This window comes from Ictidomys tridecemlineatus, chromosome X (genome assembly GCF_052094955.1).
Source record: "Ictidomys tridecemlineatus isolate mIctTri1 chromosome X, mIctTri1.hap1, whole genome shotgun sequence".
NCBI lineage: Eukaryota > Metazoa > Chordata > Mammalia > Rodentia > Sciuridae > Ictidomys > Ictidomys tridecemlineatus.
In genome coordinates, this window is record NC_135493.1 from 109,947,773 (window position 1) to 110,019,861 (window position 72,089).

The following is a 72,089-nucleotide window of genomic DNA, read 5'->3' on the forward strand; positions in this document are numbered from 1 at the left end:
CCAGCAGACTACCCTGGACTTCACAGGACCTAGGCTGATAGTAGGCCCAAGTCCATCCCACAACCTGCAGACACCTGCCGGAGTCCAGCCTCCAGCATGGGACCATCCTTTCCAACCAGCAGACTACCATGGGAGGGCAGGCCCGGTGGCCCAAATCCACCCAAAACAACTTGCACAGGACCCAGGTCCAAGATCCACACTGAAAGAAAGGAAGACTAACATAGACAACATGAAAAAAAAAGAGGAAACATTTGCCTAAACAAACCAGAATACTACATAACAGAACCCATGGACAGTGAAGTTGATGAAGTGTCAGAGAAGGAGTTCAGAAAGTTCATAATTAAAATGATCCATGAATTAAAGAATGACCTAAATGAGAAAATACAGGTAAAATTGATCATTCCAACAAAGAGGTAAGAAAGCAAATACAGGTAGTAAAAGATTGCTTCAAGAAAGAGATAGAGACTCTGAAAAAAAAAACAGTCAGAAATCCTTGAAATGAAGAATAAAATAAACCAATTAAAAATCTTGTTAGAAAGCATAACCAACAGACTAGATCACTTGGAAGAAATAAGGTCAGATAATGAAGACAAAGTATACAATCTGGAAAATAAAGTTGATTATACAGTGAAGATAGTAAGAAACCATGAACAGAACATACAAGAATTATGGGACAGCATCAAAAGACCAAATCTAAGAGTTATTGGGATAGAGGAAGGCACAGAGTTTCAAACCAAGGGAATGCACAATCTCTTCAATGAGATAATATCAGAAAATTTTCCAAGCATGAAGAATGAATTGGAAAACCAAATACAAGAGGCTTACAAGACAACAAATGTACCAAATTACAACACATCTACACCAAAGTGCATTATAATGAAAATGTGTAGCATACAGAATAAGGATAGAATCTTAAAAGCTGCAAGAGAGAAATCAGATCACATATAGGGGAAGAGCAATTCATTTATCAGCAAATTTTTCCACCCAGACCCCAAAGCCAGGAGATTGTGGAACAACATATACCAAGCTCTAAGAGAAAATGGATTCCAACCAAGAATCTTATATCCAGCAAAACTAAGCTTTAGTTTTGATGATAAAATAAAAACCTTCCTTGATAAACAAAAGTTAAAAGAATTTACCACTAGAAAACCTGCACTAGAGAACATCCTCAGCAAAATATTCTACAAAGAGGAAATTAAAAACAAGGATGAAAATCAGCAGAGGGAGGTATTATACTAAAGGAAAATCTAATCAGAGGAGAAACCAAGTTACATTAAATACCAAAAAATCAACAAAAATGGCTGGGAATACAAATCATGTCTCAATAATAACCCTGAATATTAATGACCTAAACTCACCAACCAAAAGTCTTAGACTAGCAGATTGGATCAAAAAGAAAAGACCAATAATATGCTGCCTCCAAAAGACTCATCTCATAGATAAAGGCATCCACAGACTAAAGGTGAAGAATTGGGAAAAATTATACCACTCATATGGACTGCAGAAGCAAGCAGGAGTTTCCATCCTCATATCAAATAAAGTAGACTTCAAGCTAAAGTTAATCAAAAGGGATAAAGAAGGACACTACATACTGCTCAAGGGAACCATACAGTAACAAGACTTGACAATTATAAATTTATATACCCCAAACAATGGTGCATCTACATTCATCAAACAAACTCTTCTCAGGTTCATGAGTCAAACAGACCACAACACAATAATTTTGGGTGACTTTAACAAACCTCTTTAACCACTGGATAAATCTCCCAAACAAAAGCTGAACAAAAAAACTATATAATGCAATAATACAATTAATAACTTAGACTTAACTGACATATATGGAATATTTCATCTTTCAACAAGCAGGTACACTTTCTTCTCAGTAGTACATGGTTCCTTCTCTAAAATAGACCATATACTATGCCACAAAGCAACTCTTAGCAAATATAAAAAAGTAGAGATACTACCCTGTGTTCTATCAGATCACAATGGAATGAAATTAGAAATCAATGATAAAACAAGAAGTAAAATCTACTCCAATACATGGGGACTAAATAATAAGCTACTGAATGAACAGTGGGTTGCAGAAAATGTCGAGGAGATTAAAAAATTTTTAGAGGTGAATGAGAACACAGATACAACTTATCAAAATCTCTGGGACACTATGAAAGCAGTTCTAAGAGGAAAGTTCACTGCATGGAGTTAATTCCTTAAAAGAAGAAAAAGTCAACAAATAGATGACTTAACATTACATCTCAAAGCCCTAGAAAAAGAAGAAAAAATCTACAAAAAAAGCAGCAGAAGATAGGAAATAATTAAAATAAGAAATTAAATTGAAAAAAAAGAAACAATTGAAAAAATAGACAGAACAAAATGTTGGTTCTTTGAAAAAATAAATAAAATTGGCAGACCCTTAGCCATGCTAATAAAGAGAAAGAGAGAGAAAACTCAAATTACTAACATATGTGATGAAAAAGGAAATATCACAACAGACACTACAGAAATACAGAAGATAATTAGAAATTATTTTGAAAACTTGCACTCAAATAAAATAGAAAATATCAAAGGCATCGACAAATTTCTAGAGTCGTATGATTTGCCCAAATTGAATCAGGATGATATACACAATTTAAACAAATCAATTTCAAGCAATGAAACAGAAGATGCCATCAGAAGTCTACCAACCAAGAAAAGCTCATGACCCTGTAGTATGCTGTTTTTAAGTCCTTTGGGTATAGTCCAAAGAGAGGGATAGCTGGGTCAAGTGGTGGTTCCATTCGCAGATTTCCAAGGAATCTCCATACTGCTTTCCATATTGGCTGTAACAATTTGCAGTCCCATCAACAATGTATGAGTGTACCTTTTTCCCCATATCCTTGCCAGCACTTATTGTTGTTTGCTTCATAATAGCTGCCATTCTGACTGGAGTGAGATGATATCTTAAAGTAGTTTTGATTTGCATTTTCTCTGATTGCTAGAGATAATGAGCATTTTTTTCATATATTTGTTGATTCATTGTATATCCTCTTCTGAGAAGGATCTGTACAGGGACACAGCCACATCAATGTTTACAGCAGCACAATTCACAATAGCTAAACTGTGGAGCCAAACTAGATGCCTTTCAGTGGATGAATGGATAAAAAAATGTGGCATATATACACAATGGAATTTTACTCAGACTTAAAAGAGAATAAAATCATGGCATTTGCAGATAAATGGATGACATTGGAGAAGATAATGTTAAGTGAAGTTAGCCAATCCCCCAAAAACAAATGCTGAATGTTTCTCTGATATATGGAGGCTGATTCATATTGGGGTATGGAAGGGGAGCATGGGAGGAGTAGATGATCTCCAGATAGGGCAGAGGGGTTGGAGGGGGCAGGGATTAGAAATGATGGTGGAATATGATGGACATCATTATCCAAAGTACATGTATGAAGACACAAATTGGTGTGAATTTACTTTAGATATAACCAGAAAAAAAAGAATATGAGAAAATATGCTAATAAGCAAACTCTTCACCTGTATTCTGTTCTTCCCATGTTTAGAATTTTTGATATACCATTTAATCTTTTTATATTGTCTATTTATGTATTAATATAGGTATTATTTTAACTATTTTTATTCTTCCTACTAAAGATATGGTTTATCCATCATCCTTATAATATTAGAGCTTCTGAATTTACTTGTAAAATTAATCTTACCAGTGAGTTTTATGCCTTGACATATTCCATGTTTTCTTCTTACTTGTTATCATCTTTATCTTTCACTTTGAAGAAATGCCTTTAGCCTTTCTTGTATAATGGTTCTGGTAGAGATACATTCTCTCAATATTTGTTTGCCTGGGTATGTCTGTCTCTCTATCATTCTTAAAATGTCTTTTTTGGGTACAGTATTATCAGGTGACAGTTTTTTTTCCTTCAGTACTATAAAAAGCTCATGCCACTCTTTTGTGGTCCATAAGGTTTCTGTTAAGAGGTCTGCTTTCAAATTAATTGGGATACCTTCACATGTTGTTTCTTTTCTCTTACAGCCTTGAAAATCTTTTCTTTCAACTGTGAGAACTTGATTATAAGATATCTTGAGGTAAACTTGGTGAAGTTAAACTTGATTGGTGACTTTTGACCTTCCTGTACCTGGATATTTGAATCCTTTTCTAAGTTTAGGAAGTTTTTTGGGATTATTTCTTTGAAAAATTCTTCTACCCCCTTGTTATTCTTAAACCCTTCTTAAACCCCATATCCCTGAATATTTGTTTTTTTTTTAATATTGTCCCTTAGTTCCCATAAAATTTCTTCATTTCTGCTCATTGTTTGATTTTTTTCTCCAACTGTGTATTTTCAAATTTCCTGTCTTCAAGCTCACTATTTTTGTCTTCTCTTTGATCTTTCTGATATTGATGCCTTCTATCAGATTTTTTTTATTTTGTTGAGTAGATTTTAGTTCATGAACTTCTATTTGATTTTTTAAATTATTTCCATCTCTACGTTATATTTTTGTTACAGCATTGAAACAGTTATCTGTGTTTTGTTCAAGCTCAGTCATTTTCCTTAAAATAGGTATTTTAAATTACTTACCTGAGGGTTCTCCTATACTGGTCAGTAAACAGTATAGGCAAACTATGGCACCTTATTTTGAGTACTAGGTGAGGTCACAGTTTCCTGAAAACTCTTGATGATTTTTGGCATATGACATCATCTGGGTATTGAAGGATCAGGTATCCTAATCTGGCCTTGTGCCTGTCTTCCCAGAAATTCTGAGCAAACTGCTTATTTTCTCTGAGCCTGTAGTAATTTCCACTATTTCAGCTCTAGATGGCACCCAGGTCCAAATTTGCTAGGAGTCCACTATTGTCTTATCACTGTTTCAGTACTAGACGACAATCCAAGCCCAATTTTGTCCGAAATAAACGATTGGTATAATGTTGGGAAAGAACTTAGAAAGAGCACTCTGTTCCCTAAGCCTCTCCATGGAACCAGGGTTGGCCCAGATGCTGCATCTTGTTATTGGCCTGTAGTGGAACATAACAGCATCCTGCCCTGCTCTGGGCAGTCACCTCAGCCTCCTATGTCACACTTATGGTCACCAATGCCATCATGCTACAGCATATCCTGTGTCCATATTCCTCAAGACCAGCACTATACTGAGACAAGACCAAGGCTCACACTGCTATAGGTTGGACTAAGTTGGACTAGTGGTCCAAAGCTGTTGTGACCAGTCACAGGTAACTGGAATAGACAGGCACCAGGCCTGTTCCAGAAGCTCTGCCTATAAGCAGGCCTAGGCAAAGGGGGAAATTAGGTTCTACCTAATGTTAGTTTTCACCAGTCTACCATTGAGTTACAAGACAAAATCTTGTGCTTACTACCCTGTCTTAACCCCATAAATTGAGATATTCTCTACTATGCTATGCTGCCTGAAGTTGGAATAGTGTTCATGAAGGCAGTTCCTTAGCCACCTATGTTGGCACTAAGTTGGGTCACACCTGAGTCTCATAGTGGTAAGGACCTATGCAATCTCAGGGTGCACCAGGTCCCATGCTGCAGCTGGTAGTAATGTAAGATGACACACAAGTTTGTCCTACTTGGTGCAAGTCTTTGTCTACTGCCAGGGCAGTTCTAAAGCTTTGCATTTATAAGCAATGGCCAGACTGGACACTCTATCTTTGAGCTTTGGCCTATATACAGAGAGGGCCTTCATTTTCTACTGGATACCGGGTCTCACCATGGCAGGACTAGAACTGTGCTCTGAGGCAAAATCATATCCTAACTTTCATGTGCTGCTACTCAGCAGATAGAGCCCTGTTTCCTCAGTACCACAAGAGGTTGGAGGTAGGGTGATAGTTGTAGCCAACTTTCTGGCCTAATACAGTTTCTGTGGCTCTGTTCATGGGTTTTGGCCTAGTAGTAGGTGTTGTGGGGCTTTGATCACCTTTGCGTTTCATCATGGTGTGGCAGAACTGGTCCTAGGTTTCAAATGTAGGCCTCGACTTAAATTCTCTCTCCCTTCCCCAAGCAGAAGGCATCTTTCTTTGTATTACACTGCTTGGAATTGAAGAATGGGTGATCTCTTTCCTTCCTGCCTTCTTCAATGTATCTTTTCACTTTGTTATACTAAAAGTGGGCTGTATGGAATGTCACCTGATTTCCTTAGCTCTTTTTTTAATATTTACTTTTTAGTTTTAGGTGGACACAATGTCTTTATTTTATTTTTCTGTGGTGCTGAGGATCAAACCCAGTGCTTCACACATGCTAGGCAAGCACTCCACCACTGAGCCACAAACCCAGCCCCTCCTTAGCTCTTATGAAGGTATTTTGGTGTTGCTCATTGTTGTAACTTGGTGTCTCTGTAGAGAGATGATCACCAGAGGATCTCACTTACCCTCCAAGATGTTCTGCCCACCCCTTAATTTTCTTTATAATTAGAATTTTTTTCTGTAATCTAAATTACTTAGAATTTTTTTGGCCTTAGAGATACTGTGCTAGTTTGTTTAACTCTTCTGCAAAGGAAAAAATCCCTCACTGACATCAGAAAAGTTAGAAATGATGTACACAAAAAACCCCAGGGCATTTATTTTGTCAGTCGTCTTCTCTCATTAATCAGGTTGCAGAGATCTTAACTAGGAGTGCTCCCATAATGACATACATATCCAGATTTTGCATGTCAAGATTTCAAAGAATAAATCAGACAAAACATTTGAAACTGAAAATGTCACATAAAAAGTATAGAAAGTTCCAACAGAGCTTTGTCATTGTTGAGCCCTAGATTTGACAATCATTAATTTGCTATTAATAAGTCTCACTGTTAGGAGAAATCACTTCTCCAGCTTCAGGAAGAGTTTGTTCTTTAGATAACTATTGCTTTAAGTGCTCTGTCAAATTGATTCAGATATTCAAGGTGAGAAAGTAATGTACTTAAATCTTTCAATAGACTAGCTAAGTACTCATCTGATGCCACTGATTCAATTTGGGAGTTTCTCAGGTTTCTATACTCTTTTCTTAATCATTTTAAAAGCCCCTTTGATACCCTATATATGTACCAACCGGTAGCAGGATTGTTGTTACTTGGTAACATTAAAGCAATTCTCAGATGAATGAAAAAAACTCATCTAAAAAAAAGCTAACTATATTTTTTCCTAACATTAACACTATATATCATATATTAAATCTAATCAGTGTTATAGTATTGCCTTATATTGGGGTTGATATACAATAGGTATGACAAAGATTAAATTATCTGTCAAAATAAATAATTATAAATTGTTGAACACTCATTTTCCCTCGGGCATTAAAAAATCAATGGAAATGAAAACTTTCCTGGGGCTAGGGGTTTGAAGAGAGAAAATTGTATTTCAGGCAAAGAACTCACTTGGGAAATATTAGATTAACTCAGTTCTCTGTATTTAGCCCTGTATTTAGATTCCCTACCTGCTGTGGCCTACAGAGCTCAGCTGGAAGCAAATGACATCTCTTCCCATTTGCTCGCTATTTCTCTTTTGCTCATCATACCCTTAGTTTCATACAGCTCTGTCATAGGTCTTTGACCTTCCTACTCCAGGGAGAATAGAATAAATTTCGGGATTGTGTGTCTTACAATAAATGTATGAAAGTTTGGACTGAGCACAGTAAAGTTAAGGTCACTTTGCTGCCTGCCCTACTTGTTCTGTGCCCTTTTGTGAAACATAAAAGCAAATATATCACCCTTAGTTTTGGAGAGATTCTAAATACCAGATTCATGAAGAAAACCAACAGGAAAACTTCTCTTGTCATAAAGAGGTTTGCAGGCCTTATACTCCTAAAATCAGCAATTTTTCCTTGAGAAAAATGGCCTTTTCAGTTATGTGCAAAAGCTTTTCTACCATGAATGGAAAAGTGTCTTAAAATGCCAGCAATGCCCCTAAATGATGAATTCTCCATTTGCTCAATTTCACTGATTATTCTGAAGAGTTGTTTAGCCTTTGTGCCTCTAAAACATATTCTGAGATTGCTACTGAAATGCAGCATTTGTCACTGAGAGCTATCAATGGTACAGTAAAAACTTACTCTTATGTATGATACAAGAAAAACATTAGCTTCTATAACAGGAATATATTGAGTAGTTACACTGGTGTGTACTTTAGGGGGTACCAAAGAAGTTAAAACATGGATCAAACTGCACTAATGCCTAAAATCTTATTGGGAAGGCAAAGTACATATAAATAGAAAACCATCAAAAATTCATAAAGCAACAAATGGAATAACATAGGTGACACATATTATATCAGCCAGCTATCACTGCTAACAACCACAAATGTTCAGTGGCTCACAATAAGAAGAATGTACTATCTGTGTATTACCAGGTGAAATGTGGCTGCTATAGGCTGAGCTCAGCTGGGTTTTTCTCCAGGTCATGGGTATGATTCAGGTTTATTCTCCAACTTTCACAGACATGGACCAGTGAACTACCTGGTATTTTTTTTTCAAAGTGGAAGAGATCAAAAGCTCCCAGAGAAGAAGCAAAATGATCAGTTCTTCTTAAAGCCTAGTATTAAAGTAGCACACAGTCACATGTGCCAACATGATATTGGCTATAGCAAATCATATGGCAAAGTAAAATATAGGTGGGGCATGGAGGGGAGAGTGAATATTTATGGAAAAATAACCTAATTTACCACAACTATATTCATTTTTCAGTACAGATGTAACAAAATACTAGAAGAATCAGCATGATAAATGGGTTTGAACATGATTTCTGAGAAATCTAAGAGCTGAAGTGTTATTCTTGACAGTTATGGTTATAATCTATGACTCAAACCCTGTCCATAAGCTGTCTATAAAAATTTTCATTGTTTGTTCAGATAGCAAGAAGACAGGTTACAATTTTCTCATTTCCAATGACAATGGGGAAAATGCTGTAATTCCTTGGAGTAGAATTTATTGAAAAAGAAAACCTATTCCACCATCATAAAATTAGTGTTTAGGTATTTTTCAGTGATATTTTTAAAGAGAAGTTTGTTAGTATTTTAAGATATTCATGAATACCTTCTTTGTAGACCTTGGTAATTGTTGCAACCAGCCTACAGTTATAATCCCCCAGATTAAAATTGGTGGTATACTCACTATTACTCTGGCTCTCTAAATCAGTCCTCCCTGAAATTTGTTATCAATTGATAAAGTTTGAATAATAATACCATGGATGATTATGGAAAGGAATATTTATCTGACATTCTCACATATTTAATTTGTCTTCATTTACCTCATTCTCTGGAGGAATGCTTTATAATCCTCTAGAATATAGTTTAGAATGGGTAAATGTGTAAGAAGAATGAAAAAGAACGTGGAGAGAAATTGATCTTTCCCTTCAAATGGATGCAATGGGATTAATTCACCTGGATGATAAAAATTCAGTAACAGGAAAAGGTCCAAATATAGAACTGAGACATCAATATGTGAAACTTCATTCTAACAAGCTAACTATATCTCTATATGTCCTTGAGAAAGATATTTTCAGGACATAAATTCTTCACCTGTGGGGGAAAAATGTTGAACTATGTGGAGTTTAGAATTTTAGCACTAAAATTCTGGTTCTTTCAAATGGTAACATTTTATTTTCTAGGATCAGATTAATATATGTATGGGAGAACAGAATCCAAGATGATACATAGAGAAAAAATGAACAAATTCACTTTTCTATCATTGAAAACCATACATAGAATAAGGGAGTTCAAGAGGCAGAGTCAGACACACAGGAACAATGTTTCAAGGTAAGCCACTTGGCCCACGGTGCCAGTGGCCTCCTGGTTCTAGATATCTAGCTTACTCCTAGAACAGCACTGAATTCAGTGCCATTAGCAAAAATATGTTGATTAATAGGGATTTGCTTGTGATAAAATCATTCACTGCACACATTGGTAATTCATTTCTTAGATGATGTTTTAAGTCTCTGAATGAATATATCATAGACTGTATTCCTTTTCATCTTTTAGAAAAGTTTTTTTTGCTTGTTGCAAGATTTGCTATCTTTGAGTCTCTCTAGAGCTATGATTTTTTTTAAAGAAAGAAGATATCTGATTAGTTACACTGAATCCTTGAAATGACTTGGAAATATTTCCCATCAGTAACTCCTTGCTTTGATTTTCAGTATAAATCACGGGCATTTGAATTCCTTTAATAACTGTAATTCACTTTTTGCAAATAATGTCATAAGAATATTCTAAAATTTGTTTTCCAGTGTGTTCATATGGGAAAATCCAGGTGATGTCTGATATGGTATAGATTTTTCAAAGTGTATGATGAGTCACTCTTAATTTGGATACTAGAAAGATATAGAGATCATGTTCAACAGCTTTTACTGAGAGATGTGATGAAGCAAAGCTCCAATTCTAGGATTCCTTATGCAGTGATAGGAGAAAAATCAATAACAAAAGACTTATGAAATATTGGTATGAGAATACTCTGCAGAATTCTCATTTTTTTCTATTTGAAACATGTTTTTAAGACATCTTGCATGTTAAGGTCAGCAACAATTAATTTAGAAACTGTGAATGTTAATTGTAGGCAGAGTTTCAAAAGAAACCCTTTAAATATTTGGCTCATTCTGGTTAATTAGAAGAGCAAAATCAGAGATTGTTTCTTCTTCCCAATAATGTGAATACATATCTGTTTGTATTGTATGAAAGGAGAGAAAGTCATTAGGTAAGTGAATGAATAAGATGACATTGACTTTGTGGCTTTAAATTATTTCTAATATTAGGTTTTATTGAGGTGTACCAATGTACCTGGACTTCATCCAATACAGATGAAGCCAAAGTAATAATGTTATAAAAAGATGTGCAGCTATACTATGATTTTGTATTTGAAGGTGAAGGCAAACCCAGTGACAAAACGTTCTAGGATTTCCTCCTGCCACAACTTTAATCTAGCCAATGACATAATCTATAGGGCATCACAACTGGTCAAGTTTTAGAATTATCAATTACTCAGATGAAGCTATTTCTTTTTGTTTCTTATCATTATGACCAAACTGGCATCAAAGAGGTTCTTTTCCCCAAAACTACCCTTACTTCCCTTTCAAATAGCATAAAACAGAAAGTAACAGCTAAGATTTTAAACCTTCTCCACATCTTTCTTATGAGGTAGAAGTAACCTAAAGAATCAAAGGGAAATTATATCAGGTTGAGAAATTTGCAATGTGCTAACTGCAGTGGGTGTATGCAAGATGATATCTACTCACATAGGAGTTGCACTCACATGGGAAACCTCCAGGGCCTTCCTAAGAAAATGTGTAACACGTCACAGTAATTCAGTGTACCTCACCGTCACCATTCCAAAGTTAAAATCTATTAAAATTAGCACTAAGGACAACAGTGGTAGGGGAAGACTGGAGAAGATTATGGTTATAATGCCAGGGTAGTAGGGTTCAAAGAATGGTTATGAAATGATGAAATTGTATTTTTACATCAATTCTTTTCTCTTTTCTCTTTGTACACACCTATCCTAAGTTATTGGAATCCTCTCTCTGGTTTTCAAAGGAGAAACCCTGTCAAAATCATATATATTGCATTTTCTTTATCTATTCATCTGTTAATTTCATATCCTTTGGATATAGACCCAAAATTGGAATAGCTATATCATATGATAGTTCTATTTTTCATTTTTTGAGAAACAACCATACAGTTCTCCATAATGGAAACAGAAATTTATACTCTTATCAACAGTATATAGGAGTTCCTTTTTATCAACATCCTTGACCGCATGTTATCTTTTATCTTTTTTCTTTTCTTTCTTTCTTTTTTTTTTTTTTTTTGATAATAGCTATTCTAACTGGGGTAGGACAGTATTTCCTTATATTTTTGATTTGCATTTCTCTGATGGCTAATGATAGTCAGCATTTCTTCATATACCTGTTGGTTGTTTGTACTTCTTTCGAGCGGTGTCTATTTAGATTATTTGCCCATTTTTACTTGGATTACTGGGTTTTTTATTGTTCAGTTTGGGTTTTTGTTTGTTTGTTTGTTTGTTTTGGTACTGGAGATTGAACTCAAGCGTGCTTAACTATTGACCCATATCCCCAACCTTCTTTTTTGTTTAAGATTTTAAAAAAATTTTTTAAGTGTAGTTGGACAGAATACCTTTATTTTACTTATTTATTTTTATGTGGTGCTGAGGAATGAATCCAGTGTCTCACATGTGCAAGGCAAGTGCTCTACTGTTTTTTGAGTTCCTTATATGATCTGAATATTAATCCTCTGTCAGATGAATAGATAGAAAATACTTCCCCAGTTTGTCTCTTAATTCTGTTTTCTTTGCTATGAAAAATCTTCTTGGTTTGATATAAACTCATTTGCTGATTTTTGCTTTAGGGGTCCTATCCAGAAAAACCACTGCCTATACCAATGTCTTGAAGTGTTTCCCCTGTGTTTTCTTCAAGTAGTTTTAAGAGTTTCAGGCCTTACATTTAAGTCTTTGATGAATCTCAAGGTGACTTTTGTATAGGATGAGAGATAGGAATCAAATTTCAATCTTCTGCATATGGATATGCAGTTTTCCCAGTACCATTTGTTGAAGAGGCTGTTCTTTCTCCAATGTATGGTTCTGGCACCTCTTTTGAGAATCAGGTTGCTGTAAATGCAAGCCTTTATTTCTGGGACCTCTATTCTGTTCCATTCATATGTGTGTCTGTTTTTATGCTAATACCATGCTCTTTTGGTGAATATGGCTCTGTAATATGTCTTGAAATCAGATATTGGAATGAGTCTGGTTTCATTCTTTTTGCTCAAGATTTCTTTGGATATTTGGGCTCTTTTGTGCTTTCATATGAATCTTAGGGTTGTTGTTTTTTATAGTTATGTGGAGAATATCATGTATTTTGATAGGAATTGCATTGACTGTAGATCACTTTGGGTAGTATGGACATTTTAATAATACTAATTCTTGAGGATAGGTCTTTCGAAATATCTCATTCTAACAAAAACAAAATGAGAATGTAGAAAGCTTTCAAGATTTGGAGGACACCCTTATATGAACAAACACATCTTTGAAATTACCTAAGTGAGGAAATAATTTTAATAATTTCTCTCTATTAAATTTGCTGAGTTCTATAAATTAGGCCACAAAATGTCTTTTAAGCATTTCAGTCCCTTACCCTTAGTATATCCTGTACTTCAGACCTTATTATTCCTTGAAAATCTCAATTTCTACACCAACCCTGCAAATATCTATTTACCCTTATGTTTTTTTTCCATTCACTCCATCACATACTCTGTTTTCTACTATCTGGAACTCAAAATACAAGTACAGTGAATATATTGCTCATGTTAGGAGTTATGTGTATGTAGTACGCTCTGTCAGAAGTCTGCTAATATCTCTTAATAGTTCTTTTACTCACAATTCTCTGTCTTAGGGATTTTCTTCCCATAGAAATATTCTTGGCTCAAGCACAAGGCTGGTGGGAAGGGCCAGGAAGTTATTACTGGTTAGCAGGTATTATGGTTTACATATGATGTGTCCTTCAAAAGCTCATGAGGGGTCTGTGGATGTGGCTCAAGTGGTAGCGCGCTCGCCTGGCATGCGTGCGGCCCGGGTTCCATCCTCAGCACCATATACAAACAAAGATGTTGTGTCCACCAAAAACTAAAAAATAAATATTAAAAAATTCTCTCTCTTTTAAAAAAATCAAATTAAAATTAAAATCTCATGAAGAACACATCATATGTAAACCATATACAAGAAAGTTTAGAGGTGGGTCATTGGAGTGTGCCTTTGGGGTTTATATATTGTCCACAATGAGGGGAACATTCCCTCTGCTTCCTTTTATAGTGTTCCCAGCTGCTTTCCTCTGCTACACTCTTCTTCCATGATGTGTTGCCAATTGGGTCCAAATCAACAGAGTCAGCCATCTCTGGACTGAGACCTCTAAAACCATGAAATCCAAATAAACTTTTTGTCATGTCAAATTGTTCTTGTTCAGTGTTTTGGTGGCAGCAATGAAAAAAAAAAACTGAATAAAAAGCAAGTTAACCAACAGCAAACTAGAATCCGTGGATATTCAGCCTTTCTTGCCTCCCAGATGGGGCAATGTAGAAGTATGTTCTTACACAGTCTCCTAAAGGTCTTCAACAAGATCAAGTCACAGTTGACTTTGGTGGTAACCACTCATTAATATATTCTGTATCAGTTGCTTTTGTTTTCTCTTTTCCATTTTTTTCACTACTTGCTTGTAATTACCTGTTAAATATGTGCTAAAACCTCAAACTGAGGATTATAGTTCTAGGGAATCCAGGCAGATATTCTTTTTACAACACAAGAAAGCCCCAGATAGGCAAATGTGTCTAAAGGAATAGAAACTGTCCTTGTGCTATTTCAGTCTCTCTTGCTGGCACGTAGCAACTGTTTTGGTGAGTATGTATATTATAAGATGAACCCTCTCCTGGCATTGCCTGTCATTACCCCCAAAGTTTTCTGTTTTCTCTTATTGTTAAATTAAAATCATTGGAACACTTTCTTTGTGGGTCTAGGGTCTGGGCATGTAGTAGTAAAATAATCCTTCTCCTCCTTAATTTTCTATTATATCAACTCAGTCCTTAAATTGACTCTTCTCTTACCTTCAAACTATTAAATTTGCTGAGTTCTATCAATTAGGCCACAAAATGTCTTTTAAGCATTTCAGTCCCTTGCCCTCAGTATATCCTGTACTTAAGACCTTATTAATCCTTGAAAATCTCAATTTCTACACCAACCCTGCAAATATCTATTTACCCTTATGTTTTTTTCCATTTCACTCCATCACATAGTCTGCTGTCATGGTATTTTTAAAGATTATAAATGTGATTGTGTTACATCTTGCCTTAAAACCCTCCAGAGGTTCCACATTACCTTGAGAACTGTCCCCACTCTTCAGCATGGAACACAACATTCTATTTCACAAATGCAGCTTTAAACAAATATTTACTGAGCAAGAATAAGAAGGAATGGAATAGTATTTCAAGCCTTTTACAAAATAATTGTAGACACCTCACTTGGGAATTTCTAAGTGCAACAGAAATGTGGGTGAGTAGGTAAAATAGCTACATAAATAAAATGCACACCTTTTAGGTCACATCAGGAGATTGCCTTGAGGTTTAAATGGCTGAGATCATTTCTACATTCCTTACAGCTAGCCATTTATAATTAAACAGTGGCGCCAGTCAGCACACATTCATCATCTCCAAAGAAAAGGAAAGTCACCTCCATAAATCTCCAAATGTAGGATGTTAAAAGTTTGTACACATTGTTTTGTAGCAACTATTATAAAACACAAACACCTAATCAAAAGTAACTTCTACTAAAGCAGAATCTATGTCCCAAGACATGTATTATTCTTGTAATAAAAAACCACTAATTTTTTATTGCTAAAAGCAAAGATAAATAAGCTAAAGTAATTAAAATGATCTTGAAACAAGCAAATATGGGATTTGATTGGCATTAGTAAATTTACTACATAAAATAATGGTTACCAATCAGGTTATTACAAATACTTTTAGAATGTTTTTCCCTGGTTCATACCTTCACCTCATGTAATTTTTCCCCCTCATTATCTTGATTGACTATTACGGAATAACTCTCCTAAATACAATTCATCTTCTGAAATGCTCTGTGTAATTTTATCAGATTATCTTGGAATAATCTCTGTCTGCCTCCTAGTCTCTTTTCCTAAGTACCAAAAGATAATCTTTCTCCCTGAAATAAAAATAGATCCTGAGATATCAAAGTCCTAGAAAGAAACAGAAGATGAGACATTTTACATTTTTTGTTCCTTATTCATTTTCCACAAACTGACTTTATAATTAATTATCTAGGCCTAACGTTTGACAGATTTTTTTTCCTGTAAATAGCCTGACAGTAAGTATTTTAGGCATTTTAGGCAATATTGTTATAACTACCCAACTCTGCCATTATAGTACCAAATCAGACATAGACAATGCATAAATGACCAAGCATGGCTATGTTCCAATAAAACTCTTTACAAAAATGGGCAGCAAGCAAATGTGGCTGTTGTGCCATAGTTTGTTGACTTCTGATCTAGGCCCATTAAATCTTCTCTGACATCCTCCTTAGGCCAGTAACAAAAATATAATTCAATTCATTTTAATGCGATTTTGTTGAACAAACAAAAATAACACTCTTTCTCAGAGGACTCAAAATCAAATAAGATAGATATAATAATAGTGGATATGTTCACAGCATATGAAATGATTAGAAACAAGACAGTGATGATACACACACAGATACACACACACACACACACATATACACATATATATATATGTATATATATATATACATATATAAAATCAATTTCAGGTCAAAGAGAAAATATGATTAGAGATTGGGAAAATTAATTCTGGCTATTCCTTGTCAAGACTAAATGGGAATTTCTCAATCAATTTGGAATAGTGGAAAGAATTTGAGATGAGATTCCAAGGTGGGATTTTTTTTCAGTTACCAGTGGCCATCAGAATGTGAAAAACTCATAGTACCTTTTAGACCTCCATTTTTTATCTGTAAAATGCAAATAATACCTGCCCTGATGTCTTTCTCAATGCTGTTGAAAGATTAAATATGTGAAAACCATTTTTATTTGTCAGCTACAAATGCTAGCTTTAAAAATGCACTGGAAATATGGAAGAATATATAAATATAATGATCATTTTGATGACTTTTACTTGATTCCAATATGTTATCGGAGCCCTGTGATCATTTCAATTGCCAATTTCTTAATTTTCTAACTTTTTACATCTTCCTCAAGGAACAATGATCACAACTAAATCACATAGTTCTAATGGACTTTTCACTCAAAATAGCAGGACTTTTAGAAGGGTTTTTAAGACTTTTAGAGAGGTGTTTCTTCTTGGTGGGGGTGCTGGGATTAAACACAGGCCTTTGCATATAATAAGTATGGCTTTACCATGTAGTTATTCCTCCAGTCCAGGAGTTGTAAGGTTTTTAATTGTTGTTCCCTAAGTCAGATTGTAGTCATTCTTGCTAAATAAGAAAGAGATGGAATTACCTTAAAGCTAATAACCAGATAGATACTTCCGTTAAAGGAGAGCAAGAGAAAGGTCAGGCTATGGAATGAGACATTCCGCCCCCACCCCCTCTCCAGTTGTCATTTTAAATCTCCCATGGTCAAATCTTATTAGCCAAAAACTAACTTATTTAGTTGTCAAAAGGTCAGTTCCTAGAACATAATAATTCATACCAAGAAAGGTGCATGGAGATTTAACATAGAAGATAAAGTGACTGAGCTTTGATACACAGGTCATGGCTGGTAAAAGTTGGCTTCACACAAGCTGGATTGATTGAAATCCTGTTTAATTCAATCATTTCTTGAAAATCACAACATCTTTCTGAAGCAAGTATTTCAACAAATTTTTTCTGCTATTTCTTTTTTAATCCTGAATACATCTTGCTCATTACATAATCTCAGTGATTATTTTAGCAGATCATTAAAGATATTACATTACTGGTTTTAAGAGGCTCTTCAAATTATTTTTTGGTTTGCCTAATTTCTAATTTAGTCACACCTGCAACCAGTTCTGAGCTTCCATATTCCTCACTTGAGGAAATGTTTTAAAAATAAATAAATAGATGTTTATTGGCTCTTTCTCTTATCAATTATCTTTTTAAGTAAAGAAATTCCATTTAATATATCTCAGCTCAAAATATAGTCCTGATGTTTTATCCTTAAATCTATAAGTAGACAATCTATTTAGTACAAGATGCTGAACTAAAATATGAACTGAAGTACAAGGTCTTATAGAAATTTCAATAAGGCCCTGGGATCATGTATATGTAGAAAGGCAGCTACAGTTAACAGAAGTGCAAGACTACCAAAATATTAACAAAACACTATTGATTTGATGGGAGTTATATTTCCCTTCTGTTTTACCATGTACATGAGTATTGTATGTTATAAAATGTTTGTCTATTTTCTGAAATATACTAAATATACTTAAAATAGATGTATTTTAGATATGCCAGCACACCTTTCTTAAAGGAAAATCCATCTCAAATCTTTTCAATGGCTTAATAACTGAAGTAGTAAAATGACATGAGTCCAAAACAATACCATGTATAAAACTGCAGCTTGATATCTGAGAAAAAAGACAAGAATCCTAATATCCCACAGTATGTTTGCATTTTCTCCCTTTGACATTTCACAGCATATCCACTGTTTTGTTTTAAGGAAAAATTTATCTTCACCTTTTCTTTCTCTTGAGAACATAAGGTCCAACAATCTAAAAGAGCATTGTCTTTATATTTGTTCATCATATTGTCCTGGATGCAGCATAGCCTGGGTGGCATACTCACATATATCAGTCTATGTTGGTTGCAATGCACTACAGCAGCTTAAGAGCACATTAAAATGATAATGATCTTAACCCCCAGAAATTGTGCTGCTTACCGAGAAATGATATGCTTTACCAGTGATGAAATACTCTTATTTTTCTTTTCCCTGTGTGATACATTGGAGAGGTTTTCTTATAAGCTGAGTGAAAGAGCTGCCAGACATCATCTTCTGGAAATGCCTGGAAGAGACATTAGCTAAGAGTAAAACAGCAAACTTTGAGAGATCTGCCAGGCTGCATCAAATCAACCACCCCCAACCTGGACTCCTCATACTGACTCAGTAAGTTCAGTCTACTGGCAAATCATACACCATAATTAACTGTCCTTAATTCAGATGAACATTTTATGAGCCCACAGGGTCTGGAGAGAAAAATCGTTAGCTTCACTGACTAATTTTCAGTTAATCAGCAACAGTTCACTCAACAGAGCACTAATAGGGCAGCCTTGATTAGAAGTATAGAGATATGATATTAATTGGCTTCTTCTAACAGAGATGAGGATGCTAAATGGCAAAGACCATCTGTAGCTCTGGAAAAGAAACACTTGAAAAGCACTTTTTGAAGGTAAATGATAAGACAAGAATACTTTTTAATGTTTCTATTCTGTTGAAAGCTGTGGTTTTAAGTGAAATTATACAAATGCAAAAGTTAGGTGCTATTAGACCAAACCTTTTGGATTTTGCCCATCTTTTGTCACTACTATTCTGAGTCTTCCCTTTGATGTCTTCATGACTGCTTTTTATTAGATGCATATTTGAAAAATTAAAAACAGAAGCTAAATAACATAAATTTACAGTTTTGAACAATAGTATAAAATACATTTTCTTCTCAGTAAAAGTAATCTGATTTTATTTATTGCAGTAAAATCTCAATTAACCAAAGTACCTCAAGAATGAAGGATTTTGTTAATTTGATTTTCCTACTAATTAAAATTTAAATCGAATCTTCCTTTACTCTAATTCTAATTGTTATATATGTTTTTTCTTACACTAGTAAGTTGAATATAGGCGATATAATTGAATGATTGATCATCTAGGATTTCACTAGGGTCATTCACAAGATTAATTCTCTCACTGAAATATAATAGAGATAGATACAGAAGGCTGGTTTAAATGAGTAGTAATTTTCTTGAACCCTAGTACTGGCAAACACTCTTTCTCTTCTCCCTTCCCCATTTCCTCTCTTACCTAAGTCTCAGAAATAAGCTTGCTTTATTTTCCTTCCATCCTAATTTCTATTAATGAATTCTAAAAAGTATTTTTATTTGAAAGTTTCCTTTAAATTTATAAAAAAATAGTGATTTTGTAGTTCCTAAGAAAAATACATGTCTCAATATCTGCATAAAATAACTCAAACAGCCAAAGTTTGAATCTATTGCTCATTTGTAAGGAACAGTAATTCAACACAGAGCAATTAGAATATATAATCCTGTATCACTGAACAACAGAGATATGTTCTGAGAAATGCATCATTATGTGATTTTATTTTTTTGGAATCATCAAAGAGTGTATTTATACAAGGAAAGATGGATATTCTATCACTAAGCAACATAACCTCATGGGACTACCATCATATGGCCTGCCATTGACCAAAATGTCTTAAGGCAACACATAACTGTAAATGGAAATTAAATAATCTATCAGATCATTAAGACAACTATTAATACTTATTTCTCTAAAATGGATATAATGCATGAAATTAAAAGGCAGAATTATTGTTTATCAATAGATAATGTGATTGGCTACATACAACATTTAAGCAACTGCACACTCTTACAGTAAGGTTTCTATATATAACATTAACCACAAAAAGCTATGGCATTCCAATAGTACATCAATAACAAAATAGAAAATATTAGAATAAGTATATCATTTATAATGATTAGATTTTTAAAAAGAAAAAAGAAACTGACAAGTTTTGAACAATAATGTGTCCAGATTCTTTAAAATCGAATTCAAAGATATAAAGGGTGATATGATAGAATGGAGTGCAGACCGATATCATGTTCTAAGGTGGTAAAACACAATGTTCCCTCAGATTAATCTATAAATTCAATACAATTTCAAAAAATCTTGACAATATGTGGGGAGAATTTGGCAAGTTAGCTTAAGTTCAGATAGAGTAGGAAAGGATCCAAAAACCAATTTGGAAAAATAAAAGAACAAACATAAGGTCAGATTTTTTCCTTCCCTGCCATATATCAAGGATAATTATATAAACATATATTTAATCAAAATCCTTTGACAGTGACAAACTACTAGACAAAAGACTAATGGAATAGAATAAAAAGACTACACACACAGAGACACACACACACAAGGAAAATTAATGTTTCACAAAGGTGACTTTTGCTTGTATACATATGCTTTATGTGTGCATAAAAATAAAATCAGGTCAGCATACCTACCATCTTAAAAGAAATTCTCTAGGTAGACTGAAGTCCTAAACAAGAAAGGCAAAACATCATAACATAATAATTTTTAATTTTTAAATCAATATGCAACATGCCAAATGACTCCTCAAGCAGAAGTAAAATAAAAAATCAGTAAGTGGGGTGGCATCAAACTAAAAGCTTTCTTCATGGCAAAGGAAACAATTAAGATCATGAAGAGAGTACCTACTGAATGGGAGAAAATCTTTGTCACCTGCTCCTCAGACAGGGCCTTAATATCCCAAATATACAACAAATTATGAAAACATGTACAACTCTAGTAATCAGGGAAATGCAAATAAAAACTACATTGAAATTTCATCTTTCTCCATGCAGAATGGAGCCAATCTAGATCCTTCTTCTACTCCACTGATCTTCTCTAACCTTAGTAGATCCAGCCTGCCTCCCTTTTCCCCTTACTTTGCTCTAGATATTTGGGAAATAGTTTTCTGAATGATATACACATACCCTGTGTCCCATTTATCCCATTTGTGTTTATATATCCCAGTGAAATTTTTGCACATATAACCAAGTAACTTATACAATAATGTTAATAGCTAAATTACATAAAATAGATAAAACAAGTGAGAAAACAAAGTATATACAAGGAGTAGAAGGAATAAATATGAGACCAGCATAACCTTGATGATAAAACCTGACAAAGAACTTGCTAGAAAAGTAAACTGCATAAAAATCTCTCTTATGGACAGAAAAATTTTAAGATATTAATATAATAAGATATGTGATTTATAAAATGAATGAATAATATAAAATAATCAAATAGGCTTTCTTCTATAAATGCAAGGTTGGCTGACATTTAAAAAATCAATGAAGTAATTCACTAATTTAATAGAATAAAGAAGAAAAATTCACATGATTATCACAATAAATGGATTAAAACATTTGTCAGTTTCAGAGGAATACTAGGAATTTTATTTTTTTCAAAAATTATTAGAAAATATAACCTTCTTAATCTGATTACTTTCTGCAAGAAACCTACAGCAAACATACTGTTTAATAAAAAATCTAATGAAATATTTTCTCCTGAGATTGGGACAAAGATAATCAAGTTAGATACCACTTCTTCCCTTCAACATTTTACTAGAAACCATAGCAGGTTCAATAAGACAACAAATAAAATAAGGATTAGAAAGAAATGTTAAATTGCTATTAGTTTTAGATGACACGATTATTTAATTAGAAAATACCAAACAATTATAGACACATATTTGAAATTATAATGAATTTAGAAAATTCATGGGATTAAAAAATCAATTATATTTCTATCCCAGCAACAATCAATTAGAAAATGAATATTAATGAAAAGATAAATTTTCCAGAAGCATCAACAAATATCAAATATCTAGGACTAAATTTAATGAGTGTCTTAGCTTTCTGTTGCTGTAAAATATTCCTGAGACAAAGAAATTATGAGGAAAGATTTATTTTGGCTCATGGTTTCAATGGTTCCAGCCCATGGTCAGTTGGCTCTGTTATTTTGGGGTGAAATAGCACATCACGTTGGAGAGCACATGATAGAGGAACTGCTTACCTCATGGTGGCCAAGAAGCAAAAATAGAGTCAGGAAGGGGCAGGATCCCAATATGTTCTTCTAGGGCATGCCTTACCCCATGACCTGACTTTCACTAGCCTCCATCTCCTAAAGGTTCAACCACCTTTCAATAGCCCCACAGGTTGGCAACTAAGCCTTTAGTGTGTGGCCTTTGGGGGGCATTTAAGATCCAAACCATAATAGTGAGATCCATGCAAAAATTCTACATACTTAACCAATCAAATATTAGTGAAATTGTAGCTGTATACTGTACCATTGAAGAAGCATACCATTCCATGCTCATGATTGATGTTAACATATTGATTGTCCCCTAATTGATCTATCAATTCAATGCAATCACAATCAAAATCCCAAGAAAGTGTGTGTGTGTGTGTGTGTGTGTGTGTGTGTGCATGTGTGTGTGGTATATGTGTTTATGAGTTGCCAAGCAGTTTCTAAAATATATAATAGAAGAATACTAAGACCAAATAAAAGCTGAGATAATCCTGTATCAGAAAACAAATGTTAGAAGACCATCACTCATCATCACCATGCTTACTGTGAAACTACACTAAGTGTTGTAGCACTGCAAGGATATAGAAATAGATCAATAAAAAAGTAATCATAAATTTACTCACAAATATTTAGAAGTTTGATTTGTGATAAAGATGAGAATACACCATTGTGAAGAAAAAAATTATCTGGTCTCGTCTATTTAACAAATGGAAAAAAAGCATCTGTATTAGCTCACACTGCACACCAATATTGACTCCATGGAGATCTAATGATAAGAAGTGAAATAATTTAAAAACCAGAAATATATGAGATATCTTCATGAACCCATGAAATGTAGACAATATTTTCTTTTTCTGTTTTTGAGTACCAGGGATTGAACTCAGGGTCACTGACCACTGAACCACATCCCAGCCCATTTTTGTATTTTAATTTAAAGACAGGGTCTTACTGAGTTGCTTAGTGCCTACGGTTGCTAAGGATAGCTTTGAACACGCAATCCTCCTGCCTCAAGACTCCTGAGCCTCTGGGATTACAGGCATGTGCCACCATGCCCAGCAACAAGTCACAGAGGTACTAACCAGAAAAATAGTGATGCACAAAAATTTTTAAAGTAACAGTTTCATCATAAGTACTGTTAAGAGAGTAAAACTGGCATGCTATGGATTGGTGAAAGATATTTGGAGTATGTATCAGCAAAGATGATATATATAGAATCCAATAGAACCCCTACAAATCAATAAGAAAAAGACAAACAACCCGGTAGAAAAAAGAGCAAAAGCTGAACAGGCACTTAACTAACAAAATACCCAAATAGACAATAAGCATATGTAAAGGTGTTGAATATCAGAGAGATGCAATTTAAAAGCACAATGATTTCAGATCACATACCAAAATAAATATGATTAAATCAACTGATAATATAAAGTGTTAGGGAGAATGTGGAACAACTGGAAACTCTCACATACTGCTGTTGGGAGTGTAAATTGATACGGTCCTTTGGAAAACTGGCAATATCCATAAAAGCTGAACATCATTATACCCTGTGACCTATCAATTCCATTCCTAATCATGAATCCAAGAAAAATACATATATTTGTTCTCCACAGACGTACACAAAGATGTTAATTCCATAATTGTTCACAAGAGTAAAAAATCAAACATACAAAACAAAAATCCTAGAACCAAACCAAAGGTCCATCAATACCTAGAATGATTTCAGAAGTTGGGGTAAATTCATTTGGAAGAACAAGAAGGAAGGAAATTATGGCTACACACAATAACATCAAAAAGGTTGGGGCTGGGGTTGTGGCTCAGTGGTAGAGCACTTGCCTAGCATGTGTGAGGCACTGGGTTCGATTCTCAGCACCACATATAAACTAATAAATAAAGGTCTATTAATAACTAGTAAAAATATTTTTTTTAAAAAAGGTAATGTTTAGAAAAAATAAGCCAGACCTTATAAGGACATATTATAAGATCCCATTTATAAGAAGATAAGGAACAGGCAAATTCTCTATATTAAAAATTGGGAGAGTGCATGCCTTTGGGGAAGGGAGGATACTGACTGGAAGAAAACATCATAATCTTATGGAGGGTGCTGCATATGCACTTTTTATATAAGTAGTTACATGGATGTGTTTTCTTAGTGAAAATTCATTGAGTACTATACTTATATGTGCTGTTTTCTGTGTGTATACTGTGTTTCCAAAAAATTAGTGTAATGAAATAAGGTAAGAAGAGATTGTACTCCAGAGGATGTGTTGGATAGAAATTTTGATCAACTTTAGCATTTTCAAGTCAAGTTTACATGTTAAAATACAAAATAATCAGCAATCTCAATATATTCCCCCCTTTCCCCTTCTTCTCTCTCCTTCCTTCTCTCTCTCCCTCTCTCTCCCTCTCCCTCTCCCTCTTTCTCTCCCTCTCTCCCCCTCCCTGTTCTTATTCTCCTCCTTCTCCTCCTCCCAATGTTCTTCTCTACTCCCTCTATAGCCATCCATGGTTATCTCTGGGAGATTGGTTCCAGGACTCATCACAGATAGAAAAATCAAGCCTCTTATAGGAAATGGCACAGTATTTGCACATAATCTATGCACCTTCTCCCATATACTTGAAATTTGCAAGGCTCACAATCCATAAACAACTAGTGCTGGGGAGAGTCTAAGCATCTGCAAAATGTCAGGAAGCTATAGTAGTGTATGCTTGCACAACATTCACATCACCCCATTTGCATGGATTCAGTTTGGTACTGTGTGCAACAAATTCAAGTTTTGCTTTTTTGAACTTTCTGGAGTTTGTTTCCTGAATATTTTTGGTCTATAGTTAGTTGAATCCACAGATAAAGAAGGAAGACTGAACTCAATTCCTGTCTTTAGAAAGAGTTTACATCAACACAAAAGATTCATCAATTTTTCACAAACATAAATACATAAAACAAAAAAACCCTTCCCTCCACATATATAAACCCAACTTCATTGTAAAGAAACTTTCTAAATAGAGCTAATGAAGTCCTCAACTGTAATGGTTTCAGAAGACCAAGCATATTTTTATTCTTGGTGTTTCTTCAAGTCTGTCTAATCCCTCTTAGACAAAATTCCCATAATGCAGTTGTTGAATCTCTGGTGGGCAGGTTGACTAATTCCCTTCTCTTTGTAGTGTCTTTAACACATATCAATATATCACAGTCTTCTTGATTTACTTTGGAAAACAATCTCGAAAAATAAGCAAAGTTTCATGTTAAACTTTAGGTTTGGGAAGTGTTGGAACTACTTTTCCACTTTTTATATCGTTACAATGTGGCGAAACTACAGGTAGGAGCTATTTCAAGCGGTGAAAGTCACAATAGCCTCTTTCTCCCTTTCATTTTATTTGAACTGAAAATATTTATGGGTTACAATGTGGTGTTTTGATATATGTTTACATTGTGGAAAACACTATCATTTTTTATAGTTATTGCAACAAAAATTCAGAGCATTTTGAGCCAGAAAAAAAACATCTAAAATAAAAGCAATAGGGCCTGGGAAGGTAGCTCAATTGGTAGAGGGCTTGCCTAGCATGTGCAAAGCCCTGATTCTATCCCTAGCATGTAAAAAATAAGTAAGAAATATGTTTATTTTAGGTTTTAATATAACTGTAGTAATAAATGGCAAATAACAACTCAATAAATATTACTACATTAGTTGTATTTTTTGACAGTACTAAATTGTTTAAAACATTTTTTTTTACTAACAATGATGTTCACACAGTGCTGCAAGTTCAAAGGGCAGGTGAGTAAGTCAGGTTTTTGTTGTAAAACAATTTGACATCAAGAGACCCTACCATAAAAGAAGCAAAGTGCAACAGAGAAGTTTATCAATTAAGACAGATGGCAGAGTACAGTCTAGTCTTACTTGAGACATTTGCTTAATCCTGATGAGTTATCTATTCAAAGCAATCTCTTTTTTATTGGTTCTTTTCAGTTATACATGACAGTAGAATTAATTTTGATAAAATTATACAAGCCTGGAATATATGTTATTCTAATTAGGACCCCATTGTTCTAGGTGTATATAATAGATATAAATTCACCTTTATTAACATAAATCTAAGTTATTTACAGATCCCATCTTAATAACTGAGGTTCTGTATTTCAAGTCAAAGTGATTAGATTTATATTTTCTTTAATTAAAGCTGATTTTCTTATTGAAAACTCATTTCTATTTTCATATTTTTCCTATCTTAAAAGAAACATTTCCACTTGCCCCACCCCACATACCTTGATGCCCATAAGTACCATTTGCTTTAAATTGTTTTCTGCAGTGAATCTGCAAATATCAAACCATAGATACCTTCTGCACTACTTGAAATGCATGAATAAATTTTTAAAAATTAGAATGCCCTCTCTCTTAGAGCCTTAATTATTAAGTGCACATATTCAGTATTTAGAGTCATTTTGGATGATGAATTGTGAGTAGAAAGGGGTATATTATTTTGATGTTAATCTTTCTTTGACATTTACCTCCAATCTGGAATGGCACAATCTTTTACCTGAGAAATAAAAGGTAGTAATCATTTTAGCAATCCAGGGAAATCAACATAGTATCTTGTAAATACTAAGGTGTTTTAAAAATTTTAAATGTTATAGTGATTTCTCTCTCTTTCTCTCTCTCTCACTCTCTCTCTCTTTCTCTCTCTTACACACACACATACACACACACACACACACCCCAGAAGACACTTACTTGTAGTCTGTGTTTTTTGTAACCCTTGATTTTATTATTAAAGTGGTCCAGATCATATGTTAATTATGTAAGCATCCTCTGGCCAAAGATTGTGAGGAACACACCTGTAATTTAACAGAGTTGTATTTATTGATTCATTGTGATAAGGAAGGCAGTACACAATAGGAAACCATGAAGTATCTCAGTAAGGGTGTCAGAAGAGTTTTTTTATAGGATACAGGTTTCAGGTTGGTGATTTGGGAAATGGATTGAAGAAAGCATGAATTTCCTGTGGACTGGATGCTCAGAGCATAAGGAAAATTCTACAAGTATGATCTTAATTTGTATTTACAAGGTGGAATATTCTAAAGGACCTATTTGGGGCTAGTAGAAAATACAAATCTCTTTTTTATTCACTATAACATGAAACTAAGAATAAGGCTCTTTCAGTGATTTTGGCAGACATGTCACATGAATAAATGAAGACTTAGGACTTGGAACTCTGAGACCTTATCTTTTCTTAAGTGGCTAAAAGAACTTAGTAGGGTCCCTGTCAATGCAATTAAAGTTGTATCCTTCTGCTAAATCATGAAATTTGTGTAATTTTTAATCTGTAGCCCAAGAACATCTATTCTTACAATGATGAATTGAATGCTGTGTCATAAGTCATTGATGTTTGTAATAATGCACAAATATCTAATGTAAGTATATATTCCAAGTAGATGGTCACTGCATTGCAGCAGAAAGTCTTATGATCATAATTATTTATATTAATTTCTATGATTATAGATCACATACTCAGAAACACTACTGAATATGATAATTATTTTCTTTTCATGCTCTAATGCCACAATTTGACCATTGGGAGTATATTTAGGTTGGCTCCCCTTAATAATACTCCACAACTTTTTAAAACATCTTTACTTTCTTACAACAAAATAATCAAAATTCAACTTTGTCTTGTTTCTAGTAAATCGTTAGCATCTACTAACATTTTCATTCATAATTTAATAATAAATCTAACCACCATGCACGCTAAGTATATGTGCAGTTGGAATGCCACCAAATTTCAGAAAGGGCAATTTGTAATCAGTGAGTTTATCATCAGTGTTGTCTTCATTTGATTGTGGGTTTTCAATTACTCTAATCTTGCATTTTAATTATAAATACTGTCAATTTAGCTTCATCATTATTAATTTAGCTTGGGAATGGTTGTTTGTTCACCTTACAGTGAGTAAGGATACATATTTGCATCAACAATATTTTTGATGTATAATTTTCCAATAACTAGAAAATGTGTATGCATTGAAATTCAAATATGAATTAGTCATCCTTCATTTCTTGAGAAGCTGGATTCCTAAACTTTGTACAAAGACTCTAAAATCATGTTTAAAAACTCATATCTTTTTCTGAAAAGTTAATAAGTGACTCATACATGTTGCTAACAACAATTTTACAAAAACTATTTATAATCCTTGGTTAGCATAGAATCGTTTTTATTTGGAAAGCAGAAACAAACAGAAAAGATGAACAACAGACACATATTTAGAAAAGATTGCCTTCAGTGAAGTCTTCCTTGAGTAGAAATTCTTATTGGAAATACATGAGTATATTGGATGATTTTATTTTATAAAAAAAAGCACATCACTTCCCAAAAAGGAATTCTGACAGAATAGGCATGTGTATCATAAAAACTTTCTCCTTTCATTGCTTTTTTTCAATCTCACCTTTCTTTTCTACCTAACCTTGAGAATCACCACTGTTCTAGGTATCTAACTTCAAAGGTTGTAAAATGTTGTTCAGAATGATGTCCAATGGAAGCAAAGTCTCAGGAATATGTGAAATCTTTACAAAGAAGGGAGAACATTCCATTGGTCATTTCTGCACCTTTGGATCACAGGTTATTTTAAAACAACATTCTTGGAGCCAAAGATCAACCTTATGACTGTAAAGCTCTATTTGGCTTCTCTGACTCAGGGTTCTTTCTAACAAACTGTACTGTGCCAGTCATTGTGGAGGAAAGAAATAGTCTGGTATCTGAATGCTACTTGGAGTTTGTGTGATCAAAAGTAACTAATAGGGCTGGGCATAGTGGTGCACACCTGTAATCCCAACAGTTCAAGAGGCTGAGACAGGAGAATAGCGAGTTCAAAGCCAGCCTCAGCAATGTCTCTAAATAAAATACAAAATAGGGCTGGGAATGTGGCTCAGTGATTGAGTATCCCTGAGTTCAGTCCCCAGTACTCCCCCACAAAAAAACAAAAACAATTACCTAATACAGTATTTTTTCTCCTAGCAGTCATGTATAGGCATTTGTTTTGGACACATGTAGACTACCTATTGTGTACTTTTATGTGTCTACCTATTCAATATTACAGTGCAAATGGTCCCCTCTTATCCTGTAATATGAGCTATTTGGACTTAACAAACTATTGCAAAATCTCAGTAGTATATACACAGTGAGCATTCAATTAGCTTATACATCTGCTACTTTTCTCAACCCAGTTGGGCTCCCTCACAAATTACATATCTATGGTTGGAATTGCTGGCTTACTAAACTCAGCTAGAAAATTTCATGTGTGTGAAGGTCAATAGATAAGCTAGAGTTTGATCTGATGTCTGAGGCAGTTCTGCTCTACACTACAGGTCTGTATTGGCTCCAATTGTTTCTCATTATTCTCCTCGAACCACTATGAGTATAACCTCTTTATGGCAGTGGTAGAGACACAAAAGGCTTTTTAAGGCCCAGACTGGTAATGGCATCATTACCATCTCACTCTTTTGGCCAAAGCAAGTCATATGGCCAAAACCAAAGTTAAAAATTGAGGTAACATAGTTCAATGCTTTAGCGGAGGAGCTGTAAAATTGCTGGGCAAAGAGCATGACTAAGGAAGGAAGCACTGAAAAACTAGAGCTATGAATACTAGCTACCAATATCTATTGCTTTTTCTGTATATAACACATGTAATACAAATGGAATACTCTATTATTATCATTCCTATCCTGACTCAGAAGCCAACAACTCAATCAAAATGGGCAGGTATTGAAGTGGCTAAAAGCACAGAGTTAGTTAGCTACCAGTATGGGATTCAACTATCTGCTTTACCACTTAGCAATCTGGTACCTTTGAGCAAGTTGATTTCTCTGAGGATTACTCATCCCAACTAAACAATGACAAATACGATACCACCTAATTCAAATGTTGTAAAAGTATAAAATGAGATAATGCTTCCAAATTATTTAGCATTCTAACATGTGCTTGGTAAGAATTCAGAGTATCCTATCGACTTTTTCTCTTTCCCTTTCTTTTCTCATCTTTTCTTCTCGTTTTCCTCTTTCTCATTCCCTTTTATTCCCTTCCCCACTTTCTTTAGGAACTACTTTCTGATTCTTGTGCTTCATCTTGAACCAACTCATTTGACTTAAAATACATTCATCAAAGATGTTTTCCTTTTAAACAACTTTTCAAAAGAAAAATTTAAAATAAATTCCTAGATTTGGCCCTGAGTCTGAACAATACCTCCAGAACAAAATCAAACATAAAACAGGCATCTCAAAGCTACTGAAAAAAGTCACTTGAACTATAAGTTCAGCATAACTCACATTTTCTGTGAAGAAAATATTGATTTTCTGTATTCCCAACCATGACCTTGCATGTGTGGTAACCATGGAAACTACCTAAGTTGTAAGGCCTTGGTAAAGGCAACATGGTTAATTCATATTAAATTAGCTGGAGGAAGCAGACAAGGGGATATAATCAGCATAACTATTTATGTCCCCTGACCATCTTGTATTTAATAATCTGAAGCATTCCTTGACATCTTCCTCTGATCCAGAGGTTCTCAAACTTGCTGCAAATTAGAGTCTCCTAGGGGACCTTTTAAAAATACCAATGCCAAGGCCCCATCTAAAGAGATGCTAACTAATTAATTTGAACTGGAACCCAGACATCAGTATTTTTTAATGTCCCCCAAATGATTCTAATATGCAGCCAAGATTGAAAATCACTGCTCTGAACAAACATATACCTCTTTATTTGTGTTATTCTAGATAGAGACAAACTACCCAAAGGTAATTACAACAATATCTTCAACTGGAAAATCAGTACAAATGAATTGTATAACCTAAGAATATTTGAAACAGACAACACAGAGAAAGCCAAAGGAGTATTACATTAGGAAAAGTAGTATCAGTAGGAAACAGATCAAGGTAAAGGTAGGTTCAACCCATGGCCTGGAAACACAACAGTGGAAACAGTGCACTTTTCTAGAAGAATTCAACTTTGTTTCAGATCTTTGGTTCTCACTTCAGCTCAGGCACCAATAACTAACTATGTGAACTAGGGCCAGCAACTGGTCTTCTCTGAGCTACATTTACCTCATCTATAAGAGGCCTTGACTCACTGATTTATAATTCCCCTCCTCTTCTAAAATTATGATTTCTAAAATGCAGAAAGATTGAAACATGCTATGCCTGAACCCTTTCCCAAACCAATTAATTAGAATCTCCAGATATGGGACGTAGATGTCAAGAGTTTTGAAATGTTCCCAGGTAATACAATTTTCAGCCTGGGTTGTTAACAACTGGACTTTAAAAACCTGTCCATGATGTTATTTTATATGGTATGAGAAAATAAAGACTAAATATTTCATGAAATAATAGGACAAAAATCAGCAATATTTTGTAGGTTAATCAAAATCTCATATTATATTTTCCCATCTCTTTTTGTTTTATTTCTACCGTATTTATGGATCATAGTTCTGCATCTTTTTTTCCATCTTCTCTTTTAAACCTTCCTTATGTAGACATTTTGTTATCAAATAATATTTCATTTGAAGAATTGGGAGAGTGATCATAAACTTATAGATAGGCACATTGGTGTGTGTCTATAATCCCAGTGACTCAGGAAGCTGAGTCAGGAGTATTTCAGATTCAAAACCACCCTCAGCAAGTGAGTGAGGCCCTAAACAAATTAGGAAGACCTGTCTCAAAATTTTAAAAAAGTAATAAAAGCGCTGAGTATATGATTCAGTGACTAAGCACCCCTGGGTTTAATCCCTGGTACCAAAAAAAAGTAGAAGCAGCAGCTATAGTGCTTGATAAATGAAACTCATAAGACCTACTGCTAAGAGAGATATCATCAAAACTATATGAAATATTTTTATTTTTATTTTGTAGCTGTGAGGATGTATGCTTTCAGTAAGTGTACATTAAAAGTAATTCACTGCAAAAATGTCTTCATCTATAAAGGGAAAATGTGTGTGTATGTGTGTGTGTGTGTGTGTGTGTGTGTGTGTGTGTACACACATCTACATGCACACACATACAAGAAAACAGACAAAATTTAGTCAGAGAGAAGGGAAAGGCATGTGTTTTATTACATGACATTATTGGGAACATGGTAGTTCAGCCTAACAAAATCAGAAAGAAAAAGAAACTTTTCCAGATATACAACATTTTCCTGATCTTTGTTGTCCTTTCTATTGTTCACCCTGTTCAGGTGACAATTCTAAAGTTTTCCCTACAAAATTTCATCTCCCAACAGAGATGTGAACTAGGTCCAGCAACTAGTTCACATAGAGCCATGATGCCCCAGATGGTAGACACTAGCCACGTCTCTATGTGAAATTAAATTAAGTAAAATTAGAACTTTAGTTCTACTGTTACCCTGACCAAATTTTACATGCTTGATCACCTCATGTGGCTATTAGATACCATACTATACATTGCAGAACATTTCCATCATTACAGATAGTTTTATTGGACAGGGGTTCTCTGGGGTCTTAACGGTATAAAAGTCAAATTTACTTGCTAGCCATAGGTACTTGAGTCCTAAAGAATACTGAGATTAATTCTCTGTGTCTCAGTTTTCTCATCTAAGAAATGAATATAAAACTAATTATTAACTCCAAAGGAAGGGTTATAAAATTATATTTGTGTCCCAAGGAACATAATTCTGAATAAAACCCATGCACATGGATATCAACTATGTTGTAACTTATATTAAGGGGAAAATTAAGTCATAATATATAGAAGAATTGTCAGTGATTCTCAAAATATAGTCTATGTGGTGCTTGCTTTAGACACCCCTGTCATGCTGGTTAAGAAATATGGCCTTCTGGGCCTGAGTTTTATCATTACTTATTCAGAAAATTTGGAGTGGAATCCATGACAGGGCATTTTAACAAATTCCCTGATGGTGTTTAAGCATACTATCTAAAATAAAAAATTCTTTATGGAAAAACCATTTCTAACCCTTCCCAGCACCTTGTAATTTGTGGCTATATTTTAATTTGACTAATTTATCACTCCTTTGATCATTTAGTGTTTTGCAAACCTGTTTGGGAAGTAAGCAGTTTCTCAATCAATGAGATTACAACCATGATAATGCAGGGAGAGTTAAATTGCAGTATATTCCACACTCACTTTTCCTGTACTGGACAGTACAATTGAGTTTCAGTAATGTTATTTAGTGTATCTCTTTCATAAATTGCTCATTTGAAGCTAGCCAGATGATTACCTAGGAAATATTTTGCACAGTTTCTGAAAGAAGCTGTTTCAAATTGAAACAGCAGGAAAACACAGCCATTAAAAGAAGAGAATGCCTATGTTTTTACAACAAAATAATTAGAAGCCATTATAGTGCTGTTTAGATTTCAGTACTCCATCTATCTTACTTTCAATTAGAAACATTGTGCCCAAATAGGAAGTCTGACTAAACATGAGTGCATTCAACAGACTGTTTAATAAAGTGTGACCCCCATTGCTAATATATGATGTTAACTTTTCTCTAAATACAGCTTTTTAGGGGGTGATAACTAGTTTTTAAGGTAAAGAGTTGAGTAGCAATTTCACTAATTTACATCCATTTGTCCATTGATAAAAGAATCTCAGAGATGGACCAAACTTCTAACCAACATCTGAATACCTTGTGCTGCTTTCCCAGTAGTTATTGTCCATCCTCTATTTGAACACTTCCAAAAATGAGATGACAATATATTCCAAAGAAAGTTATACTCACTTTGGAATAGTTCTTACTCATGCAAACTCTATGTATCTTTTATCATTTGGCTTTAGTTCTGCCCTCTTGGACCACAAACGAAATTGAACCCATGACAGGGTATTTTGACAAATTCCCTGATGGTATTTAAGCATACTATCTAAAAAAAAAATTCTTTATAGGAAAAATCATTTCTAACCCTTCCCAGCACCTTGTAATTTGTGGCTATACTTTAATTTGACTAATTTAATACTCCTTTGATCATTTAGTGTTTTGCAAAATTATTTCTTTATATGATAACATTTCCAATAGTGGAAAATTGCTAGACTGTTCACATTTGTCATCTACGTGGTATGGTCAGAAATACTTGCTTTTAATATATTTTGGTTTTCTACTAATGGTAATGAAAATAGAACAAATAATTATAAATTTCTTCTACTTCAAAACACTTTCACATATTATACTTCTTAATTCAGACAGTCAAGAGTTGACAATGCATAGTTGCTAATTCAAAGTGACTTAATCTTAACCAACCACAAAGATTATCTTGAATAAAGGAGAGACTTTAGAAAATGCATATATCCATTTCATATAAACTCATTGGTATATCTACAAAATATGTTTGGTAAAAACACAAGCTTTGTTCATTAACTCACTATAAAAGATGCTCCTAAACTTATAATGGATTTATTAAGATGTGATCTCATTGTAAATTGAAAATATGACAAGTCAAAAATGCATATGTTAATTACTCTGAATTGATCACTACCCAGTATACTCATAAATCAAAATATAACATTGTAGCTCATAAAAATATGTAAATATTATATCAATAAAAAATTTAACAATATTTTTAAAATGCATTTAATATACATAACCAACCAAACATCAGGTCATAGTTTAGCCTAACTTACATTCAGTGTTCTCAGAACACTGACACTACCCTATGGTTAAGCAAGAATATCTATTGAAAAGTCTATTTGATAAGCACTGAATATTTAATATATACATACGGATGGGCATTTTGTAGACATGTGTGTCAGTCAGATTTTCATTACTGTAACCAAAATACCTGATAATAACAACCTAAAAGAGGAAAGATTTATTTTAGCTCCTGGTTTCAGAAGCTTTAGTTCACAGTCAGCCAGTTCCATTGCTCTGAGTCTAAGATGAAGCAGAATACCATAGCAGAAGGGCATGGAGGAGGAAAGCAGCTCACTCATAGACTCTGGGAAGCAGAGAGAGAGAGAGATACAGAGATGGGAGAGAGGGGCCTGGTACCAGAAATAATCCCCAAGGGCACATCCCCAGTGACCTACTTCCTCCAACCATGCCCCATGTGCCTATAGTCTCCACTTTCTCTCACTAGTACAATTTATTAACTTGTCAAATAAATTAATCCACAGATGAGGTCAGAGCCCTCATTATCCAATCACTTGCCAAAAGTCCCACTTCTGAACATTGCTATACTGGGGACTAGGTCTTCAACATATGTGTCTTTGGGGAATACTTTATATACAAACCATAACATGATAGGATTTAAAAACACAAAATACAATATTCAAAAAACTCTAGTGACACAAAATACTATATACTATTAATTGCCTCCCCTAATAATTGCAAGGAAGTATCATACTGCATATAGCTAGCTTGGAAAAAGAGCAAAATTCAAAGTACAGTTTCTACTGAATGTGTATATTTTTCACAGATCATAAAATTAAAAAATCATAAGTCAAACAATCATAATTCAGGGACTTATGATTTATTAAATGCCCATCTGCCACAAGTAGAGATTCAACCATGGACTAGAAGCTTAAAATGTGGGGCGACAAACATTCATATGCCTGTATAATACAGACTTTTAGTAATTCCCCATACATTTATTAGATCTCATTAAAAAATGGCATGAGCATTTGAAGCAGCAAAGCGGGTATCAGAGTAGATGTCAGAGAGACAAAATCCAATTTTGTCATTCCAGCTCTGCCTCATAAACACACCAAGTGGTATTCAACAAGTCAGCTGCATTGACCCTGACTCTGCTACATTTTTTTAATATTTTGTTTACTTCATGGATTTGTACACAAATTATTGAATTATTGTATTTTAATCATTTGTGGTAGTGCTTATCAAATAGCTTTCTTATAAAAGAGAATGAAGGGTAGTATACTAAATACATACAATAATAATTTGTATATGCTATATTAATGCTATAATGTTTACAAAGTACATCTCAAATATTGTATCTTTAAGTATTTTCAAAGATTTGTGAACTCTTATACCATTTGTGAGGAAAAGAAACTGCAATTGAGATAGGATAAACATTCAATTTAAAAATTAGTACAATTAATTTTATCATTTTATTTTATATAACCATTTCCAGGCATTTGGTTTGTTAACATCTGAAGAATATTTTTATGCTCAAAGTCATCTTCTTCTACTTTTGTATAATAAGTTATTGTGATAGATTATGATATCACTTCCTCTTTAACAGCCTTAAGTTTTTCACAATAAGTTTTTATCAATTTCCATGATCTTTGCCAAAATGATCAACTGATTGATTTTATGAGTTGATCTCATGATTTTTTTTTCCATTTGACATTTTACCTCCTACCGTTTTAAAAGTGGCTGCTGAAACATGAATATCAGAAGGAGGGGAAAGGACCTTTTGAATTAACAGTTTGATTCTGTTCTGTGCTAGTTCCTTTTCCCAGAAATATACTTTGTAATGTTTTGTTAGTTTAGTTTTAAGTGTCTCAAGAGGTGGTAGATCTGGCACTTTCTTGGCAGCATATTTCACAGTCTAATAATCTTAATAGCTTTAATACCCTGGAATGTGTTTAATCTTGTCTTATTTGTTTGTATAGGTTAAAAATTTCCATCACCCTCACAAAAGGAATTTTTTAATGGTCTCATCCCTTTTTAAATGCTCAAAGTTTACCTTTTTATTTTTTAGTGTTTAAAATTAAAAAAAAGTTTGAAATGAGTATTTTAGTTTGTCTCAAAAAGGCCTTTACCCAAGATTATTTGCAGCATGTTTTGTTCAACTTAATTTTACAACTTTCTTCCCTTGCTTTTTTCCAGCAAAATTAAGTCAATCCTGAATATTCTTACATAGGTAGCAATAATTAAAATGGTACCTATAGTTTCCTCTATGTTTACTAAAACCCTGGCTTTGAATTTTACCAGGATTTCTCAATACTGTTATAAAGCTGTGCTGTGCATTATACAATGTTATCAGTATCTCTAGCCTCTACACATTAGATGTCAGTAGCATTCTCCCCTTCCTCATTTATGACAACCAAAAATGTCTTCAAACATTGCCAGATGTCTCCTGGGTGAATAGCAAAAATTGCCAATCTAAGAACCACTGACTTATATTATCTCATGTAACCTTCAAAACATCCTATAAAATGAATGGCTTTATCCTAGTCTTATGGCTGAAGAAAATAAGGCTAAAAGAAACTAAATAACTACTGTAGAGTCACAGCTAGAAAATAGAGGCATCAAGATTTGAACCCCTCTTCTGACTTCAAACTAATGATTTTTCTATCAATATAATCTTACTTCAATAATGATATGCTCACAGTGTTAGTTTCACTTCAATATATTTATGTTATAAAAGTTGAATGGCATGGTAAAATCTTTTTTTACAATTACTCCATCTGAAGTTTATTTAAATGTTCTTATGTAAGAAATAATAGTTTTCCTTTCTTCAACTCCATTATCTAATGTATGTTTATATTATATTATTTAATATATTATCATTGTCTGCTTTGAAGCTTAAATGACTTAATGTGATTTATCAAGATCTCATTTTGTTTAAATCCTGACTTCTAATATAATTAGAACTTCTAATTCACGTCAATTTATGCCATTATACATGTACTTTTTTACATTACAATTCTTAATAAACATTTATACCATAATTTTTATATCTCTGTTTGTATATAAGGTATGTTGACAACCAATTCAAGTCTTCATACATATACTTTGTACAATAATGACCATCACATTCCAACATTCTTAATGTATTTGGACTTTTTATAAAGCATTTTATTTTTTCTAATTCAGAGTAACCTGGATTTCCAGATAAACAGAAACAGGTAATGAGGAGAATCAGAGGGAAAGAATAATAAACAGATAAACAGTGTAACAGTATTAATAATAGCCACTGAAAGAGTGTGGATTCTCTTATTTCCTATACAACAAAATAAAATTTGAATTTATTTCTCATCAATATAAATAAAGAATATGAAATATATGGCTTATATCTACTCTGGAGATGCTTGTTTATACCCTTCAGCAGTAATGACAACCTGATTTTGATTCTAGGAGTCCAGCAATGGTGAAGTGCTTTTAGGAAGGAAAAAAAAAAAGTAAAACTTTTATATTTTCTTTCTTATTTTCCTCTTCTTAGTCTATCTTTTCAAAACCAGCATTCCAGGTCACACAGTAAAAGCCAAACAGACAACAAAAAATTGGAATCACTCTCATCTTTCCCTCTGCTAGACACAGTCAATCTTTCTGAGGTCAACACACCAGTCTGCAACAGAGTAAGGGTTAAATGGTTTGGGAGAATATCAAAGCCTAAAAAATTTGAAAACTACAACTGTGGACCACAAAGTACTGAGAAGCATCTACTGAATTGCTTTAGGATTATAGGACTTATCATTTTTTCTAATTTTTCCTAGTTATATATACACACAATCTTTATTTTGTTTATTTATTTTTATGTAGTGCTGAGGCAGGAGGATTACAAGTTCAAGGCCAACCTCAGCAATGTAGTGAAGCCTTAAGCAACTAAGTGATATGCTGTCTCAAAATTTTAAAAAATAATAATAAAAAGAGCTGGGGATATGGCTCAGTATTCAAGCACTCCTGAATTCAATCTCTGGTACCAAATGTTTTAAAGAAAACTTCCATTTGCCCCTTTTTTAAAAATAGGTTTATTAGTGCATTATAGTTATACATAATAAAGGGTTCATTTTGACATAATCATACACTCATGGAATATAATTTGTTCTATTTCAGTCTATAGTACTTCCTCTTTCCCTCCCCACTTCCCTTCCCAGCTCCCCTTAATCTACTCTGCTGGTATTCCTTCTATTTATTTGGTTTGTTATTGTTGTTAAATTGGTGTTTTATAGATACACATAAAGGTGGAATTCACTGTGGTATATTCATATGTGTACATAACATAATTTGATCAATTTCATTCCTCTCTTTTCTGATTCTTCTTCTCTTCCCTTCAATCCCCTACCCTGCTTTAGTAGTCTCCTCTCTATTTTTGTGGGATTCATTCCCCCTTCTTTCCTAATTTTTCCCTCTACTTTCTGTTTATGAGTGAAAACATTTGACCCTTGACTTTCTGAGTCTGTATCATTTCACATAGCATTTTCTCTAGTTCCATCCATTTACAAGCAAATGACATAACTTCATTCCTCTTTATCATTGAGTAATATTCCATTGTGTACATGCACCATATTTTCTTTATGCATTCATCTGCTGAAGGGAATCTAGGCTGGTTCCATAGCTTGACTATTGTGAATCATTCTGCCATAAAGATTAATATTCTTTTATCAATGTAGCATGCTGACTTTAGTTCTTTTGGATAAATATTAAGAAGTGGGATTAGCTGGGTCACAGGGTGGTTCTATTCCAAGTCTTTTGAGGCATCTCCATATTTCTTTCCAAAAGTGGTAGTACCAATTTGTAGTCCCAGCAACCTTATATAAGTATACCTTTCCCCCACATTCTCACCAGCAGTATTTGTTTGTTTGTTTATTTATTTATTTATTTATTTATTTATTTATTTATTTATTTATTTATACCAGGGATTGAACTCAGGGGCACTTAATCACTGAGCCATATCCCCAACCCTTATTTATATTTTATTTAGAGACAGAGTCTCACTGAGTTGCTTAGGGATTTTCTAAATTGCTGAGGCTGGCTTTGAACTTGCAGTTCTCCTGCCTCAGCTTCCAGAGCTGCTGGAACTACAGGCATGTGCCACCATGCCTGGCATTATTTGAACTCTTGATGATCTTAACTAAAGTGGGATGAAATATCAATTTAATTTTTAATTATATTTCTCTGATTGCTAGGGATGTTGAACATTTTTTCATATATTTGTTATTAATTCCATTTATATTTCTTCTTTTGGAAAGTGTCTGTTTAGTTCTTTTGCCCATTTATTGATTGGCTTATTTGGTTTTTTGGTGTTAAGTTTTTGAATTATTTATATATTCTGAATACTAACCCTCTGTTGGAGGAGTACCTGGCAATTTTTTCTCCATTCTAAAGACTGTCTCCTCATACTTTCAATTGTTTTCTTTGTTTTGAGAAGCTTTTTAATTTAATGTCATTCCATTTATTGGTTCCTGGTTTTATTTCTTAAGCTTTGAGAATCTTAAGGAAGCTGATGTATGTTGCAGTGTTGACACTATGTTTTCTTGTAGCAGTTACAAAGTTTTTGGTCTAATTACTAGTTCTCTGATCCATTTTTAGTTGACTTATATGCAGGGTAAGAGAGAGAGAGAGATCTAGATTCATTCTTCTACATAATGATATCCAGTTTTCCCAGCACCATTTGTTTAAAAGGCTATCTTCTCTCCAACATATATTTTTGGCACCTTGAGTATCATATGACTATATTTATATGGGTTTATCCTGTGTCTTCTATTCCATTGGTCTTCTTCTATGATTTGATGTGAATATTATGCTGTTTTTGTTAGTAAAATTTGGTAGTATAATTTGAAATTTAGAATAAAAAATTGGAGCAATATAAATCCCATGTTTGTATAATTATATCAAAATTAACCCCAATATTATGTATAACTATAATGCATCTATTAAAAAATAAAAAAAATACCAAGGATCAATGCAACACAGAGGTAGTTCTTTGAAAAAAATCAACAAAATTGATGAAGCCTTAGCTAAACTAACCACAGGAAAGAGAGAAGACCCAAATCAACTAAATTAGAGACAAAAAAGGAAAGATATCAATACAAATATTTTTGAAATCCAGAGGAATATCAGAAATCAATTTTGAAAAATTATATGCTAAAAACTGGAAAATCTAAAAAGACATTGATAAATTTTTGGTGTACTCAAAAAGAACCATGAGTATATAGAAGACCTAAACAGACCAATATCAAGCAATAAGATTCAAGTAGCAGTTAAAAGCCTTCCAAAAAAACAAGCAAACAAACAAAAAACAGGACCAGATATATTCTCAGCTGACTTCTACCAGACCTTTAAAGAGGAACAAGCATCAATCTTCCTCAAATTATTCCATGAAATAAAAAGGGAGGAAATAGTCTCAAATTCGTTCTATAAAGCCAGTATCATCCTGATACCAAAAACAGATAAAGACATCAGGAAAAAAAAATTATAGTAGACCAATATCCCTGATGAACACAGATGCAAAAAATCCTTAATAAAATATTAGCAACCACATTCAAAAACACATTAAGAAAATAGTGCACCACAATCAAGTGGTTTTCATCCCAGAGATGATAGGTTGGTTCAATATATGCAAATCAATCAATGTAATTCACCACATAAATAGAATTAAGGAAAAGAATCTTATGATCATCTTAAATACAGAGAAAGCATTTGACAAATCTAATACCCATTCATGTTAAAAAAAATAAAAACACTGGAGAAACTAGGGGTAGAAGGAACTTACCTCAATATTATAAAGGTTGTGTATGACAATCTCAAAGTCAACATCATACTGAATGGAGAAAAACTTACATTACTTTAATATTTCTTGTTGACAGAATGTTTTAAAAACTCAGAAGTGTTGAGAAAATGGCTTTGTAAGCATCGTTTAATGATAATACAAAGCCCAATATTGGAAATGGCATGGCAAACACCTAGTTGATTTTATTAAAAAGTGATAATTCACCAAATTGTTTACCTATTTTCTAATAAAAAATGTCTTGGTGACATTGACTTGAGCTATGTTTAGAATCCAGTGAACTAACCATATTTCTAATTAATATGTATCTGCTATGGATTGGATGACTGTGCCCTCAAAGTCTATGTATTAAAGGCTTGGTTCCCAGAATGGCAGTATTGGGTTCTTCCAAAATCAGATAAGAATTTGAGGATAAATAGTTACCTTGGGAGTTGATCCAAGCTATTACTGGACCTTTAAAAGGTGGGTCCTAGTGGGAGTTCCTTAGGTATGAGGGAGCATGCCACCAAAAAGGATTGTGGGATCCTAGCCAATCCTCTGTCTCATGATATAAGCAGTTTGCACTATTATGTACTCCCACCATGATGTGCCACCCTTGCCAGAGTTACAAAGTAATGGGACCACTGGAATTCAGACTGAAACAGTCAGATGCATGAGCCAAGTCAAGCCTTTTTGCTTTATAAGTTAATTAGCTCATTATAGTAAGAGAAAGCTGACCAACACAACCTAACTTCTCAGATATCCCTGTGACCATATGACAATGTCATAAGTGATGGGAAGTAATTGGAAATTAATGTTTTCAAAATTCAGATTAGTTTGCCAATTCTAATGAACATTTGTGAATTTTTACTTCTGAAATTTGATAATTCTGTATACTGTTTAGCTATTGTCAAGCATGTTCTGCTGAGATTGCTTTTTGTCTTGTGAATAAGGAAGATACAGTTTTTAAAAATAAGACATGCTGGGCTTGGTGGCGCAGGCCTGTAATCAGAGCAGCACTAGAGGCTGAGACAGTCAGAAGGATCACAATTTCAAGGCCAGCCTCAGTCTCGGTGAGGAACTAAGGAATTCAGTGAGACCCTGTCTCTAAATAAAATATGAAATAGGGCTGGGGATGTGGATGAGTGGTTGAGTGCCCCTGAGTTCAATCCCCAGTACCCCCCAAAATAAAAATAAGACATGACTTATATATGCACTGGAATATCTCTATAGTCCTATCTTAGAATAGTACTTATCTTAAGTAGGGTTCTTCCAAAATCAGATAAGAATTGAGTATAAATAGTTACCTTGGGAGTTGATTCCAGCAATTACTGAAATGCAAACCAAGAGGATGAAAAGGGAAGGTGCTAGTACAGGTTGCCTAATAATCAGATTACCACTTGAAAGCAATTGTAGTACAATCCCACTGGGAACTTCTGGGTGATAATGACAAAGACTTCAGAGCTGTCACACCCACGTGCCAAGCAGGCTTTTGGTATTTTCCTACCAATTCCTGTTGTTATTTATGACTGTCTGCTCCAAGGGGTATGAGTCCCCAGCATGTGCACAACTTGGACAAGCTCCTATGTTTGGAGACTGATCTCTCATAAAAGACATAAGTGCTTGAAATAAGATGACCTTGATGCATGAGTGGGACACTGAAAGCATCTTTTATGGCACTATTATTTTCCAAAACATCAGAAGCTCCCTAAATAAAAAAATTCACATGATGGGTCACAATTCTGGACCAAAACTGTGAACTTCTATGAACTGCCTTAAAAAGAGAGAAACAAACATATTTCCCTCTTGTTTCTCAAAACAGCTACTCTTCCAAGAAAATCCAAAGAATCCTTGTAAATAGAATCCTTCACCATTTTTTTCCAACTGAGTCTGTTGTATGCAAGTTTGGTTTAAACAGAAATCTTCATTTGTTCTGACTTGCTTTCAAGAATTTGCTGATGCCTAGGGTGCTTCATTTACATATGGACTTTTTAACTTAAAGAGTGGTCCTTGGAGAAGAATCATAGCAATCATTTTAATTAGCAGCAACTTCTTTCTTTCCCCCTGTTAGTAACCCAAATGAACCAAGAGATAAACTTACAAAGTATTGCCCCAAAGGTTCCTCAGCTGGCAGCTAATCAAAATGTGCAGAGGCAATAATACTGGACAACTATTTCATACTCAGGCAGATTTTTACACAGTTAATTATACACCAGCTAAGAGGTGAAGGAGGTCCCATGGTTACTAGAATTCTTTCTAAGTTGTTGTCAACACTGTTTAGTCTACCCTGAAACCACAGAGACTTCAGGGAAAAAAAGTCATGTTATTTCAGAAAACAAACTTTTTTAAAAAAATGTTCTTTCCTCTTTGAAGAGTTTAGTTCTTCAAACCTATCCTTAATCTTTCTTGTCTCAGAATTGGAGAAATCCTTAAATATGCAGCTCTTTTAGAATTGAACAGAAAGAGAACCAACACTGAAATACCAAAGCACAAGTTGATAGCAAGACAAAACATTAAAAACACATTCACTCCTGTCTATACTTTTGATATCATATTTTCATTTTTTGATAAATTTATTGGGTCCATTTCCATTTTGATCCAATTATGTTTACTTTCTTTTAGGATAATGTTTTCCAATCTTGCTTCCCTTTCATTTTCTTTGGACAAGTCTTAGGCCAACCCTGAAAATATATTCAAATGCTCCAATAAAATGTCCTATTGTATGTTTCTCAATCTTCTTTAAAATGGCCTAAACACCTGTACCTTGGGTGGGCAGTACCAGGAGGAGATGGTAGGGGGATGGACTGATAGGAAGAACAGAGCACAACTGAGGCCTTTCTTGCAGAGTACTGTTTTCAAATGAGCTTTTTCCCATCATTCTTTTGTTTCCCAGAAACAAATTGTCTGCTGCTATATTTTCTCACTAACTGGTATCATTTTAGAGATGCTCTTTTTACTTGAAAGTCAGATGCACATTTTAAATCTTCTCCTCTTGTAAAATGCCATGATAGAAAAGCATTATATAAATTCAAGGCATGTACAATACTATGCAGAATTTTATTGAATAAAAATAGATCTGAGAGTCATATAGTTAGTGTCTACACAGTCTCATCACAACCCATGAAATATGAAATACTCATGCAGTTAGGCAAGTTATTCTACCTCCATTAAGCCAAATATCCAGCATTCAGATAAATCATTTAAATGCTTGATTACATTGTTTTCACATTTGGTCTGGTGGTTTGGCTTTACTGCACTAATACCCTGGAATTCTACTGATTCTCTAAAAATGTTGCATGTATTTCTGAAGAAGAATTCTCTCTTCAAGTTACTTTTTCAACATTTTCAGGTTGATTGGCATAGACCTTGAGTATTTCACATATCTGCATTAATTGACAATAAGGAAGATAAAGAAATGTTTAGAACAGAACTTGATAACTATTCTGAAATGATATTAATCACTGTAATACCATGCCAAATCTGAGATTTCTGGAAACATAAAGCTGTGTTATTTTCAGAAAATAATCTGAAAACCTCTTTTGGACCATTTAATGAGCTGCATTGCCAGATATTACATTTTGTAAACTTGAAGAGGTTGGATGATTTTTCTTTTTCTTGTCCACTCCAGTTCTCTTTAAGTATTTCAAGCCTGCATGGATTTCCTTGGCATCTCAGCATGTAGCTTTTCCAGGACAGTCTGATGGAACTGCCGTGAAATGTGATTAGGGAATTTGAGAGAGAAGAAAGTTGGCTGAAGGTCATTACCAATTAGATGAAAATTCAGATGAAAAGTAAAGGCTACTGAGCTACTCAAATAGAGTAATGAATAATTGTCCAAACTTTTTAAAAGACATTTGGAATGTAATTTCATTGTGAGTTTTCATTAAATTAAAAAAATGGCAGAAGTATCATGTCTACCTATGCAGTCAAATACACATACCTCCAAGGTAAAGCAACTTCCTAATCTGAGGAGGAGTAGGGAATATGCTGAGGTTGGAACAGGATTACAGTATACTTAAGCTAGCATCAATAGTTAACACAACAGGTAAGGAAAACTCATGCCAAAGTATGGCCCATTAACTACCAGTCCTAGTATCCCCGTAAGCCTGAGAATGATAGTGGAAAGTTTTCCCATATTTTCTTCTTCACTACAGAAAAGAACAGAATATCCATCTCCTGAGACCTTTGTTTGCTTCAACCTAATGAAAGCAGATTAGGTTCTTTGCTTGTTTTTCTAATGGGCTGATATAAAACACTAATTTTCCCCAGCTTAAAATTATATTGCAAATATCCCCTGTGAGCATATAAATGTATAACAACAATTTAATTGTTTTGAAAGGTAAAATGCAGAATAAACAACTATCCACAAAATTGGATCCTTTTCTCATGTACTACTTTAATTACAGTCATTTTAACAGCTTCACCATTTGCATGTCCTATTATTCTTAAAAGCAAAGTAATTGCATATAAATAACTCAAGCAAAGATGTGGCCATGCAGCCTCAGAAACATTTGGGTAGTTTTAGTGAGCCCAGAATGAATAATTCTTAATATTTACTATTAAACTCTATAACTAAAGGTAAAAGTATGGTAATATAAGTCTTTAGCATTGAAAAGGAAAAAATAAACTAATACCACCAGAAGAAATTGCTTCACTGGGAATAAACCACAATTAGTGGCATAGTAGAGTCAAGGAATTATAATAAAATCCCCTATCATAAATTGGAAATGTAACACTCTGACCAGGTTCAGTGATTTGGCCCAAATTGCTCACAGGAGTCTATGATGAAGGTGGATTTTTATACAGATTTTTTTTTATCCCTGTGTCTGAGTTATAAAATGTTTTGTAAAATTAGAATGTGTTGTGTCTCAGTCAGAAGAGCATTGAGGTGTCCAAACACATCTAAGCCAGAACTTCTAAAGAAGATAAAGCAGTCAAATGCATCCATAGAAAATAGAAAAACTAAATTACACATCCATTCTGTGAAAGAAACTCTTCAGCAGCAATGACTCATAAACCAAAAATTAGTTCTGTGTTTTACTATAAGAAAAGTAAAGCCAAATTAAACCAATTTAGCAACCTGCAGAATGGGGAAAAGTATCTGCAAAACCACTTATCTGATAATGGGTTGATATTAAAAATATATAAGGACCTCCTGTAACTCAACAGCAGAAATTAATAAATAAACCATGTTAAAAAGGAAACAAAGGAATTAACATACAGGTAGCCAACAGGTATATGAAAAGATGCTCAATATCAATAAGCATCAGGAAAATTCAAATCAAAACTATGGTGAGATATTACATGACACCTCTTGCAATGACCATTTTAAAGTGAATAAATGCAGGACAGCATGTGAATAAATTGAAACCCTTGTGTACTGTTGGTGGGAATATAAAATAGTACAGCTGCTGGGGAAAACAGTATGTATATTCCTCAAAGAATCTCAAAGAAGTTAAAAATACAAGTAGCATATGATCCAGCATTCTAACTTCTGGGAACTCTGCTTTTAATATGGCTCAAAGTATCTATTCTTTTCTATGTGGTTAGTGCTTTTTGTATATTGTTCAATAAATTTTTGCCTACTCAAGTGTCACAAAAATATTCTACTGTTTTTTTCTAGAAACTTTATTTTTGAAGTTATTCATAAAAAAGAACAAGGGAGGGGAGAGGGTAGGAAGGATAGTAGAATGGGTATAAGAAGAACAGTAGAATGAAACAGACATTATTACTTTGCATGCATATATGACTGTATGACTGATGTGATTCCACAACATGTACAATCAGAAAAATGAAAAAAATATACTCCATTTATATATGATATATTAAAGTGCATAAATGCAGTCTACTGTCATGTATAACTAATTAGAACAAATTAAAAAAATAAATAAAAAATAAGCAAAAAGAAAGTTGAAGGAAAAAGATAATAAATATAAAACCAGAGACTAATGAAAGAGAAAACAAAGGTACAAAAGCAGTAGGTCTTTCTTTCAGGAAAAAAAAAAGTAATGACAAACTTCTGGGAAGCTTGATAAGAGGAAAAGGGAGAAGATACAAGTAATACATGAACAAAGAGGGACATACATTAAAATTATAGCATTTTAGAAAATAATAATATCATCAACATTGAAGACCAATATTCTTGAAAACTAGAGATGTAAACAAATTCCTTGAGAAATATAACTTACCCAAACTTATTTAAACAGAAATTTAATTTTTTGAACTATCTTATGACTATTTTAAAAATTCAAAGCATTAGTTAAAATCTTTTATAAAAAAAACTCATCAGAAACTATCCCTGAAAAAAAAATCTTCATATAAAATGGCAACTCTTGGGGCTGGGGATGTAGCTCAAGCGGTAGCGCGCTCGCCTGGCATGCGTGCAGCCCGGGTTTGATCCTCAGCACCACATACCAACAAAGATGTTATGTCCGCCTGGAACTAAAAAATAAATATTAAAAATTCTCTCTCCCTCTCTCCTCTCTCTCTCTCTAAAAAAAAAAAAAAAAAAAAGAATTAAAATGGCGACTCTTTCTTACACCTCAGAACTCATTTATAAAATAGTCTTGACCTAGAAACTTTATTGTTTTACCTTTCAAAATTGGACTTATAATGTACCTGAAATTGATTTTTAGTTTTGGTCTGAAGTATGAACAAAGTTTCATCTTAGTCGTATGTATATATAATTGATTCAGCATCATCCATTTACAGAAAAGACAACCCTTTTCCCAAATAGATTTGCATATTTATTTTATATCATTTACATTTACATTTATATATCAATTATAGATTCTCTTTTATGTTCAAGTAGTCAAATCTGACACTCATAACAAAGTTGATTAATGTGCCCTTAAAATTGTTATTTTTAAAAGCCAGTCCTCCAGAGTTATTGTTCTTTAAGAATGTCTTAATTGGGCTGAGGATGTGGCTCAAGTGGTAGCACATTCACCTAGAATGGTGAGGTAGCAATGGGTTTGATTCTCAGCACCATGTAAAAATATAATAAAGATATTGTGTCCACCTAAAACTAAAAAATAAATATTTTTTAAAAAAGAATGTCTTAATTGAACTTAAAAACAGCATACTACAGGGACACAGCCATATCAATGTTTATAGCAGCACAATTCACAGTAGCTAAACTGTGGAACCAACCTAGATGCCCTTCAATAGATGAATGGATAAAAAAATGTGGCATATATACACAATGGAATATTATTCAGCATTAAGAGAGAATAAAATCATGGCATTTGCAGGTGAATGGATGGAGTTGTAGAAGATAATGCTAAGTGAAGTTAGCCAATTCCAAAAAACCAAATATTGAATATTTTCTTTGATAAGAGGATGCTGATTCATAATGGTGAAGTGGGGAAGCATGAGAGGAATGAAGGAACTTTAGATAGGGCAAAGGGGATGGATGGGAAGGGAGGGGGCAAAGGGATAGGAATGATGGTGGAATGAGTGAGACATCATTACCCTAAGTATATGTGTGAACCAAATGGTGTGAAAATACTTTGTGCACAATAAGTGACTTGAAAAATTGTACTCTATATGTGTAATATGAAATGAATTGCATTCTGCCATCATGTATAACAAATCAGAATAAATAATTTAATTAAAATAAAATATGCATTAAAATGTCTTAATTTTTTGTGGCTCTTTAATTCTCGTGTAATGTGCCAATTTCAATATATAAAGATTCTCAGATGTTCATTGGAATTGAATTTAATCCTTATATCAATTTTGTAATTATTGGTATCTTTATGACATTTTCTTCCATTTGCAAATGGCTATATGTGTGTGTGTGTGTGTTGTGTGTCTGTCCATCTACAACTTTTTTTTTTCAAAAAAGAAAGAAATGCAATATGATCCAGAGATCCTACTTCTGAGTATATGTCCAAAGGAAATTAAATCAGCACCCCAAAGAGATACCTGCACACCCATTGTTATTATAGCACTATTAACAATAGTTAAAATATGGAATCAGCCTAGTTGCCCATCAATATGTGAGTGAATAAAAATGTATTATACATACACAATGGAGTATTAGTCAGTCATAAGGAATGAAATCCTGTTATTTGCAGCAAAGTAGATGGAACTGGAGAACATTATGTTTCATAAAATAAGCCAAACAGAGAAATAAGTACCACATCTTCTCTCTCATATTTGGATGCTTAAAAAAAAATAGTCAACCTGAAAATAGAACAGTGATTACTAGAGACCAGGAATGTGGGAAGATTGGGAGTTTGAGAGGTTGGGAAAGAGTGGTGTTTGTTGATCAGTATATGCCATATGCAAATAGGGAAATTTCATACTGAACCCATTATGTACAATTAATAAATGTTAATATGAATTTTAAATAAACATGATTTTTGTAGGATTTGCATGATGACCTCTTTCATGCCTAATTTTTAATTTATTTTTGCCTTCTGTTTTTCTTATTTAATCTTGGAAGAGAAGGTATCAATTTTATTACTCTTTTCAAAGAACTAAGACTGGTTTTTCTGATTCTCTCTAGTCCAGGTTTTTCTATTTTGTTAATTTCTTGACCTATCAATAGTAATGGTATTTAAGTATGCATCTACAAAAATAAAAGCATTTTTGCTTCATATTTTTAAAAGGTTCTACTGTATGTATCTTGCTATATTATGTTCCAAAAATCTCTAATGCTCTTTTCAGCATATTCATGTCTTTTGACTTTCCATGATTCAGTCTAGATTTTTTATTGTGCTCCATAGCCCAGTTATAAATTCTCTATCCTCTTACATTCAATTACATTTAATAAAAGAATGTATTACTCTCTTAATTTTATTTTCATTTCTTTAATTTTCTATATTAATTTTATCAGTTTTTATTTCTCTACAAAAAATTCTTTACTTTAAATTTCTTGAATATGTTGAACATTCTCATTTTGAAATATTTGAATAATATATCTATTTTATGGACCTCCTACAGATCTATTTTTATTATCTGCACACTCTATTGGGTTTTCATCAAATTTTTCCTTCTTTTGTGCCTGATTACTTTTAAATTAACTGTTGAACATTCTATATGATAAAATGAAGAGATAATTTGAGGTTGTAGATGGTGTAACCTTCCTCCAGAGTACATTTATTTTCATTTTGTCTCTGGCAAGAAGGTATTTTAAGGGAACTACAAATCTCAGAGTAACTTAATTCAATCAGGAAATTATATTATCCTGAGCTAGGTTTCAGTAATCTATGAAAGCTAGAACCTTCCATTTTACACTTAATGAAATAGAAATGTGTATTCCTTTGAAATTCCAACAGAAATCCTGGAGTATGTCAGGATTCCTCTTTCTTGATGAACTTGAACTCAAATTTTTGTCTCAGGATCCCTCTAAGTCTATTGAAAGCTCTGAGCTACTTGGCCTCTCAGCCACTGCTTTGTAATCCTCAAATGCCTTGAGGTAGAAAGCATTACCAAATGCCAGTCTCACTTCTGTGACTTTTCTTCTCTAAAGGCTGTTAGTGCCACTAATTCTTGCACCTCCATAGCTCTCCTACACCTTCAAATATAGTTCTTTTAAAATATTTTGTTAAGATTTTTTAGTTTTCTTGAACTCTCTCAGTCTGTGAATTATGGACATGGGTTTAAACAACACTAATTAAGTGTTTACCAAGTGGTAAGTACTAAATTAAAGACTCATATTTGGCTTGTCTTATATAATCTTTATACTAACTCTAAGAACAATTCTCATTGTGCCTACAAAGTTAAAGTCATTGCCTAATAATGGAACTGTATCAAGCTCTCAATGTGGAATTTCATCATTTAGTTCTATATTTGTCCCCACAACTTATGCTACATATCTTCAGTTATTTTAATGATTGATGAAAGAGGTTCACAAACTAGAAAGTGCAACTGTAGTCTTAGTTTCAGAAGTTAAAAGTTTCCCCAATACCTAGCATTCTGTGAGTCATAGTAGATCTGCTTCATTATTTGTTGTAACCTGTTTCTTCTTTTTCTTCTCCTCTTCCTTCTTCTCTTTTTTTTGTGTGTGTGTGTAATACTAGAGATCAAACATAGAGCCTCTGACATTTTAGACAAGTCTTCTACCACTGAACTACACCCCAGTACTTTATTCTAATTTTTATTGGGAAAGTTTCCAAATGTGCAAAAAAAGTACAAAGTGCAATGAAATAAATCCTGAAAGATCCCTCATGTAGATTCAGTCATCCTATATTGTCATTTAAAACATCCATCCTACTTTATATTCCCTTTGTCTATAGCCTTTTAAAGTACATTCTGAAATTCAATCATAAGTATTTTAGTAGGCATTTTCAAAAATAAAAGTATTTTTGCTTCATATTTTTAAAAGATTCTAATGAATGAATCCTGCTCATAGAAAACTGGTGTTCTGGTTTTTTTCTCAAAAATGATCAGCATGCTAGGTGCTCTACTTAAGCATGTTCTCAAGAGAATTAAGTATATATGTTACCAAAACACATGTACAAGAATGTTCATGGCCACTGTATTCATAGAAGTCAAAAACTGAAAACTATTCAATTTACAACAAAAGAATATATAAATTATAGGCTGTTCATATGACATAAGAAATTATTGTCATATGTAACAAAATGAGTTAATTTCACAGATATAAGGTTGAATAAAATAAGCCAAACTAAATGCATACTATATAATTTTGCTAATATATATTTCCAAAGCAGGAAGAATTAATGCATGGATGATAAACCTTAGAATAATGGAAAATTGTAGGAGGACATAATAACTTGGAAGGAGCCTTCTGGGATACTGGAAATGTTATTATTTTTGTTTTTAAAATTGTTCCCTCGGGGCTGGAGATGTGGCTCAAGCAGTAATGCGCTCGCCTGGCATGCGTGCAGCCCGGGTTCGATCCTCAGCACCACATACAAACAAAGATGTTGTGTCCGCAGAATACTAAAAAATAAATATTAAAAAAATTATCTCTCTCTCTCTCTCTTTAAAAAAATTGTTCTCTCTTTCTACTTTTTATTTGTAAATTATAACTGTATATAATGATGGAATTTGTTATTACATATTTGTACATACATATAATATAATAATATAATTTTGCCCATATCAATTCCCAGTACTTCCCCCTAGAAATGTTGTTTATTTTGATTTGAGTTGGGGGAATCACACAGTTAAATAAATTAGGCAAAAGTTTATAGTTTGTACACTTTATCTTTTACTGAAATATTGCATTATACCTTAACAAAAAAGCAATTTTAAAAAAGAAGTGATAATTAGTCTCTAGATCAAATGTGGAAAAATTTTTCTGTAAAGGGCAAGAGAGTAAATATTTTTGACTTTGCAAGCCATAAGGTCTCTGTCACAGCTTCTTACCTCTGTCATTTTTATCACAAAAGCAGCCACATGATAAACTAATGAACAAGATTGTGTTCTAATAAAAATTAAACTTTCATGTCTATACATAAAATTTTATATAATTTTCACATTATATTTTTTCAGAATTTTTTTTCTGTAAACATTTAAAGATATAAAATCCATGGCTGGGGACATGAATTAATGGTAGAGTACCTACCTATCATGTTGAAGTCCTAGGTTATCACCAGTACTTAAAAAAACAAAAATAAAATCCCTTTTTATATCATGGTATATACAAAAACAAATTGTGGGCCACATTTTGCCCACAGCCTATGGTTTTCCAACCCTTACTCTGGATGTGTGTGTGTGTGTGTGTGTGTGTGTGTGTGTGTGCGTGTATATCTCAGAAATATATGTATAAATATGGACATGAAAACTTGCACAGTTCTAGAGAACTGGTGGCCAAAATAGAACTGGAATTCACAGATAGAAGATTTATTTCAGGTTTCTACAGTTGTGGGAAGAGATAAAAAGAGCCAATATAATATGGTGATTGGTGACATTGGTCAGTAATGGGAATATATATTGTTATTTTCATACTATGATTTACCATGAAAGTCAATAATACTCTGGGATTGTTATCATTAGACCACAGTAAAAGCATTTAATGTTTTCCTCCTGCTGTGCTCTTTATTTACCTTAAAGTTTTACTACACACAATAGTGACAATAGAATTTGGAATTTTAGGGAGATGGCACTAAATACAGGCAGCGTGTGTGTGGAATATTTCAAATGAACTTCTCTTACCATTCCATCTCCAAAGCACACTCCTTTTATGAACATGTTTTTCTGTGTCTTGGAGGTATTCACTAAAGTGGTGATAATAATGACATTTGGCACTTATGTGGTGTTTTCTCCTTTCGAAGTGCTTCTCTTTTAAAAGAACCTAAAGGGTTCTTTAAGTCTATCTACTTTTCACAGCAACAGGAACCACAGTTTTTACTAACTTCAAAGAATAGCTGTGGTGGTTTTGAAAACATGTGCTGAGTTTGCTTCCCAAAAAAATCTATCACCATTATTTTTTTCTCCAAAATTGATGCAATTCCCCTTTTTAATTCTGTCTTTTCTATTTTTCCATTACACAAAAAGTGTAACCAATTATATAAATGGGAGTTTAATCACATAACATAATAATCTCATTATATAACTTGACTTACTCAAATAGTAATGTTAACAGGTATATTGTGTATCTGCTTAATCTGGATAAATATTTTTTCATGCTGCCAAAATTTATTTATTTAGTTCCTACATGATTTACACCCGATGAATAAGGAAGAATTAGATAAATAATTCCTTGGGGAGCTCAAGTCTTGTGGGAGAGATAGACCTTATCTATGTAGGAGGATAGACACTATCTTTGACCTTTAAGGCTGCTTCTTTCTGATAATGCACTCCTTCAGGCACATAGGTTCCAGCTTCTGATAGTGGTGCCTGTTTCAAGAATTGCCTGCCATGATAAACAACTGGGTTTCTGGAAGTGGGTTTCTGTTATCTCTAGCACCAAACCCTGGCCACTATCTTTTCTGACCCTTTGGCTTTAGCCATTTGTTTTGATTTGACCTCTTTGGCTTATAAGATTCCACTTCCTATTCAACTCAGCTATGCATTCTTCCTTCATTTTTTCAGTCCTGTTGATACTTCAGGGTAAACAATTGATACATTAGTCTTAGACCCAAAGGACAATTATAACCTAGCTGACCACTGGCCTGGAAAGAGGCTTCTAGATGTACACATCAAACACATGCAATATAACTGAGTAGAACAATTGCAACAAGGGCACAGAGAAAGTAGCCAAACTTCCATGTGTGAATATTGATAATTATCTGAACCAAACTAATGGCTTCCCCAGATAGTAAACATCCTCAACTGAAAAAGAGAAAATGCAGGCAATAATGATATTTTTGGATTCTGTTGCCAGATTTAAACATATAAGAAGTGACTTTTCATATATGTACTAAGCAGAGTTTGAAATATTGCAGTTTAGAGTTTGCTCTTCCACTGATAATTTCATCAATTGCTGTATTATATTTTTTAAATCAGGCTCCCTTAATCTTTGAGTACATGCGTGTTCTCATGCTTCAAACTCAGGAAGCATCTAACATCTGAAAAGCTATTTTTTCTGCCATAGACACAGCCTATTTTTCATTAAGCTGAGCAGAATGGCCAAGCCAGTGAATAGAGCATCCAAAAGAATAATAACAGTGAGGTGTTCTCTTTGTAGGACTACATCAATTCAAGCAGGAAAATCGATGCACCTGGGGGAGAGTACAATACTATTCCAGCATCATTAATGCTCAGAAGGCAACAAAAATCACAAGGAGAAAAACTCACTCAACTTTGGCCATGCAGAGAAACAACATGTAAAGAGGCTAAACTCTCCCTTAGTCACTTAGAAGGAATGTCCACCTGAGAGACATTCCTGCATTGATGTTTAGCAATTCCAGCTACCAAAGTTAAAGCCACATATTTAAAAATACTCTGGAATTTTGAAAGGTTTTGTCACCTTTGTTTTTCATCACAGTTACTTTGGAAGGCAGACTAAATAGTGATATTTTCCTTCCTTTCTTGGTAACAAAGCTTGAGCAATAGGGAGTTCGAGAAGGAGAAAGTTATGTCATTGAAGCCAGAAATAGACCTTGTTAAAACGTTCCAGTCAGTTGCCTTGCTCACTGAGCTGTGCAATTTCTGTTACACAAATCCTTAGACTTTGAAGGTCTTCCTATTCTTACCACTACTAAAAGAACATGTTTTGAAGGCAAATAATCACTGTCTTATCTCTACCATATGAAATGAAAAACCAGAGGGAGCTCTAAAGAATTATGAATCCTCTCCCAAAAATGTGCACAGTCCTCCTAGAAATGTTTCTTATATTGCCCCTTGTATTAGTTAGCTCTGCTACAATAATAGTGAGTAACAAATGGAGCCAAAGTTTCTGTGGCTTAAAACAGGTCTGCTGATTAGCTATACCTCAGCTGGCTAGAATAGATTCCAGGTACTAGGTGTCAGTGTCCAGGTTGGATTCCAGGTACTAGGTGTCAGTGTCCAGATCCATCTCCACATTCTCCATGGACCAGAGATAGGCTAGTCCTATCTCCCTGGGATAGGCTATTTCCTGTTTCATAGAAACAAAAGTGGCCAAACACAGACATTTAAGCAAAGTTAAAGTCTACACTTCTGTCACAGTTTTTAACACTTACTTGGCTAAAGAAAATCTCATAGCCAAACCCAAAGTCAATATCTGAAAAAATATATTTAACCCACCATAAAGTCAGGGCAAGTGTGTGGAGATACAGGGATATAAATTAAGTATTATGAAAAATGTCTCAATCAACCTTACCCTCCAAAGGATAAGGATATTTGTTGGTTGGAACTAGGAAATTGCTGTAAGAAGAGGAAACATTTCTGTTTGGATCCTGAAGGAAAAAGTATCTAGCTGCTCACCTAACTAGTCTCATTCCATTTATTAAGGCTGATGGGAATTAATTGCTTTCATGGACAGTCATGAAATTTAGCAAAGTTAAAAAAAGGGGGGGGGGATATTTTCTTCTGTGGTCCCTAAAAAGCCTAGGACTGTGCTGTCCAATATGGTAGTCATCTGTGGCTATCTGAACATAAATTTAAGTTGGGTTAAAATGAAATAAAATTAAATATTTGAGTCCTTAGTTGCATTAGCTCTATTAAAAGTGTACAATAGCTTACCTAGCAAGAGTACTTAGGCAAGAAAAAGAAACTAAAAGATTTTAAATTGGAAAGAAAGATGTTAAAATTGTTCCTGTTTGCATATGACATGATTTTATGTATAGAAAACCTTAATGATACCACCGAACAACTGTTAAAATAAATTCAGTACAGTTGCAGGATACACAATCAATATATAAGAATTGGTAGTATTTCTATACACTAACAGCAAATTGTCAGGGAAAAAGGACTCCTAAAAATTTTCATTTATAATAGCTACAAAAAATAAAATACTGAGGAATAAATTTAAGGAGATGAAAGATCTTTGTACTGGCAACTATAAACCATCAATGAAAGAAACTGACAAAAATGCAAATAAATGGGAAGCTTCCCATATTTCTGTATTGGAGGAATGAATATTTTTATGATCCTTATCAAAATACCAATAACATTTTTCATAGAAGTTGAAAAAAATTCTAAATTTTGTATGGCACCAGGTATACACACACACACACACACACACACACACACAACCTCTGAATTGCCAAAGCAAACTTAAGCAAAAAGAACAAAGTAGAAACATCAAAATGTACTACAAAGTTGTAGAAAACCAAATAGCATGGTACTGGCATAAATTCAGAGGCATAAATCAATAGAACATGTTACAAAGCCCAGATAAATTCATGCACTTACAACTATATTAGTCCACATTCTGTTACTATAATAAAATACCTATAAAGTAAAGGGATTTATTTGGCTTATAGTTTTGCAGGTTCAAGGACATGACATCAGCTTTGTCATGGCCCTAGTAAGGGCAGATGGCATCACAACGGTGGGAGCATGTAGAAGGAGAGATCATGTAGCAAGATAGGAAGAAAGAGACAAGGGAAGAGACCATGAACACTCATTATAACAACTCCTCTTATGTAAACTAACTCAGGGTCTCAAGAACTACCTGAATCCTTCTAAGGTCAGCAGTCCCAATGACGTAATTACTTCCCACTAGGACCACTTCTTAAGGATCCCACAATCTCCCAACACCATCATACTGATGACCAAAGCTTCCAACCCGTGGGAGACAAACCACATCCAAAACATAAAATAGCCAATCTATCTTCCACAAAAGTATAAATAACAACGAAGAAAGTTTCATCTGTTTAAGAAAGGATGTTGGAAAACTGGATATGCTTATATATAACAAAAATAGACCACTTACTCATATTATACACAAAAAGATACTCAAACTAGTATAAAGATTTATATTTAAAACACACAATTATGAAACTTCAATAAGAATACATAGAAGAAAAGCTCGATGATATTGATCTGGTTAATGACTTTGAATAAAACCCCAAACACACACACAACAAAAGCAAAAAAAAAAAAAAAAAGAATAGAATAACATCAAACTAGAAAGTTTCTGAAAAACAAAGAAAACAATCAACAGAGTGAGTGAAGAAACAACATAAAAATAGGAAAAATACTTGAAAATTCTACATTTGTTAAGGGGTTAAAAAATGGGCAAAATACCTGAATAGACATTTCTCAAAAAAAAAAAAAAAACATGCAAATAGCCAACAAGTATATACAGAAAACTCAATATCACTAATCATCAAGGAAATTCAAATTAAAGCCACAATGAGATATCACCTGAAACTTGTTAGATTGGGTACCATCATAAGGACAGAAACTAACAAGTGTGGTGAGGATGTGAAGAAATGGGACCCTTCCTATTGTTGAGGGGAATGTGAATTAGTATAGCCATTATAGAAAACAATATGAAGGTTCTTTACAAAACCATAAATAGAACTACCACATAACCTAGCAATCCTAGTCTTGTGTATGTAATCCCCAGGAGATGAAATAAGCATGTCTAAGAGAGTTCTATATTCCCATGTTCACTGTAGCATTCTTCAGAAAATAGCTAAGTCATAGAAAGAACATAAGTACCATCGGCAGAGCAATGGATATGAAAATATGGCAAATATACATGGTGTAATACTATTCAGTCCTGAAAAAGAGTGAAATCTGGCCTTTTGTGACAACACTGAACCAGGAGGGAAATAAACCAGGCACAGAAAGACATACTGCATGATCTCATTTTTAAATGGAATCTAAAAATGTTGATCTTCATCAAAATTGAGAGTAAATTATTAGCCAAGGATGGGGAGAATTTTGGGGAGGGAAGGAAAAGAAAAAATTGATGAATGGCTACTAAGATACATTTAGAAAAGAGTAGGATGTTCTGGTATGCTATTATTATACAGTAGGGTGACTATATGTAGCAATAAGGTACTATATATTTCAAAAGTCAGAAGATTGTGAAAATTTTCACCAGAAAGAAATGATAAATGTTTAAGGAGATAGATGTATTTTACCTGATTTAAACATTAAACCATGTATACATGTATCTATCACATGGTTTTAATATGTATAATTTTATGTTTTATGTACTAATTAATAATAATCCACACAAAAACAAATAGCATACTTAAGATTGCTGAGAAAAATAAAAGGACATCTAAATAAATGGAGCAATTGATTTGAAGGATAAACATTATTCATCTGTCCATTCTGTTTAAATTTAACTATGGATGGAACACATTCTCAACCATAAATTATATACACAGGGGCTTGGACTGTGTCTCAGTGGTAGCACACTTACCTGGCATGTGTGAGGCCCTGGGTTCAGTTCTCAGCACCACAGAAAAATAAATAAATAATAAAATAAAGGTCTGGCAACAACAAAAAAAATTTAAATTAAAAAAAATTATATACGCAGAATGATTTGTCATGTATATCCTTAGCAATCTTTTCATAATATCTAAAATCTGGAAGAACCCAAGTATTTATCTAAATGAGAGGGGATAGACATATCATAGCATAATCTTATAGTAGCATACTAATTCAGTGATATTAAAAAGGAACAATTACTCAAAACTATAATGATAAAGATGTATCTGAAAACAAAGAAAAAGAACAAAAAAATATCAAGTTGCATAAAAGAAGCCAGACACATTGTACACATTATATTGAAGGCCAAGAACAGTCAAAGCTTAGTTATATTGTATGACCTTATGTGTCAGTCTGAAGAATTTAAATTTCACCAATGTGAATGTGAGCAGCTTAATAGGGTTTAAGCTGGGGATGATTTGGTTAAACAGTTTGAATATGTGAAGCTCATAGGAGGAAAAATCTTATATTTTTATGTAACCTAAAATAACGTAAACTCTTTATAAGTATCTAGGAAGAGCATTTATAAAATACTTTGAATTGTATTAAAGTATTACTATTTTGTCTACAACTCTTCTAAGAATAACTTGAGGGAAGCCCCTTGATTCTGGATGACATTCAATTTAGATTTTTAGTAAAACCATATTGAGTTCACCTCACTAAAAATGTACCTGAAACAAGAGTTTAAAAGACAAAAAGTCCATTAAGAGTTTATATAATGGGACTTTGCAAATAGGTATCCCACATTTGCTAAATCCACTTAGCATAATTCAAACTCAACTTATGATTTCATAGAGGGGATATTAGTGGTATAAATGTAAAGACATCTAGTTAGCCAGAATAAGCAAAATATATGCAAATAAGCCTTTCTAAATGAGATATTATTTATATACTATAAAATTCGTCATTTAAGAGAATAATTCGTTGGGTTTTAGTGATTCACAAGGTTATGCAATCACTATGTAATTCTAGAACATTTTTATAAGCCCCCCAAAGAAAACCTATACTTCTTAGTAGTCACTTCCCAATCCTCTCTTCCTCCAGCACATGGAAACCACTAATGTTTTTTCTGTCTCTATGAATTTACCTCTTCTAAACATTTTATTTAAATAAAGTCACATAATATCTGACCTTTTTGTCTGGATTCTTCTACTTAGTATAATGCTTTCAAGGTATGTCCATATTATAGCATTTATCAATAGTTGTCTTAATCTATTTTCTGATGCTATAGTAATACCTGAGACTAGGTAATTTATAAATAAAAGACGATTATTTTCTTTATAGTTCTGGAGACTGAAAAAATCCAGGAATTTATGGCACTAGCATCTGCTCAGCTTCTTTTGAGGGCCTTGGTGGAAAGTGAGGGCCTTGGTGGAAAGTGGAAGGGCAAGAAGGCAGGCACATACAGAAGAAAGAAGTACTGCTCTGGTTTGTCATCACCAAGATTCATACTGAGGCTTAATTGCTCAAAAATTCAGCGGTGCTGAGAAGTGGGCCTAATGGGAGGTGATTGGGTCATGGGAACAGAGCCCTCATGACTGGTTTATTACTTACCTTGTGGGAGTGGGTAAGCTGTAGGAGTTCTATATTCTCACTAAAATCAGAATGAAATCTCAGGTTATTCTATTGATGACTGAGAGGGGAGTGTTGAAGATTCCAGTCTTTTTAGTTATATCCATTGTTGTTTCATCTCTTTGGAACTCTGTTGTTTAATGCATAAACATTTGAAATAGCTGTGTCTTCTCAGTTGACTGACCCTTTTCTATCATTATGTAATATTCCTGGTGTGGTTCAAGTGTGTTCTCCTAGAGGCTTACTCCCCTGAGTGGTGGTGTTGGAAGATTGTGTGTAACTTTAGAGATGGGACCTATTGTGAGGTCCTTGGGTCATTTGTGACTTGCCTTTAGAAGGGATTTAGGTAGTTTTTGTGGAACCTTCTAGATATTTCTTGCAAGATGGTTGTTTAAAACCTGAGTCTGGCTTCACTGGCTTCTCTGGCTTCCTGTTTCGTGGTTTGATTTCTTCCTCCCACATGTGTTTCCACTATTGCTGTCCACCCTGAGGTGATACAGGGAGGCGGGCTCACTAGAGCCTGTGCCATGATGCTGGGACTTTCAGCATCTCAAATATAAGCTTCAATAAACATCTTTTCTTTATGAAGTTAGTCCGCATCAATAATTCCATTATAGTAACAAAACATTAATATAGTCCCTCTCTGGTTCTTTTAATTTTTTTTCTGCCTTGAGGGCTATTTTATTTGACATTAATACAGCCACTCCTGCTTTCTGCAATCTTTTTTCTTTTGATGAGAGGAATCAGTGCATGCCAATATAATGACTGATATACTTTATACTTTCCTTTTGCTTAAATTTTGTTCTTCTCCCTAATTCATACTAAGTTGATCAACTTTCTAGTAATTTAATGTTTTTCTTATTAACTAAAAATTCCCACATACTTTTCTTCATTATATTAATGCTTACTTTCACTTTTTCTGTTCCGATTATCAGGTGCATAAAATTCTATGAGTATTTTAAAACAAGATATGAATAATTTCCCTCACAGAGATCCAAACACTTTCCTTCACAAAATGGGGCCTTAATATTTCTAGGTCTACTGTATTCTCTCCTGTGCTTTACATACACTGAAGCTCTGTTAGTGAGTACTTAGAAATTCATGATGAAAATATCTTCTACATAGATTGTGCACTTATTGTTATTCAGTTTCCCTCTTCATTCCTAATACTGATTTTTCATCCCTAATCCTCTCCTCTCACTTCTTACCATCAAGATATTTTTGCAATTACTTTTATAAGGCTTAAATCTCTAAATAAAGAATCCATTTTAAAGGGCAGTGCCTCACTCTGATATTAATGATATCGAAATTCTAGTCATGAAGCTAATAAATGATTTGACTTTGCTCCTGGAAAATAAGTTCTATGTCTCCTTCCCTCTCTAAAACATGCTCATTCAGGTCATATCTTCAAGCATAGACTAGCAAAAGTGTTTGTTTCCAGCCTCTTTTCCCAAGCAATGTCAGGAAGGTAAGAAACATACCATTCCTTGACCTCAAGTAAAGGATGTATTCTAGGGCTGGGCATGTGGCTCAAGTGGTAGCACGCTCACCTGGCATGCGTGTGGCCCGGGTTTGATCCTCAGCACCACATACAAACAAAGATGTTGTGTCTGCCGAAAACTAAATAAATAAATAAATAAATAAATATTAAAAAAATTCTCTCTCTTTAAAAATATTATAAAAAGAATGTATTCTAGTTATTCATCTTTCAGTAGTGTTTCCTTTTTACACTAAGAAGATGAACTTCCAGGTGCCTCTGCCTGCTTCTGGACATACACATAACGTTGATGCAATTCCATTTACTATTGTGTGTTTCCACTTCTTTTCTTTTGTTGTATTTGAGTCTGGCTAGATCATTTTGGGTTTTTTTTTTTGTCTTTTCATACTTAATCTATCATATAATCAAGTTTTTGAAGCATAAGGCTTCATTATAATGCAAATGTATACTATACTGATTGGAAGTTTGCCTTCATATCTTTTATATTTAAAAGCACAACTATAGTATCTATGTGGTAGGTCTATTGCCTCAAGTTTTTAGGGTCTAATCCAACTGATTGGCATTCCTTCTGGAAGATTTTCCTCAGGTTTTGTATTTTTTTACTTGTGAGTTCATAATTAGGGGAACATTGAATATTGCATTTTTGCTAGGGATTCCAATAGTGTCACTATCCCAGGAACCATTTTTATGTTAAGTCCTTAACTGGAGGGTACCTAGATCATGTGAGCAGTTATAACTGAATGCCAAACTACTTTAGCTATATTTAAGAAGTCCCATGGAAGATATTATTTTCCTAACAAGAATCCAAGCCAGAACAGCAAAGCTTCTTTTCTGCCTCCTTTCCCATTCATCTTTTAGCTGAGGATGTAGTCTTTTGAGGTTCCTCAAATGTGTGTGTGTGTGTGTGTGTGTGTGTGTGTGTGTGTGTTTCTGTTTCTCAATTCTAACTACCTTGTAATAGAAGCCCAGTCTTATCTCCTATCACCAGGAAGATGCTACAAACCAAGTTGCTAAACTACCAAGGCCGGAATTTATCTCATCTTTACTCAGACCACCATTAGCCTCAATTCAGATGCACAAACTGGTTGCCAATTTTCTTTTGGAGTTTGCCTCTCAGGGATTGATTTCTTACAAGCTCAAATATCCATTTAGAAGGATATTACCTCCTCCTTCCACATTTCTAGGTGGTTTGTAGTGAGATGATTTTTCTAGTTATCCAGTATGAAAAAAGTTGCCTAATGTAGTCTTAAATGTAAGCATCTGTTAGTTTATAAACAAAAGTACAATAAATAAAAATGATGGATATATTTTATTTTCCCTATTTTATTTTTACCTCCTCTTTTTTTTTCTGACAGCAGTTTGTTTTAATCACATACAAATCTTACCTTTGTCCACTACAATAAATTCTAATGGTGACCACTTGCCTATTTAATAAGGTAGCCACAGAATTGGTTAAATGTGTTGTATTTCCTGTGGAATTATTTGAGATGAAGTATTTTGGGTTATTCAGATATGTATGTATTTTAAGCAGAAAAAGACAAGGTTTTAACACAAAGCTCTGATTATGGTGAGAAAACATTTGGAGTAAAAACATATTAAAGGTTCCAAGTAAAAAGTGCATGGAAGTGCTGCTTCTTAAAGTTGCTTTCCCAGTTGGCTTTCAATCAGAAATAGAGATATATAACCTCTTACAAACTAAGGACAGTCTGTGCCTAAATTCTCCAAGACAATTCTCATCCATCTTGTGTCAAATTGGCCAATCAGAAAAAGGAAATTGAGCTTAACAGGATCTCATTTGGCAGACCTTTAAGAAGTTGGCTTTAGCTCCTTACTGAGCACCTCAGCTTTTGATCATACACATAAAAATTCATAACAAGGCTTAAAAGTGGTAAAAACAAAAGAATTCAAGTAGAAAATCTGATAATTTTATTTTTACTGCCCCATGATAACCAAAAATTTCCAGTCTTTCAAACTGGTCAGGAAATTTTTAGAATTGTTCTTTTTAAAATGCTACCTTAGAAAAATAAACATCTTAAACATGAAAATGAAAAAACAGAGAAGGTCAGTCAAGAAGGAGAATGAATAAAATCATTGTTAGGCATTCACCAATGTTGGCAGTTCTTAGCATTTAAGCCAAAGTTAGATTCATAGATAGGAGACAAATAAAGTCATTCAGTAGACAAGTGAAATGTCCAGAAGTATTTGATCCAATATTCTGGTTTTATTCTAAATTATTAGCTGTGGCTATATAAATTGGTGTCTTATATACCAATTCAGTGAGTTTATATTATCAGTTGGAGGAAGGATTAATAGACTTGACAGTATAATCATCAACACTAGGCATTTACTTTTTCGTATTCAGTTATCCTCACCCTATTATCTCATTGGCAAGAGTTGCTGCCCAAAGATTGCCGGTAGCCAAAGATATTTACACCCTTCTCTAAAATAAAAGTTATACCAAACAACCACCACATATGTTCAATAATAAAATGAATTTCTTAAATAAATTGTGGTACATTTGTAAGGTGAAAGATAATGCAGCCATTAAAGTTATATACATGAGGGCTGGGTTGTGGCTCAGTAGTACAGCTCTTGCCTAGCATGCGTGAGGCCCTGGGTTCGATCCTCAGAACCACATAAAAATAAAATAAAGGTATTGTGTTCTCCTACAACTAAAAAAATAAATGTTAAAAAATTATATACATGAAGAATGATAAAACTCACTTTTATAATTTTATGCAAAAATGCATACAACAAAATAAGATCTATAGAATGATCTCAATTAGATAAAATATGCTTAGAAAAAATAAGGAAGGACATGTAACAAAATGTTAATATTCACCTTTGGATGGTAGGATTAGGAACATTTTTATTTTTATAATCATCTTTTGCATAGTTACTATATTACATATAAATTTATTTTGTGATCAGAAAATACCTAGTAAACTATTTTTTATACCAACAGCAGTCACACCTTTCTTGCTCTTATGCTCTATGAGACTATGAAACATTTTCTTTTCAGTGCACCCTGGATTATGACTCATTTGAAAAAGTACAAGTGGTTGTAGCATGTGGAGACTTCAAAAAAGCTTATCATATTTAGGTTGCCTGACTGATTTGGAGCTTTTTGGTACTTGCCAAATGTCATCACTGGACAAAACAATGGAATCCCATCACTGATCTTAATTTGGAAGCACTTGACCAAAAATATGAATGTTGTCTTACAAATGAATAGTGTAGATTGATACACTCTAAAAAATAAATCATGGTGATCCCAATTTTAGTGTTATTCAGTGAGTATTTCCTAATATCACCATTTTTCCTAGGGAAATTTTAATCCAAACAGGAGCTCTGCTAATCCTGATTTGGAATAAGTGATGTGTTAATGTTCTTTGATGCCCTGATTCCTTGTGAGAAACTTGGGACTATATATCACTCTGTAATTATAAAATAACAAATTATAGGTAAAATAAAAAGGACTTTTCGAAATATTTCAAGCTATAGTCTTTAAACCTGAAGACTGGTGAAAGTTAAAAGATTATTTGGGGGGTTAGGGCTGGGGCTCAGTGGTAGAGCACTCACCTGGCATACATAAGACACTGGGTTCGATCCTCAGTACCACATAAAAATAAAATAAAGGTATTGTGTCCACCTATACTAAAATACACACATACACACACACACACACATACACACACACAAAGATACTTTTTGAAGATTTAATATATCTTCATTATTTTCTTTGCTTCCCTTGAAATAACAATTACCTAATTAATCATTCAAATTTCAAACTGCTTTACATTTGCAGCAATCTTACAAAAACATTTCAGGGCTTTCCTTGACTGAATATGCAAATTGTAGTTTTGCTTTAGATATTCCGACTCAACAGTAGGCATCTATATGTTAAATGGAAAATATAGGTGTGGAAAATATAGCTGTGCTGTTTTACATTATTTTTGGCCCAGACATACATGAATGGAGAAATCAGGTGGCATAGCCATGAATAAGAAAGTTTCACTACGTTTTGAGATTCTTAAACAAGCCTATTTGGAACATAAGTTTGAACCAAGAAATCTGCCAGGAAGTCCTATATAAAATGAATTCATTTTGCATTCAAACCTCAAGGACACAAGTTGATAAAATTGAAAACTGGTTTTAGCCCCTTAGGCAACCTAAGTAAGAAATGTGAAACGATGGACCTTTACCATCACTAAGCAATATAATGTTTTTTTCTCTTTGGATGATTTGAATTGGAGAAATGGTACATTGCAGATGATTGAATCAATTTGTAATCCCAAAATTTGCTTTCTATTGAATTTACATAAATTGAATAAACTCTCAGGGAAAGAATGTCCATCTGTGATAATCGGTAATAACTGCACTATGTTTGCATTATAATGTCTTGCTCACCATTCTTGCACCTGTGGCTAGCAAAGGAGCTGGCATAAAGAAGGGCTTCAACAAACACTTATGAAATAAATAAACTCTGGTTGCCTTGGATTAAAAATTTTAAAAGAAACTTGAAAAACACCAAGATGGAGAAAATCAGGACTACATTGACACAAAGCTTGAGTAAGAATGAAAAAGGAAACAATTCTAACATTCTATAGGAAAGTTATTACCTGAAATTGGAGAAGTACCACCCAGCAGCTCTAGCTATCTTATTACCAAGAACATTTGATTTGTCCTGGGAAGCCCTTTAACCCTACTTAAGTTTCCTTATTTGGAAAATGAAGATATTCTAAGTCTAAAATGTTGTAAATTTTTCTAAGTGTCCTCCTCCAAACCTCGCAGCAAGTGAAGCAGTTTCTCTGACACTTTTCTTTCCTAGGTTCAAGCTTCTGCACTCGCTTCTTTAAAGATCACTTCATGCTCTTTGTCAACTGTCACTTCACATATGGAAAACAAAAGACCCCTGAGCTATCCTAATCATTTTATAACTTGCTCTCTGCTGCATACTTTTTCCCCTTTCTGCCCTATCTTTTCTTCTTTCTCATATGAATGAAACATCCTTGCAAAGTAGCCTTCCAGGATTGAGTCTGTGGTGATACTTAGAATAAAACCTCAGAGGATTTGAATTCACTTCATTGGTCTTGTAACAAATTGTTTGTTTGGATACTGGGAATTGAACCCAAGGGTTCTTTTTGTTGTTATTGTTGTTGTTTAGATGGACACAATACCTTTATTTATTTATCTTTATGTGGTGCTGAAGATCAAACCCAGGGCCTCACATGTGCTAACCAAGTACTCTATCACTGAGCTATAACCCCAACTCAAACCCAGGGGTTCTTAACCACTGAGCCACATCCCCAGTTCTTTATTAGTTTTTATTTAGACAGAGGCTCTCACTAAGTTACTAGGGCCTTGCTACATTGCTGAGGCTGGCTTTGAACTTGTGATCCTCACGTCTCAGTTCACTGAGCCACTGGGATTAAGGTGTGCACTACAGACCCCAGCATGGCATGCTTTTTAACAACTCATGGACCTCGAACAATCTGTCAGTGGCTTAAACAAATCAACTGTATTGTAGCCTTTAAGATCATCCATCTTCTCAAACTCCAAGATCCAAAATGAAGAAGTTAGAAATCTCATAGGACTGTCTCTCCAGCTAAGCCTAGGGCACCTATCATCTTACTTGTGACTAATCTAGTGCCTAGCATCTACCAGTATAATGAATACATTTATTACCTTCCAGAGAAAAATACTTATATGTAGCATACATCTGGTGTTTCTGTTTCTTATCTGTAAGGAGTTTCCCCTCTTTCATTTTCTCTTAAAACTCCATCTTTTCTCCCACACACTCATACAAATTTAGATACTGCATGAAAGAAGTAATTCTGTCTACAACCATAAGAAATATGTAAGCAAAGAAGAACACATCAAATGGAAATAGAAATTTTGTATGGATAAGAAATTATGTATGATTCCAAAGCTAATGGTTAAATTTGTTTAAAGATATGGTGACGCTGAAAGATGTTAACAGAAAACAGAGTCAGTAAGATGACTGGAATCAAATATCATTTAACCAGAATGCCTCTATAATGGAATCTACCAAATAATTTATTTTTATGGTTATAGTAGAATTTGTAGATTACTTTATAATCCATATGTTACTAATTTGGTCAACAGCTACCCAGGAAGGCAAGCGAAGTGTTACTATCATGCCAATTTCACAAATAACAAAATAAAGGCAGACAGAAATTTAGTGATTCTTCTAAGAGTGCATGTTAAAAACAGATCATCTTTTAACTGAAAAAAAAAATGTCATGTTTTCAACACAATATTTGGCAGCTCATGGACTAAGATTTACCCAACCCCCTTTTTAAAAACCCTGCTAAAATTGTTCTAAAGCATATTTGAGCACTTGTTTCAAGACATAAGATATGCTAACAAAATCTTTTTATAATATAAATATTAAAAAACCTCATCTGATCATCCAAAATATCCAGGTAATTATTGTTACACATGAGATTCATTTTAGTAAATACATTAATTGCAAGGAACCATGCAGAAGGGGTAGTGAGTTTCAGTACAGGTACAACTCAAAACATCAAAATGTTTGTTTCAAAAACCTTTATATACAAGTACAATTTATGAATCATATTTTAATTACACCATGGAAGCCTATAACTTAAAGATATTCTTTTTAAATACAAGTAATCTTATTATCAAAGTTAAGGTTTTCTTGCATTGAGTTTTTCAGAAGAGCTGCACCAAAACAAGTTCAAGTCTTTATATCTGATATGAGTTTCTGTTGTTGTTGTTGTAGATGGACACAATACCTTTATTTTATTATCAGACATATGGAACCAACAGTGGCAAGACAATTTTACATCACTGTTTAAATTTAAAATTTAAAATTAGTGTTTAAACTTAGTTTTCATAATTTGGCCTAAAAAGATTACCTATATGCAATGAAAATGCTTACATATTCAGGTACTGAAATATTTTTAAAAAGCAATTGGAGAAATTGGAAAGTGTAGGGAAATGAAAGCACAGTATCAGATGAAGACTCTTTAAGCCAATAAAGTCTCTTTCATACATGAGATCCAGTGAATACTCATCTGAGTATTACCATTCCCCTCACTAGTTACTTTTATGTCTTTCAGTAACCACCTGTACTTCCTGAATAATGCCTATGCTTTGTGCTACACTTAAGAGCCATGCAAATATCACTCTCAACAATATTTCCAATAACTTTAATCTGTTACTCTTAAACACAACCAGAGGTATGAAAAATCACCTTTCAAGATTTTTGTAAATTCATGGTTTATAGTATTTGTCAATTTCTATGATGATACTGCCACTATGGCCAATTTCAAGCTACCAATGGCTTCAAACTAGCTTGCAAAAACTCCTGAATATTTAACAATCAGGCTCTAGGGAGCTTGAAGAAGTTGACTAAACTCAAGTATACCACCAAACATGCCCCATACTCCAATCATATTAATTTATTACAGCCTTGTGAATATGTCCTTACATTCCCCATAACTGCACCTCCATATAAAACTGATGGAACTCTGTTTCTATATACAATTCCTACCCACTCAATTTTTAGCCCAAATGCTATTTTCTTATATTTTTGCATAAATTTGGACCTGTACATTTATTATACATGTCACAATTCCCTGATCAACACAGGACAGATGTACTTCTTTTTAATATTCTTAAAGGATTAACACTTAATGATATTTACTAGATTCTTTATAGGATGGATGGACGAATAACTGAGATAGTTTTATAGTGACAAGTCAGTGAACAAATAGAATTAATGATAAGATATATATAAATATATTTTTTTCCACTTTTAGTGATGGGCAGATCATTAAGACAGAAAATCAACAAAGAATCAATAGTATTAAAGAGTTAATCTATAACCTAGACCAAATGGTCCTAATAGACATCTATGGTACATTTCATCCAAACGCTGCCAAATACACATTTATCTCATCAGCATATGAAATTCTCTGTATGACAGGCAACATATCAAGTATCAAGAAACTTTTAAAAATTGAAATCATATGGAATATAATTTCTGACCACAATGAAATAAAACTATATATCAATAACAAGAAAAATTTCAGGGGCTGGTTGTGGCTCAGTGGTAGAGCACTTGCCTAGCAGGTATAGGCACTAAGTTTGATCCTAAGCACCACATAAAAATATTTAAATAAAATAAAGATATCATGTCCATCTACAACAAAAAGAAACTTAAAATAAAAATTTCAGAAATGATACAAATACATGGAAATAAACTTAATTTGAACAACCAATGAATTGAGGAAAAAATCAAGGAAGAAATTTAAACATTTTTTAAACAAATGAAAATTGACACATATCATGGTAAAATTTATCAACTACTTAAAAAATCAATACTAAGAGGGAAATTTATACAAAGATGTCAATTAAACAACCTATCACTCAATCTCAAGTAATTAGGAAAACAAGAACAAAACAAATGCAAAATTAGTAGAAAGAAATAAGAATGGTTAGATCATAAATGAATGAAATAGAGACCAAAAAAACTATGTAAAAGATGAATTAAACAAAGGTCTGGTTCCTTAAAAAGATAAACAAAATAGACAAACACAGACTCAAATACAAACTCAAAATAAGAGACAGAAAGGGAGACATTACAACTTACAACACAAATAGAAAAGATCCCTAGAGATTATTATGTACAACTATATCCCAACATATTTGATGATTTAGAAGAAATGGACAATTTCCTAAACATATACAACTTACCAAGACAAAACCATAAGGAAATAGAAACTCTGAACAAACAATAATAACATTGAATCCCTAATAAAAGCCTCTCATCAAATCAAAGCCCAGAACCAGATAGCTTTACTGCTGAACTCTACTAAATACTTAATGAAAACTAATGTCATTTCTCCTTAAATTATTCACAAAGACAAAAGAGGGAAGAATTCTTCCAAACTATTCTACAAGGCTAGCATTTCCCTGATACTGAAACAAGATAAGGACACAACACAAAAAGAAAACAATAGGCCAATATCCTTGATTAATATGCATGCAAAAATCCTCAACAAAACACTTGTAACCTGAATCCAACAAACATATTAACAGTGAATAACTCTGGTTAAGTAGGCTTTGTTCAAGGGATGCAAATATGATTCAATGCATGCAAACCAATAAGTGTGGTATACCACATCAACAAAACAAGGGACAAAAAACATATGGTAATCCCAGTAGATGCCAAAAGGCAGTTGATAAAATTCAGCACCCTTTCATGATAAAAACTGAACAAATTAGTTATAAAAGGAAAGTACTTAAATATAATAAAGGCCATTTATAGGAAGCCAACAGCTAACATTGCACTGAATGGGGAAAAGCTGAAAGCTTTTACTCTAAGATTTGGAATAAGATGAGAATGCCATCTTTTACCCCTTTAATTTCATTTGGTCTGGAAGTCCTAGCTAGAACAATTAGGTAAGAGAAAGAACT